Here is a 72,089-nt window from a genome sequence, read left to right on the forward strand (position 1 = left end):
TTCTTAAAAGTCTAGTGCATCTACAAATGTTTATAAGTCTTTACCCCTCGTTATTTGACAACTTGATATTTCAAGGCCTTATATGACTCCTACACAAGTTGCCCATAAAATCAAGCTAGCTATTAAAGGTAGGTAAAAACGGTTGAAAGAAAAACATTATATAATATTAAAGGAACACATAATTAATTTTGAAAACGCATGTTGACTGGGCATACCAAAGAGATATAAAGATTTATAATGGAGGGGACATTGTTTTTTCTTATCAATACATTATATTATTTTGAAATATGTTGTTAGTAAAGGAATAGTTAAGTTTTAGGCATTTTATATTTTTATGAAAAAAACAATAGAAAAATATTTATAAGTATTGGGAGACTTTAAGTTATTAATAAATTAGATAGACAAAAAATGTAAAATTGAGACTATAATATTAATTCCAATTAGAAATCAATTTATGAAGGTAAAAAACAATTTTGATAATTTATTTCATATATATATATATATATAATTCAACTCAAATGTTGATCATCTATCTAAAGAAGTTGTATTAATGTAGGAAGAGACTCAAATGCAACAAGAGTTTAGAGGAAAAACTTAGATTGCATTTTCAAAAATATCTTTATATTGATATAGGAAGTGATAAAAAATCACAAATGCGTTTGTTAGATTTTTTGTAGTTGTTGCAATAGTATTTGAGTCCTAGTAGTAAAACAAACTTAAAATAGATTTTGTTAAACAATTTTCATTATAATTTAGGAATATTTTATTTAAGTAGTGACATAATAATTTTAGATGTTTTTTCTTATATTAAATAGATTATATATAAAAGTGAATCTATATATAAAATAATTTCACATTTTATATATATATATATATATATATATAAGCACAAAAAAGAATATCATAAAATAAAATACAATTGTTAATTTTTTTCAAAAATATGAGCAAACTTTGTAAAATACTTTCAAAAGTTACACATTAATTAAAAATCAAACATGAGTTTGACACACTTAGAAATGAAATTTTCATAAATATTGAGATTTGATGTGTGTACTATTATAACACTTGGTGGAATCTATATATATATATATATAATGAATTTTTCATAAATATTGAAATTCGATGTGTGTATTATTTTTCATTAATATTGAGATTTGATGTGTGTACTATTATGACACTTTGGTGGTATATAGATTTTTTTTTCGAATTTTTATAATTTTTATTTTTGACAAATTCTATTTATAACCCCATAAATTTAGTCATTTCATCTATCTGAGCCAATAAGAAAATAGAAATTCAAATTTCAAAATTTATTTTTTATTATCAAAATATGCAGTGTAATAGTTATTTTTTTTCAAAACTTTAATAGACTTTATAAAATCTTTTTAAAATTTTCAGAACTAATTAAAAGTCAAAGTGTTTTGACTATAAGATGATTACAATATAACCTTCCTATGGGAGGTATAATAATAATAACATAAAAATAATAATTTCATCATTTTAAAATTGCAATTTTGACAAATATGTATTTTTTTTCGAGAATGTCTTTCGGATTAATCACATTATTGGTTGTTGGTTGACATTTCGAACCATCTAATGTGGTTCTTTAATGATAGATTGGTTTTTTCAACTTTGTTCTGAGGATGAACCACATTAGATGATTTGAAACGTTGACCAACAAACAATAATGTGATTAACCTGAAAGACATTCTCGAAATCAATATGGATCACAGAAGTTTGAAATTAAACAAAATATTGTCTTGCTAAATTTCAATGATGATCAACTAAACAATTTGGTTTTCTTCGAAATAGATAAAATCAAGATGTTGTAGCGATTACGTAAGAATGCATACACTCTATAAAAACTCGTAGGCTGGAGGATTACCTTATGAAAATTGATCTTATAAAAGCATATGATAGGATTGATTGGGATTTGTTGAAACTGGTCCTTCACAAAGTGGGATTCGCTCATAGCCATATTGAATGGATAATGGGTTGCATCACCTCGACCAATATGGCAGTCCTGATAAATGGAAAGTCGAATAAGTTCTTTAGGATCTCCAACGGTCTATGTCAAGGATGTGCCTTGTCATAATTATTGTTCATTTTGGTAATTGATGGACTCACTAGAGGGATTAAAGTTGCTTCAAAAGTTGGTTTGATTGTTGGATATAGGGTTACCAAGAATACAAGATCTACACATCTATTGTTTGTTAACTCTATTTTGGTAGAGTAGACATATCAGAATGGAGGGATTTTTATCAAATTTTGTCTAAACTTGGGAGAGCTTCAGGCCTTGTCATGAATAAGGAGAAATTGGAGTTGATCACAGATTGGGTGGGCGAGGATTCTTCTAAGGATATTTCCAACTTATTTGGTGTTAAAGTGTGCATGTTGGAGGGTGGATTCAGATATCTGGGCTTCAACCTGAAGTTAAACAATTACATCTCTCCAGACTAGGATTGACTAATCGACAAGTTTGAGAATAGGTTGGGCTTTTGGGAGCATAGATGGCTTACTATAGGCAGAAGACTAGTCATGGTTAAAGCGTTTCTTTAAGAAATTATTATTTATTGGATGCACCTATTTCATCTCCCCAAGGTTGCTATCAGGAAAACTGACTTAATCATCGTCAGGTTCTTATGGAGTGGCGTGGGTAAACAAAGGAAATTTCATTTGGCAAGATTAGACATAAAGGATGTTAAGTGGATATAAAACTTTGGGGAAGTTGCTAATTACCTCAACACCCACCCACCGTCCCCTCCATCCCCCTCTCCCTCTCAAATTTTACCTAATGTTCCAATGGCTAGGTTGCAAGCCTTGCTAACCATACATACAACAAAAGAGTTTAACCTCTTAAGGAGTGATAAAACTTCACAATTTTGAATCCTTCTATTAGTGTTTGCATGCGACAAAGCAACCTATTCATATGAGTTTCCATAGAAAGAGTTTTCTAGACCATGTTTCGAATGACAATCATTGAATCCCCAATGACTATTGCATTTTTTATGTTTTGACTCTTCATTATCCAAATTCCCTTTTAAAGAGTCGAGAAATCTACTTGGTTGTTTGTGGTTTCTCCAATTCCCCAAGCAAATAAAGTTTCATGTTTTCCTTCAAGGTTAAAGATACCCTCCATTCTTGCCACCCGTTATTATTTATTAAATATGATTAATGAATTTATCATTTTTATTAATAGTATTTAACAAAATACTCTATGTGGTGATACAACTTGAGTGGGCCTAATGGTTAAGAGTATGTGTTTCCTCTTAAGAGGTCACACGTTCAAAACCAGAGGGGGGTAGAGTATGCATGCATTCATAGACTTAGCAGTCAAATCGTTGCATGGAGGTGGGTCCCTTGTCCCACAAACAAGGGGGTCTCATACGCCAATTTGGTGTCTAGATTGGCTGTGACCATAAAAATGGAAAATAATAATAATAATTGATGAATTCTAAATTCCCCTACCAACTATAGGATTGTCATGTTTAGCCTCCCTTTAGCAATGTTACTTGGCTTAATCCTTGGACAAAAAATTAGCAAAACGTTAAGGACAATAATAAATGTGTAATGGACTAACTAGATTTAGAAACCAACATACTACAACTTATCACATTTTCGCCCTTAGAGTTATTATCGAGGATTATAGAGATGAAAGATAAGAACACATTTGTTTTTTTTGTTGATTTTATTAAAACATCTAGCAATGTGCCTAGAGCCAAGCTATGGAAAAATATGGTTATTTATTATTGTTATTTAACAAATGCTTTGTACGGTTATTGTTTATGAATTCTAAATGACTCAACCAACTAGTAGATATCACGATTAACCCCCTTTTAGCATAGTTGTTTGGCTTCATCCTTGAAAGAAAAATAGTAAAAAAATGAAGGAAACAATAAAAGTGATAATGTACAAGTTGGCTTTAGGAATGAACATGTTACAACTTATTGCATTGTCGCTATAGAGTTACTATTGAGGATTTTAGAGACAAAAGAGAATATTTCATCTATTGTTTTTGTTTATTTTATAAAAAAAAACTTTAAGAATTGTGCCTAGAGCTAACGTATTGAAAAGAATGGAATAAATAAATATCCATCTTGAGATTCATAGTGTTGTAATTGGGCTCTTTGAAAAGGTTATTACTAAGATTAAATGTAATAACAAATGGTCAATGGACATTAATTGTAATATTGTTGTCAAGCAAGGGTGTTTCCTTTCTCCCACCCTTTTTTTGTTTATATCAATAAAATTGAACATTGTTTAGAAGAGAAGGGATGCATTAGGATTAACAAGGTTGGAATCATTGTTGTCATTGTTTTTTTTTGTAAGCTTGGTGGTATCTTTCCATTAATTTTCTAACATAAAGCAAGTTACATCATATGTCTGAAAGTTAGTTGACCTCAACCTGCCCTGAGGGAAACCAGGTTTGTTGGCCACCTAACCACAAAATATGCCATCCATAAACAAAAAATAATAAGTCTAACCAACCATGCTATATATGTATGAGAGTATTTGTTCTTCCTACTTGCTAGATATCTATAAACATAACCAGTAATATGCCTAAAATTTTGAAACTACTTCACACAAAATTTTAACCAGAGATGCACTGCCACTACTCATCATCAGTTGAATCCATCGGAGCAGGGTCCTTCACAGTGGAACCTGGCAGCTCTGTGTGGGGAATACAAGGGATGTGCTGCTCTATGCGGCTGAGTCGACCATTCTACTACTGCAATTGAAACTGAATCTTTTGAAACTCTTTGGTATAATCCGAGTGTCCATGGGAGGCCATATGCATATCAGGTGGAAACTGCTCCAAGGCTTTAGCCAGAATGCTCTTCATCATCCAAAACAAGTGGATTGTTTGTTTATATTGAGAGGATCTGCCACGAGTGTGACTAGGGTCCGGGATCAAAGATTGCCAATCTTCTACATCAATTTCAAATCCCTCCTCAATATGTCGAATCTTTTCTTCCCAATCTGCAATAAACTACTTGACCGGATTTGAACTTATTGATCGATAAGCCTGAGCAGCTTCCTGAATAATATGAGAGGTTGATTTGCATCCACGCACAGTCCCCCCGAATGAACTGGGTTGACTAGTTTGAGAAGGGGAAGCTTTCCTCTATTTCCCACAGCCACGACCTCCACGACCATTCCTTCCTTTACCAGAGGCCTGGACCATATTTATGCTCCTACCAAGCAAATGTTATCTTGTGTCAAGATCTGGAGGTCGACCCAAACAAAGTTGAAGCATAGAAGCACGACGCTGCCAAGGGTCGCTTCACCTCTGCATCTGTCAAATAAATTACAAACGAAACCAACCAAGTAAGGAACCAAGTCTGAAGTGTGTTTTCAATCGGCATCTAGCACAATGTTATTGGCCCGCTTCCACCATTGTTCCACTAGTTCCCACTAACAGGCCTAAACTAACTGACAACACCATCCACAGGAAAGGTGAGTTCCATGTTTTGTTGATTCAACCAATAGAACAATGCACTGAAGAAAGAAAGAACCTTTGAGCCGAGAGTTACCCCTTACCTGCAACCCACATACAACCTTACGTCGAAACCAAATGAAATATCCCCGGGTTGCAAAGACCAAACCAAATTGCCCATAATCATACCTATATTGACATGATTTGAGCTAAGAGTCGCCCCTTGACCAAAACCCACCCACAACCAGACGACGGAACCAGATACAACATACCCTATCCACTAGGGTTGGACTGACACTAAGCATTTCCAACAAATCTCCCCAAACCACAACCCTATACCAACTAAGGTTGGGGCAATGATTACAGACAACCTTGGCTCGATTTCAAACCCATACAAATTCAAAATACCCAAGAAACAAACAGAATTTTCCATAAACCAAAACCCTTACAATTCCACAATTATCCAAGCAAGGAGTACCTTGACATACAAAGCAACCCATTGGCCAAACCCTGCGTGAGCCCATACGGGACAACCAAATCTCATAGACCATAAACATCGGGACATAAAAGACTAAAGACTCAACACATAACAAAAACCATACTATGCCATGCTCTAGGAACTTGCGATTCCAATCTCGCCAAACCACAGTACCATGCATCCTAGAGACCAGAGGGCAGATACACAGATCCATATATGCAGAGGGAGAAAAATTAAGAGTGGGGACATACCAGTGGCCGCGTCTTAGACCCGAAGGAGACAGAGACTGTGATTTCCCCAGATAAAACAATGCGGACCAGATCCACAGCAAATGGAGGATGCAGACCAACTTACCCAGCTCACCGGAGGGACAACCTACCTTAACGCATGTTGTAATGGCTTTGCCACCTTTAGGGTTGGCAATAAAACTTCGCATGCGCACCACCACCTCACCAAGAGTTGCATGCATGCGGAGGGTGGTCATAGATACCTTGAAGATATGCATTAAACTATGGGCCGAGGTGTGCCCATTGGGTCCAACTCACACCACGATCGGGGAATTGCTGACATTGTTAGATACATCAATGATATTATTTTTCTTGCAAAAATTTAGCAATCTTCATGAGAAACTAAAACGTCTTTAAAAAATTTGGGAAAAACAATCCTTAACTCTTATGAATTAGTCATTAATATTGATAAAATAAAAATTATGATAATTAAACATAAGAAAACAAATTATCCACAAATATTGTATGATGATAACATCCTTGAAGAGCTGCAATGATGCAAATGTGTAAGCATTGATTTCAATTACTATATAAAATGGAACCATAGGTGTCATGTTGCAAGAGCATTCCCACAAGTCAAGGCACTTCATGACCTCTTAGCATGCAACACCAGCCTTCTTCCTCAACAATGGCATGACCAACTTGCGCGTATAACACCTGGACTACACCTCTACAAGGTACTTATCAAATGTGTTTAGTTAAATCTTGTAGTAGAAGTACAAGTAACTAGATCACGAGTACCATCACCATCATCATATGCAATATCCATTAACATCCATTCAATAAAATTACACATGCAACATTCATAATCCAAGAGCTAGATAATCCAAGAGTAGTTGTAGAGGATGAATTTGTTTGTGGAAGACCGAGCTCTGTGTCCCATTCAAGCTCTTCTAGAAAAGGCTCACATTATTTCTCTATTACTCGTATCACGTTCTATGTGGTTTGCATATGCCTCTATCTCTGTGGATTGGACGATCTCTTGTGACATCTATTCTCTATGGAATTCAAACTTCTTGTCTCTATGGTTTAAGTGAACCCCTATAGCTTCTTGTCTCTGTGGTTTTGAACGAATTGGATGAAATTCCTATAGCTTCTTGAACGATTTCTTGTGGCATCTATAATCTATGTTCGTGCAAAGTATATAATGCAAACTATGTAATGAGAAGACTATAATCACTGCTGATGTGAGTGTCCTAATTTGCGTTGATGTGAAGTTTACATAATATTTGTGATGCATTTCTATTGATACAGTGACCTTGTTCGTTGTTGATAATGCGATGAAGACTTAATCTCTGTGATGACTACAAGCTCTTGTGATGCGAGTAGGTTAACCTGTGTGATATGTGAGTTGATATATTGCGAGAAGCCTTAATGTGAAGAAGAAAAGACGAATCTTTGTATAGATGCGAGAAGACTATTCTTTGTTGATACGAAGAAAACCAACATTTGTGATCCGAAAAGACTAACCTTTGTCAATGACCTTAATCTCCCTAACGAAAGAAATTTAGTTATGTGAAGAAGTCGAAGTCCCTAATATTTGTAATGCAAAGAAGATAACGATTTATGTGATGTTGAGGCTATGATCTTTGAGATGTGTGAAGACCTACAAACTTTGTGCTGCCATAAGTATATAATCTATCTTGATAAAAGGAAGCCGAAGATGAATATTTGTGATGTGAGTAGAGACTATGTAATGCAAAGCTTATTTCTATGAGGAGAAGACCACCCCTATAATGCAAAGCATATCTTTGTATTAATGCAAAGTTTAATCTATATGTGATGCAAATGGGCCAGTAACATTATACTATGTCAATGAAAAGGTACCCTTACTCTCTAAGATGCTAAGACATAATCTTTGTAAAGCAAAAAAAATACTAGTCTCTGTGATACGAGATCCTCTAGTGCAAAGTTAATCTCTCTACCATCTCTCTATTGATGCAAAGAAGCCTAAAACCTTAATCTTTGTTATGATGTGAAGAATCTAGTGAGGTTAATCTATGTTTCATGCGGAAATATCCAATTCTATGTATTGATGTGAGATCGAGGGAGTGGCCCTATTCTTATGGTAGTGATGAGAAATGATGACAGTGACATTGTCCTTATAGTGTTGACAATGATGGCATTGCATCAAGACACTAATATATGGAAGAGTAACCTTGATATGGCAGTATGACGATGTTGAGTGATTGTGCCTCTATGACAGTGGTGACAATACATGTGATATATAATGACACGTGACATGATGAATAGTAGTCAATTTGATATAGTTTTGTAACCCTATGTATGGTTGTGACCTTGATGGCAGTAAGAAATCTCTATCCATAACAAAAGAGATGATGTCTCTTTGTAAGTTTGCTCAAGAAGTTGTACCTCATATATATTAGTATTCAACGCTAAATAAGTTGACATTATGCTTATGGTTTAATCTATGCTCTTAATGTTGTAGCAAATATATGTAAGTAAAGGTAATATCTCCCACCATAAATAATTGAAGTATACAACTTTTACATCAAATGATTACTTGCCATGAAGTTTGCAAAAGGAGCCATGGAAAGGTGTGACTGAAAATAAAAGAAGTCACATGTAAATTAGAATATATATGCCCTAGTCTTGGATGGTCAAATGGATTGATCCCTGCTATTATTCAATGACAAGAAGGGTCTCTTGATTTTAAAAGGTTGTAAATCCTATCATAACAAAAAGGCTAAAGAAGGAAGCCTAGGAAAGATGTAGCCCTAGATAGAAATGATAACATGATGCGAGAAGGTGATTACATGCAAAAGTAATGTATACATATGCTGAGGATTTGTGATCCTTAGGAATATTTCATATCAAAGGTTTGTAAACCTGAAAAGTTGTTAAGGTTTGAAGTTATAAACCTAGTTGTTCAAATTGCAAACCCTAGTTGGCAGTTGTTAACCCTACCTCGATATAAAGGGTTGAGAAAATATTGGGCCTATGAATTGATTGCTAAAAGATCTAACATCTTGATGTTAAGGTTGATTTGCAAGTTGAAATCAAGAGGACTAAAGATCAAGAGGGAGTTATCTTGATCTAAAAGGGATAAGTATATTGTATTTCTTTGATTGTTTTAATGATATTGGATTGTTCATGAACCCTAGGTAGGGTTTGGAGAAGGAAATCAAAGGCTTATGGACCATTATGTCCAATTGATAGAAGAAACCCTAACACTTTAATGTTGATGTATAATTCTTGATGATATATTCCTTGTTGATAATAAAATGACTCCTTGTTGTTAATTTGGACTCCTTGATGTCATGGACTCCTCAATGATATAAATTTTTCTAATGATATTAATATTTGACTCTTTGTTGATGATGTGGACTCCTTAATGATTAATACTCCATGATGTTGATTATGTGTATTCCTTGATGATGATGAGTACTCCTTGTTGACAATGATGTATTGATGATGTGGATGATGTGATTGGACTCCTTGATGGTGATCTAGACTCCATTTTACATTGATTAATCACACACACCAACTACCTAATGGGCCTTATTCAAATAAAATGGTATCGTACATAATTAGTTTACTATGAAGTCACCCTAATTAGAGAGGGTAGGGTAGGACCCTAACATGCCCTCCCTTCAGAAGCAATATTGTCGTCAAGGGTAGAGGTGTGGAAACAATTGTAAATTTATCATTGTTGATTTCTAGGTGACATATTTTAGATGTATATCCTTCCAATGTAGCAAGACTTCCAAGATAATATGCTTTATTGCCTTTATTGCTTCCATTCATTCAACAAAACCATTTTCACTTATCAAAATTACCAAATCATAAAGCATCTAATCTAAGAAAGCAGAAAGAAATGAACATTGATTTCAATTCAATCCTAGTTAACAAAGAAGAGGCTCTAACTTAGAGTCATGTTTTGTCCTTCTTTATTGAAACTAATCATTCTAAAGAAATCTTTTTATTATCTATATGGCCATGGCAAGAAAGTTAATTGATACAAGAAATATTCACAATTGATTGAAACAAAAATGTAGTATTAACACAACAAATGAAGATGCTATCATACATTTATACACATAAATCAACAATAGTGTACTTAGCTTAGAATGGGAGCCCTCCACCTTTGCGTGGTATACCTTAAGACAATCAGATCCAACAAATATCCATTCACATCACACAAAAATGTATGCACAAGAAATAAGAAGACAAGTCTCAACTTGTATTCAAAAAATAAGTCATAATGTGCCTCATAGATGTTGGTAGCCTTGCTTAAATAGGATAAAAAGTATAACATAATTGCTATATTTGTTGTAACCACCTAAGAAGAGTCATATTACATATCTTGGGTTGAATTCATTTTTTCAGTTGCATAAAATATGGACAAATCCCAAAAAAAATCCTAAATCTGCCCCTAAATTAGGAGATTTCCTCGATGGTTGGTCAAGTTTGCCCAGTGTTGACCGGACTTGTTTTAACTGATTTGGAGTGAGCCAATAGGTATTCCATCATCCTTGGTTCCTGTAGTTTCCAAATGTATCTTTCATTTGCGCCTAGGTGTCTCGCAAACATGACTTTAAACAAGCCATTACAAGCTTTTTTGATTCTACCTAAAAATTTAATTTTAATGTCAAACTTTTGCCAAAATTCAAATCATGAAAAGTAATCGACAAATGTACCTAATATGATGAATTTGAAGCAAATATGGATGAAGTATAAGGAATATGAATGAAAAATAAAGGTTATATGATAGAAATAAGTATCAAAAGTGGTACCCAACACCCTCCTTTCATCAACACTACTCTAATACCTCTCCTCGAGGCATCACATTCCAAAATGTAAGTCTTAGTGAAGTATAACATCACTACCACTAGAATTGTACACATGGCATCCTTTAAGGCATGAAAGGTTTGCTTTGCCACACCATTCCATACAGACATTTGTTTTTCAGAAATATTGTTTATGGGCTACAAGTATATCAAAACTCTACATAAGGTTTTTTTTAAATGACAATACAATAAGTAAACCACATAAGCTTTTCAATGTCCATGGACATGGACAATTTGTCATAGCCTCAATTTCTCAAGATTAATTTGCACCCCTGTCATATCGACAATGTGACCCAAGCATTCCACTTCAAAAGCACCAAAAGTGCATTCAGAATGTTTGATGAAAAATTGGTTTTCCCAAAGCAACTCTAAGGCTTCCTCATCATGTGCCATATGTGCCTCCCAAGTCTTGTTGTAAATTGAAATATCATCAAAGAGCAGCATTAAGTTATGTAAAAGGCCCTGAAAAGGTTTGTTCACAAGGCTCTAAAACAGGGATGGGGCATTGCAAAAACTAAAAGGCATCACCAAAAACACACAATGTCCTTCATGTGTATAAATTGTAGTCTTAGGAAATGTTTACTTTATCTGCATTTGGTGATACCTAGAGTAGAGATCTAGTTTAGTAAAGAATTGTGCACCATGACACTCAACCAGGAGGTCATTAATGACTAGAATGGGAAATTTATCTTGGACCATCAACTTATTAAGAGCACAAAAATTCGAAACACATGTGCAAGTTGCCTTCTTTCTTTCATACCACGACAATTGGGGGAAGAGTAGAGGCTAGTACTAGGACATATCACTCATATCTTAAATAAATCTTCAATAATCTTTTCAATTTCATCTTTTGTGCGTGAAAGGATGTTGACAAGGATGCATATTTGATAGTTGGCTACCTAAAATTAGCAGTGTGCCATGATCATGCTCGCCATGCAAAGGAGGTAAGCCATGGAGTGTTGCAAATACCTAGTGATGTTTGTCCAAAACCAATCACTAATCAAGAAGAAATTCATGTAAGGAGCTATCCATAACTTGGATGGCATTGAAGTGGGAAATTACTTAAGTAGATCTTCCTTCAAGAGTTTTTCCATACATGAAGAATTGATACTTTTTATTGAATTTACAAGGAGACCTTGGGGTGTGTTTATGGCCTTCCTTATTCAAGATCATGTATAACTCCTTGATATCCATTGTAACGTGGCCTCATATTCATAATCATTTTATGCCTATAGTTACATCACAACCTCCCATTTCAATAGAAAACATGTTCGGTTCAAGGAAATAATCCCCCATTTGTAGTTTCACAGTCTCACACTTACCACCACATTTCATAATACCTCCATTGACTATCATGATTTCAAAAATGTGCATTGAACAAACATAACAATGTGTTTATTTTGATACACGAAGATGAATGTAATTATGGGCATTGTCGTTGTTGATTAAGACAATCACCTTCTAATGCTTGATATAGCTAACCAACTTCAAGGTTTACGGCACTATAATTCTTCACAAATCATGGAGAGAAATTTGAGGTTCCTTAGAGGCTCCTACATTGATGCTTCATTAAATTTAACTTTCATCTAGCTTGAGCTCGTTCATGTCATCCTTTGAAGTTTCCTTAACGTGCTCAATGATGTCATATATATGTGATGCAGGGTTACCCTTGCTTCCCCACAGTATGCATGTCAAACATGCATAAACTAATTTTCCCAGGAATTTGACCCACTAACGAGTCAAATCTTCAAATCAACAATGGGTTAGGGCCTCCCTTTCTTAATCTCTCTGCGGAATAATTTATAAACTAACATAGTGTACTTCTTCATTTGTCCATTCTATCAGGACTCATTCTCCTCATAAAACTTAGTTTATAACCTTAAGCCCGCATATATAACCAAAACCCCACTCTTTATTACTATAGTTATACCAGAGTTTAAACCACATCAATCCTTCATATCAGCGCTATTTCATTATAATCCATTTATAGTGGAAATACCCATAAAGCATGCATAATCATACATTTCCCGCTTTTAACACGTCTCTGCACAGTTATCGAGGCTCCCTTTATCACTAATCGCAATCGGGTCTCCATGGGTCTCATTAACATGCGTTCCTCCATCTCCTCCGATATGTCACTAAACTATCCTTCCGGACTTCAAATATAACAAACGCGCCCATATAACCCTATCAGGTCCGCTCTTATCGCATGTCGCATTTCTCCTCCGTCGATAAAGCTCTATTGAGTGTTTGCGATGCGATCACTTTGATGATTGCATCGACATCATCGCAATCGTATATCGCATTGGTTCACGACTGATGTTTACTCTTTGACTTATTCCGATGCAAATGAATCTCCATCATTGATCCTATTCCCGATCCAACAGCCGATGTCCTTTCCCACTCAATCAAACTTGCACTACACTTTGTGACCGTTGATCTGGATCCACTTGATTTGACGATCCAAAATGATTTCGGGTGAGACACAAGCACGGAGAATAACCGCCCGATAAAGCGGTTTTCTCTCTCCACTCTTGTGCTACGTGTCAACCAATGAGTGGAATCGGGTGACTACCCTCTAATACCACTTACCACTTTTTTTGTCCGCCCGATAACGCGCTTTTGTTTATAAATCCGCCTTCCTCTGTTAACTAACGCCTGAGCATGTTAGTGCCCAATGACCGTAGATCTATGAGATCCAACGGATCCTGTGCACTGACACCGCACTTCTTCGTTCGTCCCTTTTCTTGACTTCGCTATTTCTTCAATGTTTTCCTGTGGTTTTGGTTTTCTTCAATGGTTTCATTCTTCCGCTCTTCCGCTGCTCAACTCTCTCTGAGCTTAACTCCACATGCTCCTTTGATCACTGTCCTCTTGAACTTTACTTGATCCTTCAAATAGATTCAAAGATCCATTACGAACCTCTGTCTCGTTTTTTACCTCTGCGTATTCTATAGGACTTTGCCTGCACACATATATTGTACAAAACTCTGATTCACTCATAAAACATCATTAAATACTCGAGACACACACATTATACAGTTTTAGAATAAACCTTTATATTATATAAATATAAACAACGATCACAAAATGAGATTCTCTGTCTCTCTCTAGCCTGATTCTTCTGATTTGTGGCCTCATTTCACACTCTGCCCGTAGGCTTACAACCACACTTTAGCTATCTATCTAGCCTATCTAAAACATCTAACTTTCTAACCTCTGACTTTGCCTTTTAGGCTTACATTTATACAAAAGGATTCTAAAACCAATTCCTGGTTTAGATCCATAGATTCCTCAACAAAATCCTAAAATCTCTTCCTCATCCCTAAGGATCCTCTCTAATCCATAAAATCATGAACTAACTCCTAATCTGAGTTTTACAATTAATTCTCAAATCCTCTCCTCTCTTAATTATCCTAAATCCCTCATGTTCTCCTACATTCGAGAACATTTACAAATATGCCTCACTATATTCAACTAAATCATATTCTCATTAAAATCACTCAAAAGCCTAAATAATTACATTAATTCACACTTAGGAGACCAACTCCCTTGGAAACACAATACCCCTATGTCTACTAAAATACAATGATTTTCCTTGAGCTGAATGCTCCTGCATCAGACTCCCAAAGTAGAAAATTTTCATGATCTCCTAATCATGTGTGTTCATAAGTTGATAGAAAACCTCCAGGGTCCCAAACTTTAGTTTGTAGCTGCCCAAATGATTTGCTCCTTTGCTGTTGTTGTATGTCTGTTGTCTTCTGTTTCAGCTTCCTCTCCTTGTCAATCAGGTTCATACTCTGATTGATCATGCTTCCTACTGCTATCATTCTCCTCCATATGGACTGTTTCATCATCATCTGCCATAATTCTTCAATCTCTGTTTCCAGCACATCCTTGGACTGGTCCATACTCTGCCACTTAATTCTGCCTCTTTCTCTTTGTTTCAGGTTGTTGTTGTTGTCCACTAACTCTTCAAACTATTGTTCTTCTCCTTGAAGTTGTTGAATGCTATCACCTTCTCCTACTTGTTCTTCGCTTATTCTGATTACAATGGCCTCCCTTTCATCCTTACCCTCTTTCATGATTATCTCTATCTGCACTGAATCCTGACTTTCCAGCGTTCTCTCCAGCAATTGAACATCTCTGTTCCATGGATTAAATTCTTCCATAGAATCTTCTTCTTCCATTTTTATTTGGTTGCTCATCTGTGCCAAATTTCCTCCGGCATCTGCAACAAAACCTGCACTCATAAAACAATTATTAAAATAAAAAGCATAAGACTCCTGCGCATTTTCCTCCTTTGGAAACAATTCAGCTTGCTGCTCTGTTTTCTCCTCCTCTATCAGCACATCAGTGTGCTTATTTGAATTCTCAAAAGAATTCATGAGACTGTCAACTAGTCTCTCCTCCACACCATCTATTCTAATGATGTCTTTCTGTCCCTGTCCACTGTAGTGAACTTCTTCATTCTCGTTCAATTCTGATTTTACAACCTGAACACTTACTTTTTGGTCTTCTAACCTTTTCTCCAAAAGACTTAACTCCTGCCACAAATTTGCCATCTCACTTGGAATTTCTCCCAAAAGTTCTGTACAATCCTCATTATCTTCTTCTTTGTCACAAGCATAACTTATTGACACTATTTCTTCATTCTCAATTAAAATAAAATTCTAATCCTCCATCTATTTGATAGTTTCAGATGTTTGTCCGTCACTCTCCCCTTGATCATTTAAGAAAATCAATTCCTCGTTATTCTCCTCAATAGCAAATTTCTTATCATAGAACATAACTGTCTCATCCCCACTGAAGATATTTCCTCCATTAAGCATGGAATTTATGAACTCCTTTTGTTGTAATAACTCAACTTGATCTTCATTTGAAAGGCAATCATCATCATACTTTACCTGGCAATTTTCAACTTCATTCAAGACATTTCCATAAAATGGTTTATCTTCTGCAATACCTGCATTCATACACAACCTGTCAGTTGTAAAACCACGAGACCTCATCATCTCATTTGATGATTCAATCACCAATTCCTCCTGTTGTTCCAAGTCCTTTACATGACTTAGAAATATTTCGATGGTCTTCTCCTCAATCTCATCAAGTCCTTTACTTGATTGCTTGATGTCCTTCTCTACTTCCTCTTTTAAAACAAAATTTAGATTATCCCTGTCTTCTTCCCTCTTTATGACAATCTCAGCAAATTGTCCTTCTTTACATGTTTCACCTACAAACATACACAAATTATCAGATTTGAAATCATCAGAACTTTTGGTCTCACTTGAAGTTTCAGTCTTCTAGTCTTCATCTTCACCCAAAGCTTCACCTTGCTCTAGTTCACAAATGGACACTTCCATTTCAAGCTCAACATCTCTGAGTTTTTCCATCAGCCACCTTACTTGCCTCTGTTGTAGCCTTCTTTGCAACTTATGCCACTTCACTGACTTCTTCTTTAATACCCAACCTTGTCTTTGACTTTCCTCTAGCAGCATTATCAATACATCGAATTGTTCTTTCATCTTAGCAATCTCTTTGTCAATTTCCTCTTGACTCATCCTCTTGCCTTTTGCCTTGGCATTTTCTTTCTTCATCTTTCTTTTGTTGTGGTCTTCCTCAGAACCTCTTCTATGACTATCAATAGCCATCTTCTTCTCCATCTTCATGAGTTCCTCACTCATTCACTATGAGTTGCACTAAAGCCTCTACAACAGCGAGTCCTCCCTGCTACCACTTACCTCACCAAGCTTTCCTCTGTACTTGGTCTTTTGGCAAGCAACTGGTTCTCTATCTCTAGAACCTCCTTTGAGCACTCTTCTCTGGTCCTTCTAGGCTTCAACTCATTTGCACCTTCTCAAGAACACAATTGTCCTCTTGTATTTCAATCACCATGAAATACTTGGTTCTAACCACTTCTTCTTTCACTTAGAAAGTCTTATCAGCTTCCTTCATTACTTAGCAATTCTACCCACATCCTCTGTGGAATTGCCTTTGTGAGCTGCAACAATATCTCTATAGTAACAAGTCTCCTTCTTGCTACATATGTTTCACTAAGCTTCTCTCCTCTGAGCTCAGTCTCTTAGCATTTCTCTTTGGTCCTTTCCTTTGGAACCAATTCAGGCACTCCTTGCTCTAGATGTTGCAATCTTCTCACCTCCTTGTGTTGTCACCTGCATATCAATGTTACTCAAGCCAAAGATCATTCCCAAGCTTTCAAAAGCTTGCTTCTTAGTTTCCTTTTGAGAATACTCTTATCCTCTTTGTCCAACCTTCAATTGGATTCTTCAGGTTCACATCTGAGTGAATCCCCACTTTCCTAAAAGAACAACATCACGGTGTTTTCCTTATGTTTCTACCTGTGCATTAGTGTAAAAACATACATTCTCCAATCTTCAATCAAATTAAAACAGAACATATCACCTCACCTTCAAGATCTCTGCATGATCTTGTTCCACCATTCCACCTGTACTTTGAATGGATTGTCCTCTGTTTCTTGCATCTGCAAGTTCTGCTACACATCACCTCTGTGTGCCTACTTTCTGTCAGATTAGAATCTGATCCTTCCTTGCCTGCATAAACATCTTAAAACACAACTTTGTTCTCAATTCCTTCACATAGAATTTCTTTGTTCTATTTTAACACCAATTGTTTCAATTACAATTCTGCTCTGATACCAAATGATGCAGGGTTACCCCTGCTTCCCCACAGTATGCATGTTAAACATGCATAAACTAATTTGCCCAGGAATTTGACCCACTAACGAGTCAAATCTTCAAATCAACAATTAGGGCCCCCCTTTCTTAATCTCTCTACAGAATAATTTATAGACTAACATAGTCTACCTCTTCATTTGTCCATTCTATCGGGACTCATTCTCCTCATAAAACTTAGTTTATAGCCTTAAGCCCGCATATATAACCAAAACCCCACTCTTTATAACTATAGTTATACCAGACTTTAAACCACATCAATCCTTCATATCGGCGCTATTTCATTATAATCTATTTATAATGGAAATACCCATAAAGCATGCATAGTCATACATTTCCCGCTTTTAACACGTCTCTGCACAGTTATCGAGGCTCCCTTTATCACTAATTGCAATTGAGTCTCTGCGAGTCTCATTAACATGCGTTCCTCCATCTCCTACGATATGCGATTAAACTATCCTTCCGGACTTCAAATATAACAAACACTCCCATATAACCCTATTGGGTGCGCTCTCATTCCCTGTCGCATTTCTCCTCCACCGATAAAGCTCTATTGAGTGTTTGTGATGCGATCACTTCGCTGATCGCATTGACATCATCGCAATCGCACATCGCATTGGTTCACGGCTGATGTTTACTCTTTGACTTATTCCGATGCAAATTAATCTCCACCGTTGATCCTATTCCCAATCCAGTGGCCGATGTCCTTTCCCGCTCAATCAAACTTGCACGACACTTTCTGACCATTGATCTTGATCCACTTGATCTGACAATCCAAAATGATTTCGGGTGAGACACAAGCATGGAGAATAATCGCTCGATAAAGCGGTTTTCTCTCTCCACTCGTGTTACGTGTCAACCAATGAGTGGAATCGGGTGACTACCCTCTAATACCACTTACCACTTTTTTCCGCCCGATAACCCGCTTTTGTTTATAAATCTGCCTTCCTCTGTTAACTAATGCCTGAGCATGTTAGCACCCGATGACCGTAGATCTATGAGATCCAACGGACCCTGTGCACTGACACCGTACTTCTTCGTTCGTCCCTTTTCTTGACATCGCTATTTCTTCAATGTTTTCCTGTGGTTTTGGTTTTCTTCAATGGTTTCATTCTTCCGCTCTTCCGCTGCTTAACTCTTTCTAAGTTTAACTCCGCATGCTCCTTTGATCACTGTCCTCTTGGACTTTGCTTGATCCTTCGAATGGATTCAAAGATCCATTACGAACCTCTGTCTCGTTCTTTACCTCTGCATATTCTACAGAACTTTGTCTGCACACATATATTATACAGAATTCTGATTCACTCATAAAACATCATTCAATACTTGAAACACACATTATACAGTTTCAGAATAAACCTCTATATTATATAAATATAAACAACGATCACAGAATGAGATTCTCTGTCTCTCTCTGGCCTGATTCTTCTGATTTGTGGCCTCTTTTTACACTCTGCCCGTAGGCTTACAACCACACTTTATCTATCTATCTAGCCTATCTAAAACATCTAACTTTCTAACCTCTGACTTTACCTTTTAGGCTTACATTTATACAAAGGGATTCTAAAACCAATTCCTAGTTTAGATCCATCGATTCCTCAACAAAATCCTAAAATCTCTTCCTCATCCCTAAGGATCCTCTCTAACCCATAAAATCATGAACTAACTCCTAATCTGAGTTTTACAGTTAATTCTCAAATCCTCTCCTCTCTTAATTATCCCTAATCCCTCATGTTCTCCTACATTCGAGAACATTTACAAATACGCCTCACTATATTCAACGAAATCCTATTCTCATTAAAATCACTCAAAACCCTAAATAATTACATTAATTCACACTTAGGAGACCAGCTCCCTTGGAAACACAATACCCCTATGTCTATTAAAATATAATGATTTTTCTTGAGCAGAATGCTCCTGCATCAATATGACAAACAAATTTTACCCCTTAGATCATACCCCTCGAAAAAAATTAACACAATGACAATAGAGGCTAAGACTGACGTTTTGTTGCCCCTATTGGGGTCAACTTATGGAACCAAAAGAGTCGAGAAGATGGAGTAGTCACAATACAGAAGCATTAATATGGAAGAAAATTAGGTTGTTTGTTCTAAATTGTGACCCCACCTATGCCTTTTGTCTTAACGAAGAGGCCTCATACCAAGTAGTGTGGTGGAAAATCAAGACTTGTGTTTTGATCTCCTCCTCGAGACCACCGATGAAAAACTCTTTGAAGAACTCTTCAATGATACCTTCTCTTAAAATTGCCAATTTTTTCGAAGGAAATAATAGTCTTCCAATATGTTGGTTTGGCACAACTTGGTCCATGTCCCTTAAAAATGGGTATCACTTTCAAATCTAGCATAGATGGCCTTCACAAACTAGTCCTAACTAATTCACCCCACACATGCCTTTAGATACCATCGTCAACACTAATAATGTTCCTTGTCCATATCTAGCATCCCCACTCAGAGTTTCAACTATTCATATCAATATCGTAGAGAGAAATATTGTTTCATCTAGGATACCCACCCTACTAGATCTAAACAATCAAACGTATTCAAATCAATCTTAGGGAATTTATGCATTACATGGGTTCAATTCTCATGACAATATGGCTTGTTTCGATGACAAATGCTTGCTAAAGATTCCCAATGGCCCATCCATCTAATCAACTCATTCTAAATGTTTAATTGAGCATTGATGGAGCTTTGAAGGAGGACATTGGTTTTAAGGTCAAAGTGGATGTTTTGAATGAGAGTTTATCGAGTTTGTCTTCCAAGTTGTTGAGTATGTTCTCTATTCTAAACACAACAATGGAATCATTTGGGTCCACTGGGAGGCTTACCAAAGAGCTACACCAATGGAATAAGCTCTATGTAAAGATTGTTTTGAGATAGGTACCCCAAAATGTTTGAGCAAGGCTCTAAACTCCTTTGTGTTTTATTGTTGAGGAATTGGTGAAGATTATTATATAGATGAAATTGTCAAATTCTATAATGTAATACAAAGGTGAGCATTTGATAAGATCATATGAAAAAAGAAGTGTCAAAGACCATAGATCTTTAATATACATTAGGGTCTCCAACAATAATACTCAATCAATCTTTAATAGCTCTAAGAAGGATCCACCATATTGTTAGCTACACTACCCAGTTCCTTGGTACATGAGAGTGATTTCCCTAATGTTGTGCTTGAAATACTATAGCAACAAATGATTGAAATGCTTTTGTAGGGGTGGTTTTAGGTATGCCTAGGTAGTTTTCAATGTACTTGAGGGTATGTGCAAAGACCAATATTGCTTACTAGGTTAAACATAGAGGTGTACAAGGGAACAACTAGATGACTGCTCTCAATACATGATAGATTCAACGTTAAGATGGATCTATGTTGATATTCTATTTAAAGCAACGTAATTTAAAGCGCTTACCTAAGTTGAAGCAATACTTTTGACTCTTTCACTTGATAAAAACCATTCCAAAAGAAATGATTCTAAATGTTACTTCAGTTAGAAGCTTATTTATCATTTACAAAGTAAAGAATGATGATTTTAATATTTGATTTGTATAACCATAATAACTACCTAGTAGAAAGATGTTTCATACATTAATTAACTAAATCCTAAGAAATTCTTCATAGAAGTAGTTAGGATAAGACCCTAACAACTTCAATCTTACCAACATATGAAGTGATCCACATATCGAGACTTGCATAGATTAGCAACATCATAATAAATAAAGAATAAATTGGGTCATGTTTTATTAACGAAGCTTTATTTTCTTCTTTTCCATATACGTTATAAAACTATTGAACTCTAACAATTCATGCAAGCCTAAATCTTATTAATACCACATTCCCACAAATCACGAGGGGATCCAGCAAAAAAGTTTGAATTACATAATTCAAAGCAAACCTAAAATGGACATATATGCCAAATCACTCCCAATCCTTCAACCTATTTTAGAGTACTTAGCATTTATTTTGAGTTCAAACCATGGCCTGCATATTGCATTGGTGAGTTAAAATTGCTGACAACCAATTTTAGAAGCAACATTGCCTTGATTTAAAGCTAGTCATGGAACATCACATAGGGCATTTAAGAATTTGACAACTACAAAAATGTCTACAAAGAGGATACATTTACATATGCACATTGGAACTTTCATATGCCCCGCTCCGAATAAAATTATGCAACGTACATATACAAATTGAGTACCAAAATTAATCAACAATTTGCTTTCACATTATCATGATGAACATGTTGCTATCAATCATCAACTTCACCTTTTATACAAGTTTCACAAATTTCCATAGAATGCAAAGGACATTTAAAATTTCATTGGGAAACAAGTGTCAAGCACCTTAATTCCAGTGCATATTTCCACTTGGACCCCTCATTGAAGGGTCCATAATCAATAATACCCCTATATTTTCCACAACCTCCAACGTTTTTTTTTGTTTCCAAGAATATGACCACCTTTGCGATAGCAATTCAGTGCTAAAATAGTTTTATGTTTTAAGCTTTTCTCCTACTATTTTCTCAATGTATCTTATAGCTATAAAGAAGATCTCTACTACAACCTTGTATATTTATTTTTAAAATCCTTGTACTTTCTTGGTAAATTTAAATTCACCTAAAAACCATTCATAAAAATTTTAATAAATTCAACACTAATAATGCGTTGCCAAACATGACAATAAAGAGGACTGAAATGAGGGCTTCTACCCCATGATAAAGGTTGGCAAAACTATCGTAATTTAAAATTTGAATCTCTTTTCTTGAAAAGTAATTTAACAAATAAATGTGGATTGTCGACTCCTGTTTTTTAGAACCATACAAAGGATGTTAGCTTTTACGAATGCTATGCAGCCAATCATACTTCACACCTCACAATAGTGTACATGCTTATCGTCTTCCGTATAGAGAATAGGATTCCTCGGTGTGATAACAACGTATAATCCTTTTCCAGTGGCACTTTTTGGTGTAAAAAACAATAGCATATTATAACAATAAAGAGCCTAAGCATAAAACTGAAATGGTAGCAAACTTGGAAAGCCACTATCACCTTGGGCATGAGATCCAAATGAATGATGACTCAAAGATCAACTATCACAAGAGTAGAGTTCACAAAGATGAACAGCTTGACGACTAGAAGAATATAACCGATAAAGATGAACCTCGGAATGTACAACTCACTGGACAACTTTATAAATATGCCACATGATCATTCTAGCATATCTTTATTGTCTAATTGAAATAGAAATCATACCTTGTGGAAAATGATTTAAAACAAAAATCAAAACTGTCATAAAGTAAGAAAATGAACTTAAATCATGCATTTAGCAATTATAATTGTCTAGCGTATTTGAAGAATTTGGGCTTGATTCATTCTTCTCCTTGTATGTTACTCCTGTAAAAATAGTCTCCTTGTTTCTAGTTTGCGTCTCTTACTACAAGAAATTATAATATAATTCTAAAGCAGTTTGGCCATCCAATGAATGATGAATAATTTCCTAATTTTGTAGACATTATAAGAGGAAGTAGGTAGTTAATTCTGAATATTTGAAGAGTCTTTCGAATAAAATGTTTTATTGCAATCTACCTAACTACCTATAGGCCTACGCATGATTTACTTTTCTATGTTTTCAATAGAAAAACAATGCCACGAGATATTAAGTCAAAACTCACTGGAATAACAAAAACTAATATATTGACATGTCTGAGAAAGAAAAACTATGACATACGCACCGATGATGAATTTAACTCTTCCGATTACTATTGCATTGTCATATTTCCTGGTGTATGATAAAATTTTCAGAATTATGGCTTTACTAGGAAATTTTCAAAATATATCTAATCAACAATAAGGACTTTTACTTCATCAAAATCAGTGGCATGCAAAATCAAATCACGTCGAGGACTACCATCTTTCCATGTTTTGTAAATCTGTAAACAAAATTTTCAAGAGAAAGGCATAATGTAAATGCTACGTCTTTGGTTGGTCCTTGTTGCCTTCAGAGATGTCACAATCGATTCCCATGACAGTATTCAGGTTATTATAAACCTGACTCATACTTGGGATCAGCTATCACATAGTGGTAAGCAACCACTAAAACAAAGATGAAAATACCCAAAAAATTTGCAAAAAATCCAAGGTCCTGATCATCAATCATCTGTGATAACAAACAAAAAATTAGCAGAGTTTCTTAAAGACATCTAATAATAAAAATAGAATGTTAGGAAATCCCATGGTCATAATGATTTATTCATCGAACATCACAAGAGCAACATAACATGGACATTATATGTACGAGTTACATAGTATCATTTCTTTAAAAAAAACATCAAATTTATAAATCTCTTATTGATGGACAACTAAAAGGAAAAGGAAAGTACTTTACTCCTTATAAACAGTTGAATGCAACGAAAATCATAACTTGGATATCCATACTGTGATTAAAAATAATAAGGCAAAGTTGGTAACATGCTACATTCAGGACCATGACTTTGTGCCACATTTGAAGTCAAATTCCACTCTTAACATTTTATTATGATTGCATCATCCTCTGATTAAAGAAGAAACTGAACTTATCTGAACTAAGGATAAAAAGAAAACACTGATGAAAGAAAAGGAAATAGGAATAGCTTAGCTTTTAGAAGTTTAGAACCACAAGCAATAAAAACAAATTAAATTGCATTTGGATGCTAAAGGATTTGAAAAAAGGGGAAAAAAATAGATGCGAGGTGTAATGCTGACAGAACTAAATTGAAAAACTATAAAACCTTATTTAGATCATAATATCGAATACAGGATCAAGCTAGTCGTACTAATTCAAACCTGAAGGAGACTAGGGTTCAAAACCCACAGAGACAGCCATATTAGTGTGGCCGTGTTGCTATGTTAATGTAGTCAACTATTAATGAAGCCATTTGGCCATAGTTGAGCACCCACTCTGGATTAAAAAGGGGTTGTACCATTAAAAAAAATAGAAACGAGAACCTTAGGCTTTCATTCTGACAATGGTCTGGAACAAATCTCATCACCAGCAAAAGACAATTATCAAGCTACAATTTGCCATGCATGCATGAACATGTTTCACTACAACACTTGATACAAAGAAAGCACCCCCATAATGCAAGATCCAACCAAATAGGATAATATAAAATAAAAACATTTTAAATTTTCATTGCAACGAAAGGACTCCAGTATACTAAATTACAGAAACAAAAACCAGATGATAAGATATGCTTAAACTGGGCAATGGAAAACAAAGAGCCTGTTCCCCAACTAATAAATTAAGGAACGGAAGAAAATCATAGACAGGCACTAAGTAAGCCATAACATCGCCAATGGAAAAAAGTCAAGATTAGACAAAAAGCTACCCAAATCCCAACATATCCCAACCTATGACGCCTCTTCACCTATAGAGAAGGCTGTAGAAATATTCCATACTTGAAATGCATAAATAGTTGCAAAGAACAGTTATAAATGAAAGCACAACAAGAAAGATGAGCATTGGAAGTCCTTGTTGAAAATTGTAGCCATGGCCGGCATTTCCATCAATAAAAAAATTTAAAGGAAGAAAAAAAATTAAATTTGTAAATTTGATTTTATTATTTTCCCTCCAAATTTTCAAGTCGGCCTCAAATTGTCTTAGGTTGGCTGGGCCTTAAGAGGCACCCATTTGACCCCCACAAAGGTCTATATAAAGAGATGCTTCCTCCATCATTTGGACACATCGATCTATCTTCTCATGAGCCCTGTTCCAGCGTAGTAGAGGAGGAAAAAGACTTGGCTTGGCATATCTCTTATTCTTGGGTATTTGTTGGGTTATTATCTTGATGATGGTGTTTCTGATGTACTGATGTATATTGAGTTCTCTCTCTCTCGCGTAAGGAAAAATTTCTGGGTTTTCCCCTTGTGGGTTTTGCCCTGGCCTCGGGCCTAATTTCTGTGTCTCTTGTCTCATGGTTTCTTGGTGTTTCTGCTGTGATTTTCTTCTGCTCTATCATGCTTATGAATGGATTTTCTTATTACTGCTTCATGATGAAAAATGCTACATGAAACCTAATGTGAATGATGATTATTTGAAGCTGTTAAATTGTGCAAGAAAATTGTTCTAGCTGTGCCCTAGTAAAAATGAATAGTCTTGAAACAGGACCAACATTTACAATTGGTTCTATAGGTTCAACTGGCAATTATGCACTTCAATAAATAGATTACAAATAAGTTGTGCCTGTTTGACAGATGTTCATACATATAAAAAGCAATGGGCATATAATATGTATTTAATGAATACACCTTGTTTTGTCAAATGGAGGTCAAGAAAAATGCCTCATTAGACATACATAGGCTACACCCGAGCATGCTCAGTAAACAAAAGGACTATGGAGGCTAATACATGGATATGTTCATCTAATAATAGCGTTCATCATGCAATAGGTGGCCTTCAAGCATTTATGAGTTCAACCCATGACCTCGTGTGAGAAACCCATTCACCTTGCAGATGAGAATCAATTCCCTTTTCAATGCAATTTTGCACTCTTTAAATAATTGCAAGCATGGTCAAAAGGTAGGCTCATTCCCATCCTTAACTCCTTCAGAGGCCATGCACATTTTAAAATTTTTGCATTGGAAATGGTAGAATGAACTAACACTGAACAGCAACTTGTAACTTTCCCATATAGACACTAAAAGATGTTTTTGAAAAAGGCATCTTCTGAGTCGTCTCTGCATTGTCATTACACTCATTTTCATTTGAATTTAGCTCCCTTGTTCCATTACCCTACTGAAAGCAACCCAATGAACCTGGGGGCATGGAAAATCAGATTTGAGTCGAGTGGATGCTTGTTCTTAGCCTTATAGAAATGGATTGCGACTGGACTTTGTAAGTTTGTAGATTGCTTAGGTAGTTACCTGCTGTAGAATGTTCCCAAATGGAATGGTAATAATTGCCATTAAACATAAGGTTTACAAAAGACAAATGTATGATTTTATGTATGCATAAGATTGCCACATGTGAAGAGGATCATTCTTGATACAGGGTTCCCATTTATTAAGGAGAATAATCTCCCAATGAAATGTCCCTACTCAAACTAAAGAAAGAATACATTGACTTGTCTCACTTTGGTAATTAGAAAGAGAATAAACAGAAAAAATAACTCTTAGAAACAAACCCCAGGGAAGTCTTTACAAAGCCCCTTACTGGACAAAGTGCTGCTTTAATGTATTGGCTTGTATCATTTTGGTGACAGGATAAGATAAGATTATTTTATTAATGCCCGACAAATTACCACAAAAGTAGGTCAACGGGAATGTTGAGTTCAATAGTGTTGAAACAATGTACGAGCACAAGAATGACTCCTATATAAAGGAAGATAATGTAAAGCATTGATCTATACTAAGACTAAATTAAAACCCTGAAGCCCGAACCATAAGAATGGATAAAAGTAAAATGTACAAGGAGTAAATCCAAAATCCTTATCCGGTAAATCACAAAGTTGTGTGGGTCACTATAAAGTTTCGAATACCCCTGTCACGTAACACTTACCTTGGCTAAATAGGTTGTTCTACTTTTTCCTCGAAACATTCGGCTACAACTCCCTATCGCCCTTATGCCCTTGATGCTCTTCTTACGCCCTTACACTCTAGTGATAAAAGTGAGAGGCTGGTGATCGAAATGAGGTGAATAGTTTTTCATAAAAGATGGACAGGCTATCCAAAGTGCGTTACTTTCCTTCCTTGCCGATATCAATTCTTTTTCATCATCCTTCCTTGCAAAGCACGACCCTGGTCCCTTGTCCATCTTTGTACTATTCTAAAGGGAAATCAAGAGTGGAATCAGATCGTGAACTCAGAGTGATCGAAGTCAAAATCTGATGGAAGTACCACACAAATGAAAGTACCACCCACCCGAAGAAAACTATTTAGCAAATCAACCTTGTCTCGTACTAAAAAAAGCAATCAGCTTTTTTTATTAATGATGCCTCCTCCTCAATTAAATTATGTTTCTATATAGCAAAATAAAATACTCTCAATGATTCTATTCCCTAATCTAAATTCATTTTAATTCTAGATCTATCAAGTGTCAAGAGAGATCAAATCTCTTAATGTGTAAACCTTTCCTCAATTTTTGTCAATCGAGGGATTTCATCCCTCTCTATGATTGAAAAATCTAGTGTTGAGAAGGATACATGATACATCTATCTAGGATGTAGAAAGTACCTCTTAATGAAATTAACTTATAGAAGTTTATTTGCATGACTAAGGTTTCTATAATCTTTTAAATTGTAATATTCCTAATTGGAATTTAACAGCTAATACCAAGCAATGGACTAGGAACAGTAAATAAACTGGAACTCATACACAATAATTAAAACACCAAAATGTCCAACAACACAATCTGAGCCATTTTATTACTTTTATGATTAAAGAGTACATAAAATGAGCTGAAATTTTGGAACCTGGGCTTGCTATGCAAACCCCATGTAGTACAGCTCTGATCTGGAGGAAATACTGGCCCAAACTGGTACTGCGCACTGTTGGAAAATGTAACTATGTTCGGTCTTCAATAATGTACTTGAGTCAAAATGTAATATATTTGTCAAAAGGAATTTTATTGTTATTATTATTGAAATTGACTTATTAAAGCATGGGTTTCATGCTTGGGTCATTTGTATTAGCTCAAGCCTCCATTGTAGGCTTTAGGTTATTTGTCAAAGTCATTTATTGTTTGACTCCTCCATCAAGTCATCCCCTTCAGCAAAGTATTCTTCTCGACCTCTTCAACGTCCTCAAGAAAGTCTTCATCAAAGTCTTCAAGTCAGCCTCGAGAATTATAATCAAAAGAACTCATGTCAGCTCAATTAAAGGACACATCTCTTCATATTACATGTCAGCTCATTTTAGGACGGACAAAACACTATATATACCTGTGTAGGATCTTCGCATTTCACCAATTTCAGAGCTTGCAATCACAGAAATTTCAGTGATCACAGAGAGGGTTTTTTCGGTATATCTCAGTTGGAGTTTCGGTGAAATCTCATAGGGAGTTTCAGTGCTGATTACAGTGAGGAGTTCGGGTCTCAGTGAGACATTTCCTCGTTGCTGTCACAGTTAAGGGATGCAGATTGTTGGAGTTTCAGTAATATCTCAGAGGAAGTTTCAGTGTTGATTACAGTGAGGAGTTCGGGTCTCAGTGAGACATATCCTCGTTGTTGTCACAGTTAAGGGATGCGGATTGTTCAGTCTACCACAGTTCGGTGCCTTGGTGTAACTACAGCATGGTGGGCTCGGTGCCACCACAGAATTAAAGCCTATCACCTCAGAGATATTGCAGTGATGATGTATTTGATGGTAACACAATGAAAGGAAGAAGGGTGACTTGATGGAGGTAGTCTCGAATGTAAGGGTCTTGGTCGTCTTAACTTTGAATCTACTGAAGAAAGAACTTATGACTGGGTTTCCCCTTGAGGGGGGTTTTGCCCTGGCAGACTGCCTATATCTCGTGTTCTCTTCTTTTGTTGTTTGGCATTAATCTTGATGATAAGAAAGGATAATTAAAAATCTGACACTAATAATGAAAACATCACAAGTTAATGTCATAATGGAAAATCGTTATAATTGCCACCTCTATTGATTTTTCCAACATGGTATCAGAGCTATGGTCATGGTCAAAGCAGTTTAAACTTTGAAGAAGGGTACTTCTGGGCTAATAAAATTACAGTGAGCATATTAAATAATGAAGGAGAAAGAAGTTGGATCATTTCTGAGAATACTCAGTACATCAAAGGAGTGACTTCACTATAAATTGTATATAACTTTATAAGTAACAGTGAAAAACAACAAAGACAATTTCAGTGGTCTCTGTGGAACATTTCAGTGACCTCAGAACAGTTGGATAAAGTTTTCAGAGACACTTATTTTCGGTATCTTTACAGTGACAAAATATACGGGCTATTGTCTTCGATGCCATCACAGTCTCACTGCAATCTTATTTCAGTGCTGAAGGATCACCACAGTGCCACAGTCTCAGTTATCTTTCAGTCAGATTTTCGATACCGTTATTATCACAAGTCTCAGCATAACCTCAGTGATCTCAGTATCTTTTCAGTGATAAAATCATGAGAAGATCTCAGTGATACACCTCAACAAGGAAGTTTGGTGCTTGTGCAAAGTACTCAGTGACAAAACATCTTCAGAGATAGAGTAAAGTCGCAATCATGAAGAAGAATTCAGGCTCATTATGATTGAAACACGATAATATAGAAGCAGTGATATATACAGTGAAGTAGTTCATCCGGTCTACAACTCGTTGAAGGAAAGATGTCTCAGATTAGCTGCCTATGATCTGAGGTGCCTACAAGAAGTATTCAGTTTGAAGAACACAAGGTACCAGCTTAAGAAAAATGAGAACTCCATACTCTACAAGATACACTTGCGGCAAGGTTTGTCAAGAAACAGAGGTATGTTTTAAATACAGTGATTCATCTCTTGATAAATCTACCCACCCCTCTCATATTCTTGAATGACTATGTAGAACCCTAGACAGATTCTGGACAAACCCTAACCGAAGGGTATGCTAATGTGAATATCTGAAAACCCTAAAGTGCTTAGGGTGATTGTGAAATGCTATTTGAAGTTCTTATTGATTGTCATGTTTGGGATTCTGGTATGAACAGAAAAACCTAACTTGGTAGGGTTGACTGATGAGGTCTAAAATCCTGAACCTTTGCAGTCTTGGTGATTGTTGGCTTTGATATGTTTCTACATTGAAACCCTAGCCCATTAGGGTTTGGTGGAATGTGTAAGCAATAACCTTATATTGTCTTAGAAATGTTTTCCTTGGTATGTTTGTGTTTGTCTGATCAAGCCCTAGTGCTATCAAGATTGTTGTGTGTCTAACTCTTATTTGATATTATTGTGAAGATGGTTTTGACCAACACATGATATGAAATGCATTTGCATGATGATGAAATCTAGGCATATATAGATATGTCCTTTTGATTGAAACTCTAGCTTGGTCTAGGTCAAATTGAAGTAATGTGGTTGGACATATGATATGCTTATGTTTGATTATGAATTCCTAGATATGTGTGTTGACCTAGTCATTGATGGTCATAAGTTTTAGGATTTAATGGAAGTCCCTGTTTGAGATTCTAGGATGATGATATTTGGAAATCTAGGGTTTTGTAGCTAAACCCTAGTGAAGTTTAAGTTTTCTAGTGCGTGTAACATAAAAATTTAAGATCTATGTATTTATTGATTGTTGAGTCTGTGAATATGGAACTCTGGAATTGAACCTTAGTCAAAGTAAAATCTCTGAAATATGATAATTTGAGATTTGTGTAAGTTTGTTGAAAAGTAAAATCTTTGAAATATGATAATTTGAGATTTGTGCAATTTTGTTGAAATTTTGAAAATGGAATTCTAGGGTTTTGGAGTTGAACCTTAGTTGAAGTAGAAATCTCTGATGTATGATGACTATATGATAATTTGAGATTGTTGAAATTTGAGTTTTGGATGGATTGATGATTGATCGGAAATCTAGGGTTTGCAACTAACCCTAGTGGTAGCTAGTCATGTTAGTGATTGATTGATGGTTGATTGAAAATCTAGGGGATGGAACTAACCCTAGTAGAAGTTGGTCAAGTTAATGACTAAGTTGTGATTGACCTTGATTGATTATGTTGTTTGAAATCTAGGATTTGCATTAATCCCTAGTGACAAATCTAACATATGAATTTTGAAAGGTTGTTAAGATGCCTTGTAGATCTATATTTGTGTGAGTTGTTTCTAGGGTTTGTTATATGAAAGGTATGTCATACCCATGGATGAAACATCGACACCCTAGATGGAATGAAAAGTGTTATGAAGTAGTCTAGGGTTTATGATAAAGTCCCTAGCTAGATGATGAAGAGTATATGTCTCTTGTTTGTAATTAAGTTTGGGTATCTGATCTGTATAAAGTTGAAATGCTTCCATGATTCTAATATGGCTAAATTCATGCTTCTATAGATTTGGTTGTACTTGCTATTTAAGTTGTGTAGGTACACAATCTTCAATATGGTGAAGATGCTCATTGATGTGACAAGCATGATGGGAACAATGATAACTCTGATGATTCTCCGATGACGAAAAGAAGAAGTTGATATCCTTGAATTAAGAAGAAGCCTGAATAGAAGAGATCTCCCTAAGATTAAGAGGGAGTCAGGATGAAGAGAAGCTTTCTGGTTGAGAGGGAGGGCATAGCTTGATGTTAATTGAAAAATGAATTTCGGAGGATATGTTGATACATGGGAAGTAGGATGAGTGTATAATTGAGGAATCTTGTTAAATTTTGGTATGTTCTATGCTAGAGCAATTTATTTAAATTTTCACAGTTAGCAATCACATCAGCATTACGATAAACTGCAGATAGAACATAAATATAATATGCAGAAGACAAGCCAAGACAAGAGGACACAAGATATGGCGCGAGCCAGGGACAAACCCCACAATGTGTGGGGAAACCCTTTGATCAAATCTTCTTTTATCTTCAAAGTTCAGCAGAGAAAGAGAGAGAGAGAGAGAGAGTACAATTACAACAGAAGTCAACACTTTGACTTGTCTAGATCTACGCATAGATCATCTCCTATAACGACGAGATCAGTTGAAGACATTCTGCTTCAACTGATACCTATCATCATGATGCATCTCGTCCTCTAGTTGCACTACTGCATATTGCACCATGCTGCACTAATCATGATAATCATCATGCTGCCCATGTCCATGATCTTATCATGCTGCCCTTCATGTTCATGATCTTATCATGCTGCCCATACTAATGTGCATCATCATCATGCTGCTGTCCTTACAGATGTGTATTATCATTATGCTGCTGTCCATCATGTCCATGTTCTCATTCAACTTCATGCTGCCCATGTCCATGATCTTATCATGCTGCCCTTCATGTTCATGATCTTATCATGCTGCCCATACTAATATGCATCATCATCATCATGATGCTGTCCATGCTCCATGTCATCATCCATCATTATACATCATACAGGTCATTCATACATCATGCTGCCAACAGACCTAATTTGTCATGCTGTTACCTACAGCAATCTTTCCTCTGCCTGCGTATAAGGTGTTACTATTTACAGCGGAATATGTGACTATATATATCAGCGTATATGTCTCCATTTACAGCTACATATATCTGCGTGTCTGTCTCTATTTATATTGGAATATCCTTATGATGAACAGCATATATGTGTCTTCAAGAACAGCGTGTAAGATAGCTTCATGACTGCGTATGGACCCTTTATTAACTGCGTGTTATGACTTTATGACTGTGGCTGTTCCAGGCATCATGTTGACTGTCCATGAACTGCGTGTAATGATTCCATATGACAATGGATCCAAATTAGGGCATTACGTTGAATGATCTGCGTATTATGACTTTATGACTGCGGTTGTTCCAGGGATCACATTGACTGCATTTTACTTCTGGACAGCGTAGTGTATAAGGCTTCTTGACAGCGTGTTAGGGCCTGTTCTTCTCAGCAATAATTCTTTTCTTAGCTGCGTTATAGAGGCTTCCTAGACAGCGTAGATTAGGCCTCACTTTAACCACATAGGAGCTCCCTTGACTGCGGCTAGGGCATGACTAGGAGTCTCTGTTTGCTGCAAAGATCAACCTGCAGCTAGGGCATCACCATAAGGCCAGCGTATTCTTTTGGTTCTCTCCTTCTCCAAAAACCCAGACGTGGAGAGGAGATCACCTCAAGAATACGTGTGTGCAAATGATATCAAATCCTCATCTATTTATACCAAAATGAGGATGATGAATAGACACGTCGGTTGGGCTTCTAGAGCCTACATAAGAGCTGGTCGGCTTGACTATAATTACATAAACAAAATAAATTCATATCTCCATAAATACTTATCGGAATCGGATGATCTTTGGATCAATCCTACACCTCTCGACGAGAGGGATCCAATAAAAATATCAGCTGCCAGAAATAAGATAACCCACATGGAGTTTGGCCCTAGTTGCCAATTTAACACTCCCTCTCAACTAGGGAGAACTCCATCCGCTGATCCATATGTACGACTGTACTATCTCTGCCATCAGTGCCCTGCACTGCTCTGCCCATCTTTGCTCAGCTCTGCTGGCTCTGCTCTATTCTACCCAGCTCTGCTGGCTCTCCTAGCTCTGCTTTGCTCAGCGCTGCTGGCTCTGCTAGCTCTGCTCTGCTCAGCGCTGCTGGCTCTGCTAGTTGTGCTCTGCTCAGCTCTACTCATCATTGCTGGCTCTGCTAGCTCTGCTCTGCTCAATTCTGCTGAACTATGAAGAAGAAGAATTGATCGAGAATGAGTCATATCATTCTCCACTAACTCGAAGTTAGTCTCAGAGTGCGTACCACTGGTCCCAGACCAGTCTCAACTGACCCGAAGTCAGTGTCATAGTATCCAGACCAGTATCGCAGTCTCAGAGAGTGTATCACTGGTCCCAGACCAGTCTCAACCGACCCGAAGTCAGTGTCATAGTATGTACGACTCTCACTGGTCCCAGACCAGTATCGCAGTCTCAGAGAGTGTACCACTGGTCCCAGACCGGTCTCAACCGACCCGAAGTCAGTGTCATAGTATGTACCACTCTCACTGGTCCTAGACCAGTACTGCACTGACACGAAGTCAGTCTCGGAGTATGTACCACTGGTCCCAGACCAGTCTCAGCCGACCCGAAGTCAGCGTCATAGCATGTACAACTCCTACCACTGGTCCCAGACCAGTATCATTGATCCCAGATCAATGGAGGACATCCTAGCATAGGGAGTACGGTAGATACAACGATGCGTCCATCGGTATTACTATGGTCCCTAACTTCATTTCCCTGCTCATTGATCAGATGAGAGGTACTTCCCATGAGTCCCAGACTGCATGGGTAGGAAGCCTCGACAGGAGAACTTAATCAATCCTGTCCTCACAGGAGAACACATCAATCCTGCTACAATCGCCATGGAGAACACATCAATCCAGGCTGCCATGGAGAACACATCAATCCAGGCCTCACAGGAGAACACATCAATCCTGCTACAATCGCCATGGAGAACAAATCAATCCAGGCCTCACAGGAGAACACATCAATCCTGCTACAATCGCCATGGAGAACACATCAATCCAGGCCTCACAGGAGAACACATCAATCCTGCTACAATCGCCATGGAGAACACATCAATCCAGGCCTCACAGGAGAACACATCAATCCTGCTACACAAGAGAGCGAATCATCTTGTCCCACAAGAGAGCGAATCATCTTGTCCCACAAGAGAGCAAATCATCTTGTTTCAGTGCGCACCACCAAGGGAGGGTGAGTCACCCTGTGGTCGTATGTTGCTCCAATAGAACTGCAAGCCCCCAAAGCTCCTAGAGCTCAATGTATGCAGCATGCAGGACCCTTTTACAAAGGTCTCTCGACGACTCCAAGTCGTTCGGGAAAATCACAAATTTGATCTTTCCTCAGGGCTCTGTCCTGTACATCATCTCAGTGTGATGGAGCCTCCTTGATCATCAACTTACCATATCCCAGATAAGGCAGTAATTGATGTCTATCTGTTGGAGCAATTGTCAAATACGGGATTCCTCAATAATCGAATCCCATCTCTGGTTGTCACAGAGATTCACAGTGGTATTCATCATGTGTACAAACAGCTCACTGAAGAGCTTCAGCAACCAGACTGCCTCACAGAAGGCCATACTATCAGCAATGTATTCTGCCTTGGTGGTGCTCAGAGTCACCGACTTCTGCTTCCTGCTCATCCAGGATATCAAGGTAGATTCCAAACAGCACTGAGAAGTGCTCTAGTGATCCTCCATACTTCCTGCCCACTCATCATTCGAATAATCATGTGGTTTCATATTTTCGGCAGTGTATCTCAATTCATGACAGATTGTGCCCTGAAGATATCTTAGAAGATTCTTGGCACCAATCAAGTGAGGCTCAACCAAATATGAGCTCACCATGCTAACTGCAACACAGATGTCCGGACGGAGATTCTCCAAGAACATCAATGCGAATGAGTTTATGAAGCTCAAAGGCATTTCCCAAATCTGGTCCGACATCATTACCATATAACTTCTGGAAGTTAAGATCCTCGAGGCAGTCACAAGCTAGCAGCTTATCTTCTCACATTCAGAATCCAACTCCCTCTGTCTCCTATAAATGAGAGGGTCTGCACCTGTCAAACATAGGTGCCGGTACGAGAGGTTCATCATCCACAACCTTCGAGTAATGGTTTGGATCGATTTCACTCCTAGTGAATCTCAGCTGCATTGGACAGCTATCAATCCTCTCATACTATGCCCGAGGTGTTTTTCTTCAAGCCATAGAGGGCTTTCTTCCATCAAACTCCTCGGGTTGTTCCAAACCTGTGAACCTGCTGCATGAGGGGAATGGTACCCTTATAATATTTTTCTTTTGGTACATTTCAGACACGTACCTTCATGCTTCCTTTTGAATTCAGGCATCCTAGTCACCATTTGACTCACAGACCTCTAGAGCTGAGTCAATGGACATGGTCCCCAGTGGACTTCCTGCAACTTGATACAACCCTGAACTCAAAAACATCTTTAAAAAATCTATTTTCAAACACGTACCTTTCCATCGATAAGTGCCACCCTGCAACCTTTGACTTCCATTTCCGAGATGGACATCAGGTTCGATCAGGTACATAAAAGAGATTCAGGGGTTCCTTGCTTTTGAGGAAGAGTCGACCATTTCCTTGATGACCTGCATTCCCAGTCATTCTTTTGATCATAGAAGATGTCCCAGGGATGATAGTTATCTTCATCAAGAGATGTGTCTCTGCCACTCGAACTTGTTTCAACAAGGCATCTGCCTTTCCTTCCACCCTTAGATCCGAACTTCCCAATGAAGTGATCTTAAGATGGACCATCAGAATCTTCCACTGCGCCATTCTGATAACATTATCTGCTTTGACTTCACCCTAGGTGAATTATGAGGAACCCATTGTTCCTTCTATCTTGTCCCAACTGTCTTCGGTGATTGCTCTTTCACTCTTGCTTGGGCATTGTCTTCACCTCAGCTCTGATACCATGTTAAATTTTGGTATGTTCTATGCTAGAGCAATTTATTTAAATTTTCACAGTTAGCAATCACATCAGCATTACGATAAACTGCAGATAGAACATAAATATAATATGCAGAAGACAAGCCAAGACAAGAGGACACAAGATATGGCGCGAGCCAGGGACAAACCCCACAATGTGTGGGGAAACCCTTTGATCAAATCTTCTTTTATCTTCAAAGTTCAGCAGAGAAAGAGAGAGAGAGAGAGAGAGAGAGTACAATTACAACAGAAGTCAACACTTTGACTTGTCTAGATCTACGCATAGATCATCTCCTATAACGACGAGATCAGTTGAAGACATTCTGCTTCAACTGATACCTATCATCATGCTGCATCTCGTCCTCTAGTTGCACTACTGCATATTGCACCATGCTGCACTAATCATGATAATCATCATGCTGCCCATGTCCATGATCTTATCATGCTGCCCTTCATGTTCATGATCTTATCATGCTGCCCATACTAATGTGCATCATCATCATGCTGCTGTCCTTACAGATGTGTATTATCATTATGCTGCTGTCCATCATGTCCATGTTCTCATTCAACTTCATGCTGCCCATGTCCATGATCTTATCATGCTGCCCTTCATGTTCATGATCTTATCATGCTGCCCGTACTAATATGCATCATCATCATCATGATGCTGTCCATGCTCCATGTCATCATCCATCATTATACATCATACAGGTCATTCATACATCATGCTGCCAACAGACCTAATTTGTCATGCTGTTACCTACAGCAATCCTTCCTCTGCCTGCGTATAAGGTGTTACTATTTACAGCGGAATAGGTGACTATATATATCAGCGTATATGTCTCCATTTACAGCTACATATATCTGCGTGTCTGTCTCTATTTATATTGGAATATCCTTATGATGAACAGCATATATGTGTCTTCAAGAACAGCGTGTAAGATAGCTTCATGACTGCGTATGGACCCTTTATTAACTGCGTGTTATGACTTTATGACTGTGGCTGTTCCAGGCATCATGTTGACTGTCCATGAACTGCGTGTAATGATTCCATATGACAATGGATCCAAATTAGGGCATTACGTTGAATGATCTGCGTGTTATGACTTTATGACTGCGGCTGTTCCAGGGATCACATTGACTGCATTTTACTTCTGGACAGCGTAGTGTATAAGGCTTCTTGACAGCGTGTTAGGGCCTGTTCTTCTCAGCAATAATTCTTTTCTTAGCTGCGTTATAGAGGCTTCCTAGACAGCGTAGATTAGGCCTCACTTTAACCACATAGGAGCTCCCTTGACTGCGGCTAGGGCATGACTAGGAGTCTCTGTTTGCTGCAAAGATCAACCTGCGGCTAGGGCATCACCATAAGGCCAGCGTATTCTTTTGGTTCTCTCCTTCTCCAAAAACCCAGACGTGGAGAGGAGATCACCTCAAGAATACGTGTGTGCAAATGATATCAAATCCTCATCTATTTATACCAAAATGAGGATGATGAATAGACACGTCGGTTGGGCTTCTAGAGCCTACATAAGAGCTGGTCGGCTTGACTATAATTACATAAACAAAATAAATTCATATCTCCATAAATACTTATCGGAATCGGATGATCTTTGGATCAATCCTACACCTCTCGACGAGAGGGATCCAATAAAAATATCAGCTGCCAGAAATAAGATAACCCACATGGAGTTTGGCCCTAGTTGCCAATTTAACAAATCTTCTGTTAAAGATTTGGTTGATAGTCCTACTATGAAAAGATGAGAAGTAGATCCAATTGTATGAAAGACAGCTAGAGGTTGGTATTTGATTATGTACATATGAATGTATATTATTGATTGGGGTTGTGTTTGTACAGGGAAATCTCTTGAAGGTTTTGATGGCATGTTGGTCACCAATCAGTTTGATTGGGAGAGATCGAGCACTCTTGATCTACTAGTTCAAGGGGTGTTGAGGCTTTGCGAGTGAAGCATTACCTGGGAAGACATCTAGCTAACACTTTGTGTTGATGTCTAAGTCCTGAAGTTAGAAAGATGTTGTTGGTTATTGAGCTCTATTTTGGATACACACCTGGATTTTTGGGTTGATTGTTAGCAAGTAAGCCTGAGGATACCTAAAGGGGCTAAAAGCTTGAGTCCATCTTAGTCCCATCTGGATAGATTGCCTTGGTTAGGAATCTAGTCCATGGCATTGCAGTGCCTAAACTGTTGAGTGACTGATTGGATAGATTGCCCTGGTCAAGAATCTAGTCCATGGCATTGTGGTGCCTAAAGTTCTTCATGTTTCATATAGTTTGGGATCTTCCATTGTATTTGTACATTATGAATACCTCCCTAGTTAAGAGGGAGCGTTGGAAAATGTAACTATGTTCGGTTTTTGATAATGTACTTGAGTCAAAATATAATATATTTGTCAAAAGGAATTTTATTTTTATTATTGAAATTGACTTATTAAAGCATGGGTTTTATGCTTGGATCATTTGTATTAGCTCAAGCCTCCATTGTAGGCTTTAGGTTATTTGTCAAAATCATTTATTGTTTGACTCCTCCATTAAGTCATCCCCTTCAGCAAAGTATTCTTCTCGAACTCTTCAACGTCCTCAAGAAAGTCTTCAAGTCGACCTAAAGAGAATTATAATCAAAAGAAATCATGTCGGCTCAATTAAAGGACGCATCTCTTCATATTACATGTCAGCTCATTTTAGGACGAATAAACCACTATATATACCCGTGTAGGATCTTCACATTTCACCAATTATAGAGCTCGCAATCACAGAGAAATTCCGGTGATCACAGAGAGGGTTTTTTCGGTATATCTCAATTGGAGTTTCGGTGATATCTCAGAGGGAGTTTCAGTGTTGATTACAGTGAGGAGTTCGGGTCTCAGTGAGACATATCCTCGTTGCTGTCACAATTAAGGGATGCAGATTGCTGGAGTTTTGATGATATATTAGAGGGAGTTTTGATGTTGATTACAATGAGGAGTTCGGGTTTTAGCGAGACATATCCTCGTTGTTGTCATAGTTAAGGGATGAGGATTGTTCAATCTACCACAGTTCAGTGCCTTGGTGTAACTATAGCCTGGTGGGCTTGGTGCCACCACAAAATTAAAGCCTATCATTGCAGTGATGATGTATTTGATGGTAACACAGTGAAAGGAAGAAGGGTGACTTGATGGAGGTAGTCTCGAATGTAAGGATCTTAGTCGTCTCATCTTTGGATACACTGAAGGAAGAACTTATGACTGGGTTTTCCCCTCGTGGGGGGTTTTGCCCTGGCAACATGCTTATATCTCGTGTTCTCTTCTTTTGTTGTTTGGCATTAATCTTGATGATAAGAAAGGATAATTAAGAAATCTAATATTAATAATGAAAATATCACAAGTTAATGTCATGATAAGGGAAAATCGTTTTAACTGCCACCTCTATTGATTTTCCAACACGCACTACCCAGAAAATCACTGTTACTACGACTGGAATGGGATTGAAGATTCTGCCTTGAAGATGCTCGAATCACCCTGAAATTGCAGCCACGGACTCCCCTCCAAAACCCTAGAAATACCTAGAAAGGATTTGGCTCAACTCCAAGCCAAAACTGAACCCACCAAGTGATGCAAATTCCACAGCTAACTAGCAATTCACCCTACTATAAGAATTAGGATTTCAGGCCCAAATATCGCCTGAAAAATTCTATAAAATTAGCCGGAGACTTCTCTCAATAAACCCACAAAAACCCAGAAAGGGTTTGGGTTGAATCCAACACATGCATCCTATAATGAATCCAACAGATGCATCCTATAACGAATCAAACCTAGTATGTGTGGAATAGATTTCTGCCTAACAATTACTGCACTAACAAAATTATCAAATTTTCAATACTACAATTTATGTAGGAATTTTGTGGAATTCTTAATGAGCATGATCATTCTATTCCAATCATAGCAAGTAGCCTCCCTCCAAATGTACACCTTATCACCATCCATTTGCCCAAAAAATGAAATCGAGAAGATAGTTTAGGAGTTACTACTAGCCACTAGTGTCATCTACCCTAGTACCAACCATTATTTATAACTAGTTGTCATGGTCCTCAATAAAGAAGACACTTGGTGCATATTGTTGAAAATAATACTGAGATGGGGGGTGAATCAGTATTATTAAGTCAAACAATTTATACCAAGATTTGTATACGCTACTTCAGTTAATTAAAACAACGTGTATACGCAACTCTGACTTATGAAACTCGCGTATAACTTCCAGACTTATAATTTAATTTATTCTTCAAATTAATCTTTGTGTCTGAACCATATAACAGTAAGCAGGAACAGAAAAGTAGAGCAGACAGTCACACACAAGAACACAAGATATAAGGTGGAAACCCAATGTGTATGAAAACCACCTGCTGCAATATGTCTCTATCTTCTTTCAATTAGAACCTTCTTTTTACAATGATTCTGTACTGATGCAGTCTTATACCAGCATGCAGGCTTCAACCTGCAGAAGGCTACAACCTTCTCTCGTTTTCCAGCTTCTCCTAGAAGGGAGCTACAACCCCCTTAGCTCTTGTACTAGCTGAGGTACTAGTACGTAGGTGCTGACCTACAGAAGGCTTCAACCTTCTCTTTTCTTCCAGGGACCACGTTTCATAAATTTTCAGACTGGATCCATGAATATCAATCAAACATCAAGTAGATCTGCAACAACCAATCTCCTTTGTACAAATACTGAATCAACCAATAACTTCTCAAAATGTTGTAACCAGAAAACAGTACTAGTAACCAGACACCAATTCTGAACCCAAAACACTGCAGCAATAAACAGAAGCAGCTAAAACATATTTCAAGAGACGTACGCTACTTCACCAATAGAAACCTGCGTACATACGCAGCTATGCCAAAGCCAACTAGCGTATACGCAGTCTTCACTTGCTTAACTTGCGTGTATACGCGCCTCCGCTATGTCGAACCTGCGTATAGATCTATAAAAGATAATTTATCCTTTTCCTTAATCAGACATCAGTTATACCCAGATTATCAGATTTATAGATCTAATCATGCGCCAAATATAATAGATCAAAATCACACAATGATACTACTATTCAAGCCTTGACATTTTGACCCATCAATAGAACTTAACCATCTTGCAATGCTCAGGTTCCTCCTTGATTCAGATCCAGCGATATCTCACCAACCAATCACCAGTATTCCAGATCTTGCTCCTCTCAAGATATTCAACACATAAGTCCATACCCTTGCCAAATGATCTCCTTCCCTTTTTACAATCTTAGGCCTTACTCAAACCATGGTCCAAAACCATTGAGAACTAATACTAGGGACCCAATACTTGGGTTCAATACTTTAAATGCAATACCAAGAACCAAAACCATAGGTTCAATATGTCGGGCTAAATACCATGGACCAACCATAAGTTTTCCCACATGTACGCGCTTTTCTTTGCAAGAAAGTGCGTGCATACGTATACGCGCCTTCTGATCGGTACACCTGTGTGTATACGCGACTTTGTTACAAGAAACCTGCGTATACCTCATTTTCTTTCATTCTGAGAGCCTGAACTGTGATCTGCCATTTGAGTGAGTTGCCATCAAGGACAACACTTATGTCAGAGAGCCAAACATGTTCCAAACCTGTGTCAACACATATATCTTGACTTTCAATCTCTCAACAAATTAACAATCAAAGAAAAGTTTGTCATTCTTCATCAACAACCTTTTTGATGAGCTCAAAAGCACTCAATTCTTCACTAAACTTGATCTCCACTTAGGTTATCACCGAATTTTCATAACGGAGGCAAACATTCCCAAAACTATGTTTCACACTCATGAAGGGCATTACAAATTCTAGTGATGCCCTTTGGCCTTTGCAATGCACCTTCCACCTTCTAGAGTCTCATGAGCAACATCTTTCAACCCTTTCTCTATCATTTTATCCTTGTCTTTTTCAATGACATCTTGATCTACAATAAAACTTGGCACACCCATGTTACCCATGTGGCTTAGGGCACAACTGCTTGTTAATCATCAACTCTTTCTCAAGAGGTCCAAAAGTACCTTTGGTGAATTTAAAGTGGAATATTTGATCGTCACGATAGTGTCTAGGTGGATCCGAAGAAAATTGAAGCAATGAAAGATTAGCCCTGTCCCAAAACTCTTAAAAGTTTAGGAGATTTTCTTGGTCTCACTAGTTACTAAAGAAAAATGTTGCAAACATCATGTCTATAAATATATTAACAAGGGTCCACAAAACAACTTATTGGCAACATCGGGGAAAATATTGGCATACAAAAAAAATACAAAATATTTTATTTTTAACCTTTTTAAACATCTAAAGAAGCCCCCTCCCTATAGCCCTATTATTGGCAAATGTAATAGTAAGCAATGTTTTAAAACTAGGCCAGTCTGACTCGAACTCGGCCTGGTTGACCAGGCCACACCCCTACTCGAACCAAGTAGGTCAATTATCCGGTTCAGTGGCCGATTTGTTACCGATCCAACTGAGTTAGTCACTGACTCTGCTGATTTGGTAATGGACCGACCGAGCCCAACGTAAACCGATCAGCCTCGGCGGTGGGCAAAAATGGCAAGTTGGGGGGACTTATAATCATTTCTTTTGTTTAAACTATTTCCTTGTCCCTCTCCCACGCCTATAAAGGTGACCCAACCACCTTATATTTCCTCACTGCTATCTCATTGCATTTGTGTGAGCATTTGTGAGAAGTTTGTGAGCAATTGGAGTTGGTTTTTGGAGTAGCATTGAGGAGGTTCGAATTCAATTCAGAGTCTAAGCCAGGTGATGTTGCCTTGTCTAACAATAGTGACTAGTGATCACTAGATAGTATTTTGTATTAGTGACTTGTAGTCTTGCAGTTGTATTGTTTTGTTGTAGAGGCCATTTAGAGCCTCCTTGGTTATGTGTTTTTGTTTTGATCTCTATAAATTACATGTATTGGACAGTGCATTGGGTGCCAATTTGATATAATAGATATATTCATGAGCATATTTTGATCATATGTTGTCCTCTCTCTATTATTCTAATGCTTTGAGTTTGGAAACATGAATGAACATCTTTAAAAATATGTTTTTTCATAACAAAAATAAATCTTTAATGTAATTTTTACAAAGACCAAATCATTGGAATCAACTAGTCTGAGTCTGAGTCCGAGTCAGAGTTGACCCTCGGTCAGTTCCAAGTCCGAGTCCAAGTTTTAAAACTATGATAGTAAGTAACCCATTTGTTCTCAATCCCTTGTTTTTCCTCTTCAAATTGAGCCAAATTTTCAAAAAAAAAAACCAAAATTCTCTTGACTCAACCAATATTTTCCATTTTTAGACAATATATTACAGATATATCACAATATTTTCAAAGTTGGAAAAAATCACAATCTTTTATAGCAATATTATCACTAAGCTAAGAGAATCTTGATCTTGGTAATACATCGTCAATATTTGCAACACTACTACAAGTTGTTCATCAAGAACTATAGTAAGATTGCAACTCCCTTCTATTCCTTCAACAAAAACATTCCTTCAGTTGAAATGAAGTTATAGAATAGAGCTTTTAGGATGTTAAGAATGTTATGTGTACAGCCCCAATACTCGCTTTGCTAGACTTCACTAAGACTATTGTCCTGGAACATGACACCTCCAGTAAAGGTATTAGAGCAATACTCATGCAAGCGGGATGACCATTGCACTTAACAACAAACAATTCGATGCAAGGCACTTGGAAAAATCAATTTCCCAAAAAGAATGATGGCTCTATTGCATGACATGGATATCTAGCATCCAAATGCGCTCAGGCAACGATTTTAGATTAAAACAAATTATTGTAACCTAAAATACTTCCTAGAGCAAAGGACTTCATCCCCCAAGCAATAAAAATGGGTCACTAAAATGCTGGTATATGGCTATGAGATAATTTATAAGAAGAACAACGAGAATGTGGTAGCATATGCTCTCTTTGGAAAGTATGAAGAAGGGTCCCTCTTTTCACTCTCCTTCATAGTAACAGATTGGTTGAATGACATCGACAACGAATGGGTAATAGATCCCAAGATCACTCACTTGATAAAACAACTTCAAATTGAACCCCATGCATATCACAACTACACGAGGCAGAAGAAAGAGCTTTGCTATAAAAGGCATATATATTTAAACAAGCAACCTGCCTTTAAATCAAAATTATTATCTAAACCCTATGCCTCTCCGACAACATGTCATTCCAACTTTCATAGAACATATGAAAGGATCAAACCTTCATTTTTTTGGGGAGGCATGAAGAAGGACATCCAAGTGCTATGTTGTGGCAAAATGTGACCTTTGCTAACAACAAAAGGGAGAAACAGTTAAACCTCCAAATGAATTACGAAATATACCCCTTCTACCAACTATATGGACTGGCATTTCTATAGACTTCAATGTGGGGTTACCCAAATTTGGCAATAAATTAATCATCCTAGTTATGGTTGATCACTTTTCCAAATATGCTCTTTTTTGTGCTCTACAACACCCCTTTAAAGCCTCCACAATCGCTCGAGTCTTCATTAATAATATCTTTAAACTCCATGGCATGTCCCAATCTATTGTGATGGATCATGGCCTCACTTTCACTAGTAGTTTCCAGCAATAGTAGCTTAGCACCAAGGCACCCAATCGAATCTTAGCACCACCTATCATCCCCAAACTTATGATCAAATTGAAGTTATCAACAAGATCTTGGATGCATATTTGAGGTGCTTTAATTCAAAACGACAAACTCAAAGGGTTCAATGGTTATCTCTAGCAAAATGTTGGTAAGATAGAACTTATCATGGTGCCACTCAAATGACTTCTTTTGATGTTGTATATGGCCAGAAGCCCCCATTAGTACATCCTACTTAATCAAAGTCTCTAAGGTGCATGAGGTCGACAAGACCCTCAAAACTCCAACTTACATTCTCTACACCCTTAAGGATAACTTAGTATTGACTTAAAATAAGATGAACTAGCAAGTTATTTTGCATTATTATGAATGTCATTCTGAAGAAGAGGATCAAATGTTCCTTCCATCTACAGCGTTATAAGCAAACCTCCCTCAAAGCCAATCACCACCAAAAGCTTGATCCCAAGTTTAATGGCCCCTATCAAGTCCTCAAACATTTTGGACCAGTAGCCTGCTCCCAAGTTTTATGTCCCATATCAAGTCCTCAAACATTTTGGACCAGTGGCTTACAAATTGAAACTTTTGAGCAACTCTAAAATTCATTAAATCTTTCATGTATTCGGATTGAAGAAAGTGGTCAAATCTAATTATTGTATAGCTAATGTTCTAGAACTAGATGAAGAAGGTCCCATATAACTGTGGCTCGAGGCCAAATGGGAGCATCATCTTTGCCAGCACACTATCCAAGAGGTCCAAAGACAATGGAAGGATACATTGTCTAAGGATGCAACATGAGAACCAGCAAAGATCCCTCAAAATTTCCCTCATCTCCAATCTTGAGGACAATGTTACTTTTTTTACGGGGAGTGCATGTTAGGGTCCTACCCTAACCCCATACGTAGATAGATAACTTGCAATGTATAGAGGCCAAGGCCTATGTAGTAGTGTGAAAGCAATAGTTGTAAGAAGGTTTTACTAGAAAGTTCCTTCTCTACAATGTTCCTATGAGGTAGATAGAACTACATAAAGAAGTAGAAGCAATGTAATGAGATGTCTTGTGAAGTATATTGCAATAGGAGCTTTCCTCATAGGAGGTTGCCCCCTTAAAGAGGGAAGTAAACATTTCCCTCATCAATGAAAGCACAAAATTTTGTAATATTCGAATTCTTTTAATGGCTATAATAGTTGTAACAAGCCATTTTACAATAAACTTAGGTAAATTCTATTATTTTTACCATACATCTTCCAATTTACTATAAAGAACACCACAAGAAGACATTATAAAAGCAATAGGCAATAAAAGAACTAGCAATAGGCTCAGGTTAAGATACCATGTCAGGCCAGGTTGCAAGTGGTGAAGTGAAAGTCATCCCTCATTGATGTTGTTGTTAATATTCTTATCACCATAATAGACATCACAAGTTTGATTGATGGCACGAGGGCAAAAGAGAAAGCAATAATCCTTAATGCTCAACAGCAAAGGTCAAGAAAAAGCATAGTTATACAACATTGTACAATGAAATCCAAAGCCCGTGAGGCAAAGCCTATCTAAATAAAAGACCGTAAGGTCTGTGAGTGAAGGCGTTCGATGAGAATTACAAGTCTTGAGTATACTTGTTGGGTATTTTTGTAGGATATATGATAAAGCAAGGATACTAGCGATTAAGAAGCGTCCACAGCAGGACTCGAATTTGACAAAGAGTATCCAACACAAGAGGAGAGGGTCGTTTTTGCCTAAGAGAATACAACCCCAGATGAGAGGGTTGTTTCCTCCAAACAGAATGCATCCTAGGAGGAAAGGGCCATTTCTATCTGATAGGTAGAGTTGAAGATGGGAATGGTTGCAAACCTGAGAGATGGCAGGATTAAGCACATGACAGAGATGCAGAGGGGTTACTAAGCAGGGCAAAAGTGCCTAAATTTGGCTCTGATACCATATCAGGCCAAATGAGGTAACTCCCAAAACTTGAATATTTTCCATTAATCAAGCACACGTATATATACAATGATGTTGTGACCTTTGGTTTCAACTTCCAAGGTCTGATGTCTCTTCCTATTCTAACATTTTGTATTTTCATATTTACATATTTACAAAAATAATCATAATTCAACAAATCCCTAAGGATTAGGTGTCTAATACTACGAAATGTTATACCTCCTAGGAATGTTCTAAAGAAGGAACTTTCTAGTGGGTGGAACCTTCTAGTAAGCCTTCTTACAATTACTGCATTCACACTAGGCATGCGCCTTATTTACTATCAATACATAGCAACCTATCTATCTACTTAAGGCTATAAATATATGAAAGCAATATTTGACACTCTATGGTCTCTATATTAGCAAATGGGTTGCAACTTTCTAGACAACCCTTCAAATCTTTGATTCCCTTCCCTCCACACCACCCCCCCCCCAATGGTTCACTCCTATATGAACCAATCAAAGTAAAGGAGGAGAACACAAATGCAGCAAAGCCAAGTCTCAAATGGTGACATGGAAATGGGCCCAACCAGACAAATTGATCATTGCTTACTCAAGGATAAGGATTTTGATTAGACTTGTGGCCAAGGGGTTGAAACCTAAAGCATCTGGGAATCAAAATTGCTTGGACAAGCTGGAATGGAGTGTTGAATGGACAATATCCATGGTTTAGAAACCTAAACATTATAAACCACCAAAAGTGGTCAGCCAACAAACCTATAATGGCCCTCAAATAGCTTTAGTTCAAAGCTCTCCACTTATGCTCCAATCAATGCTCTCTCCCATTTGGCATTCTTTTTAAGGGAGGTGAGTCATCTATCGAAAGGTACATTAACCATTTTTGTAATCATGTGCTTCCATTTAATGTTTTGGAGCATACTAATATGGATCATAGGTCAAGCAAGAAGATTGACCACTCTTGATTGTACGCTTGTTCCTAGGCTACACCTAAGAGGTTATCCTTTGCCCCTAGTCTAGTGTGACCTACCCTAAGGTCCTTCCTTCGAGAGGGGTACTAATAGGAGGCATTGATTGAAGTAGTGTGCTCAAGATAATCCATAAGTGCTGCTTTCCAAATTTCCCTAATTATCCACATCCATTCTTTGGATTGATTGTCATTTGTCATTTGTCAGGGCCCGAAAATTTACCCAAAGAGGTTGATACAACTGAAAGAATGATAAAATCATATGAAGCCACAGCTAAAGAAAAGAAAAATGCAAAAGATGGCTAGGACATAGTAAGCACATAGGAAAAAGCATAGCATGAGCTCCATCCCCCTCATTAGCCATCACCCAAATCCCCCTCGTCAACCATCACCCAGTTGCTCAACATTTCAACCTACATCTAAAAGAGATTCTTAATTGAAATTCTTAATTGTCCTAACCCTGACGAGTGAGAAACCACTACATCTTTAAGGGTGTTAAATTTTCATGAAACTCTGCAACTACTTAGATGAATAACTGAAAATTGAAAACTAGTTTACTTTCAACAAGATACAGTGTTTCTTAACAATTAACAAGCAGCAGAATAAAAACACCAGAGATATAAAAACACATCACACAAATTGACACACTTGTTTTCTCAGAAAACCCAACAAGGAAAACTTGCTTCCTTGATGTGGAATTTTATTGATTGTTCTTGAGCAATTGGATCTATTGCAAAGCAATTTGTCTCTCTAAGAAAGCGTTATGCTTCTTCTCACAAATCTCAGTTGATACAATTGATCTCGGGTTGCCTTGATCACTGCTTGATCTCGACACTCTAGCACGCAATTGTTCCTATGTTGCCTCTTTGAATTGCTCTGCAAAACCCAATCTTCCTCTCCTGATATTTGTGCACTAGAGGCTCCTTAATCCTTACGCACAATCAATCTCCTAAATTTTATCGCACTTGTGATCTCCTATTTCTTAGGACACAAGTTCTACGATCTCCACAATCAAAGGCTCTCTCACAAACTTATGAGTTGTCATGTCTCACAAACCTTGTGCACAAAACTTATGATTTCCTGTGCCTTCGTCCTCCTCTTTATAGACACAATTCAAGCATGCAAGGAGACCCGATTCAAATTTAGAACTTAAGTTTTGATTGACGAGTTAAGTGAGAGTGGCACTCTGTCTCTCTCCAATGAACACTGGAGTTCTTAAGTCATCCTTCCTTCATTCAATAAAGACTGAAGACTAACTCGCTCTAACTGAACTTGTAACTGCCACCTCATTCTGTAGTCAAACTGATGAAGACTCCACTTAACTGAAGCTCCAACTCTACACATGCTAACTTGATGATTATTCTCGTAAACTGTAAATAACTCATCCTAATTGAAGCCTACTCATGAGCTTGCACTCATACTGATAGGACACTTCAAGGTCTTCACTGGCTAAGGCACAAGCTAGAAGACCTTGCTTGCTACATTTTCAACACTCCCTCTTAGCGAGGAAGGCACTTTTGGAAGAACCTCGTCCACCTAGATCGGTCTTCAAGACCACCATGTTATCCGTTGCTACAGCTGCTCCCTCTGAACTAGAAGACTTCCCTGCTTCTTGCTACGGAATCTTATCTGAAGACCTGTTTCTTCCAACCATGCTCCTATGATTTGAGTCTATCACCTCAGTCATAAGTGCCATGTACCTCGTGTATCTTTGTGGCTTCTTACTTTGGCTAAATGTGGTATTGGGAGGTCCAACTCTCTCCTAATCATCCTTAAACAATTTGTCTACTCACCTGGCTCGAACTCTCCCTATACTGGGAGTCTCTGATTGAGTGGCTTCCTCCACTTACCTTAGTCTCTTCTCCTCATCATCCTACTGGTCGGCTTACTTGCCAACTAGTTGAGACTCAAACTGTCATACTAGTTGAGGCTCCTTCTTGGGAGCTCTATCTTGTTCTCGCTCCAAGGACTCCCTCAGAGCCCTACTCTCCTCAACCCTCATGTCTCTAGTCTGCACACTTCCTACCATACTACCCAAGGCTGTGCCTGTCTCAACCTGTAGCAGGTACAACTTCTTCTTTCTTACACCTATCTACTTCTTACATCCAGAAGCTAAGTGCTTGAGGTAACCCTTACCTCTACTATAGATGACATCATGACCCTTATCCTCAAGGGTAGCTACCGAAACAAGATTCTGCTTCAATTCTGGAACATAAAGGACATCTCTAAGATGGAAAGAGCTACCTAACTCCTCAAAATTGACAATACTAACTCCCTTAGTTGAGTACTTGCCATCATCTCCTAGCTCAATTTGAAATTGTGTGTCCTTCTCCTTGAGGTGGCTGAAATGCACCTTGTTCCTGGTTATGTGTAAGGATGCTCATGAATCAATATACCATACACTATTGTCTGCTCAGCTTGCCATGCAAGCTATCAATGAGAAATCTTTCTCGAACTAAGCAGAAAATGCATCTACCTCAACTGATGCAGCTGCATGATCCTTATTGGACTCCTTCCGATTAGGACACTTAGTGGCATAGTGTCCGAACTCCTGGCAATGGAAGCACTTGATCTTGCTCAGATCCTTCTTCTTCTTCTTGCCCTTCTGACTAGACTCGGCCTCTCCTTGGCCCCTCTTTCCCTTGGCTTTGTTACCTCTACCTGCCAGGGCAAAGTTCTCTTCGTCCTCTTCCAAAGTTGATCTCCCAGCTCTCATCCCTCTTCGGATCTCTTGTTGAACGCAATCACTCTAGAGTCTTTCCTAATTGGGAATATTCTCTCTGCCACTTACTACGTCTTGGAAATTCTCCCAAGACTTATGAAGTCCTCGGAGCACAAGACTTACAACGTCATTTTCTGCTACAGTCACGCTCACACCACCTACCTCATCCCGAACTTGAGTGAACTTAAAAGATATGTGATGATGGGCTCTCCTTTACTCATTTGGATGCTCCTTACTTTCTCCTTGAAAGCAAGCTTTCCAACATCACTGGAACCCTGATACAGATCTAAGATGGCTTTAAAAATCTCATATGTTGTCTTCTTCTCATGGGAATGAGGGATAATATGATCTATAATCCCCTCAAGAATTATCCTCCTTGCCTTCGTGTCATTCTTGTTATGTTGGATCAACTATTGGGCATCTTGAGGTGGAGCTATTGCCTGCTTCACATACTCGAGCACTCCATTATCTTCCAACACTACTGAGATCTGCTCCTTCCATGAGCAGAAGTTCGAGGCTCCCTCTAAGTTGTGATATGACCTTAGCCCTTGGAACACCATAATGTTATCCAAAGAATTGCTCTTCAAACTCTAATGCAAGGCTTTTTCTTGAACTATGTTGTTCGCTAATTGGTCAATCTGGTGTTGGTCTTTATGATCTTTGCTCTGATACCATGTTAAATTTCCATGAACTCTACAACTACTTCGATGAATAACTGAAAATTGAAAACTAGTTTACTTTCACCAAGATAAAGAGTTTCTTAACAATTCATCAGTAGCGGAATAAAATCACCAGAGATATAGAAACACATCACACAAATTGACACACTTGTTTTCTCAATAAACCCAACAGGGAAATCTTGCTTCCTTGATGTGGAATTTTATTGATTGTTATTGAGCAATGAGATCTATTACAAAGAAATTTCAGCTTGCCTTGATCACGACTTGATCTCGGCCCTCTAGCATGCAATTGTTCTTATGTTGCCTCCTTGACTTGCTTTGCAAAACCTGCTCTTCTTCTCCTAATCTTTGCACAGTAGATGCTCCTTAATCCTCGCGCACAATCAATCTCCTAAATTCTAGCGCACTTGTGATCTCCTATTTCTTAGGACACAAGTTCTGCACTCTCCACAATCAAAGCCTCTCTCACAAACTCACGAGTTGTCTTGCCTCACAAACGTTGAGCAAAAAACTTATGATTTCTTGTGCCTTTGTCCTCCTCTTTATAGACCCAATTCGAGCATGCAAGGAGACCCAGTTCAAATTTAGAACTTGAGTTCTGATTGACGAGTTAACTGAGAGTGACACTCTTTCTCTCTCCAATCAACACTAGAGTTCTTAACTCATCCTTCCTTTAATCAAGACTAAAGACTAACTCGCTCCAACTGAACTTGTAACTGCCAACTTGTTTTGTAGTCAAACTGATGAAGACTCCACTTAATTGAAGCTCCAACGCTACGCATGCTAACTTTATGATTATTCCAATAAAATAGAAATAACTCATCCTAACTGAAGTCTAACTCATGAGCTTGCACTCATATTGATAGAAGGACACTTTGAGGTCTTCATTGGTTATGGCACAAGCCAAAATACCTTACTCGCTACATTTTCAACAAAGGGGAACTAGAAAACCACAAAGCAAGCTTAGCATCCTAAGCTATGCAAGAAATAAAGATATAAACATCAAAGTAAAAGGCACACCGAAGGGGTGGAAAGAGTAGGCCAAGGAAAGGGGTAACTCATGCCTCCGCAATTGCTCTCTGCTCAAAGGTCTTGGGCCCCTCTAGCTGGTACCATGGATATGACCATCTTCCTTGAAGTCTTTCCCACTCCATTAACATCATTATCACATGCACATATGGATTGATGGGTCTAACTGTGAAATGCCCTTCCACTTGGGGGTTGGAAGCACCTAATAGGGCTAGAGACATATATTCCCTAACACAAGTATAGTAGCTTGCTTACAAATCCTAAGCTAGAAAGACATTGGAAGGCAAGCTTTGTGTGAACTAATTTTGTGCCCCTAACATTGAATATAGTTCAAATGAAACTTTAATGGTATTTATCCCCAATGATGATGATCTAACTTGATCTTGATGGTATCTTTCAGTTGGTTCATTACTCATGCAATAAAGATCATTTGAAGGAAGACTTGACACTTATTTAGCACCATTCAAAGGACGTTTTGCCCATTCTTGAGAGCAAACATGACCTTGTAGCCCCAACATTGCCCTCATGAGATAGACATTGGGTTGTGAGGAGCCTCCACATGGTTGTACCCCTCTTGCTACACCCCCATATACTAAGTGGCATGATGTGCCTAAATGGACCTAGGGCACTCCCAAGCTAGCCTCAACCCTATTTGATGTACATTGCCTTGTTCCAGCACCCAAATGAGGATGGTGCTCATTGAGATGACTTGGGAGCCTAGCACATTATGCTTAGATGCCAATGCTTGCCTCAGATCATGGCATATCGTCGTCACATCCCCTAAAAGGGTGATGTGAGCCTTCTTGGAGATGATGTCATGATGGAGGAGTTATTTGGAGATGCACTTTGATTATTTCCTTGGACTAAGTAGCACTCATGGACCACTTTATCACTTGCTTAATGGAGACTGTCCATTTTGGGAGGATGACATCATGATTGACAGCATTTATTCCCACATGTGTGGGAGATTTTGATGTATTCAATATGTTTTAAAGTTATCTTAAGGTCGACTTGGGACCCTTAGGAATAGTTGAATGCTCAAGCAAACTTTGAGGGCTTTTACTCATAAAATTATGAAAAGTGATTTGGTTGCCCTCATATAAATAGAGGGAAGTCACTTTCATTTGTATCATCACACTTCTCTCTCTTAAGAAGTACACACTAGCTCTCTCGTCTTTTTCTCTTGGTCGCTATGGATGAATGATGGAGTGAATTGTCTTGGGAGAGATAATTTTGCATGAGGAGACTATATTAGATTAATGAAATCATTCTTGATTGAATGGTGTGAGTTTATTGTCATTTTTCTTCAATTTTGCATGCAATTTTTTGTAGGGTTTCTATTGTGCCATATTACAAAATTCATAGTCTTTCATGAAATCTTGTTTTAATATGTTATCCAAAATATGTCTTTCAAGAATCCATCAAAGGAATTTAGTATATGCATCCTTTGATCTTAAATCCCCGTTAAAGAAGACGCTAGGGTTTCTAAGCGAGGATTTTTAGTCCCCCACGCTCTTCACACAAGCATTATCTGCATATTTTCAAACCAAAGTATTGTTGTAATATGCATTTTCAGCCACAAAACTTCATTGTTTACCTAACCCTTGCTTGCCCCTTTGATAGCCTTTGCTCCTTTGTTGATCTTATCATTGATAGGCTATTTCTCAAGCTGTTATATGCCATTATATGCCCTAAATTTGCATGTCACAAAAGCCCTAACTTTCTTCCAAATCATAAAAGTCTTAGGAAAGTGTACTTGAACTTTTACAACTCTTATCTTAGCCTTTTCAAGGTTTGGCCAATACCTTTTTCTTTAATGATTAAACCTTATATCACCCTTGAGTCATCCCTAGTTGAATATCTTGTTGGATTTCTTTAGGGAAGCCTCCCTTGTGGGGATAACATCCACCACTAAATAGCTGAAGGGAGGTGATTGAGTTGATAGTGGTGGCTATTCTCTTATTGCCATAAGACCTAGGTTTCCTAGTGAGGCTTTGCACTAGGCCTGCTAGATTTTGCAGTAACAGTCACCATTGAATGGAGCATTGTATGTTGGCTACCTTACTTATCCCTATTGTCCCTATGTGTTTTTCCGTCATCAACATTCCTCCAACAAATCAAAATTGTGCATCTTGGGTCAATCAGATGATTTTATTGCACTGTTACATTTAAGATATGACTTATTTTTATTTGAACATAATTTCATGAAATTTATACTTCTATATAATTCTAAGTTGGCACCAAAACTACAGCATATTGCAATTATTATCATAATTATGTCTGTGTTATTGAATTTTTTACTAGGTAAATGAAAATGTGCTTTCAATTATTATTGTTGTCATTATACCTTTATTATTATCAGTCTAGAACGATGTGCCAGAGAAAGTCAAGAAAGAATTTTAATCCTAGTTTCGGGGTAATTGAGCTTGGCAACAAGATACAGAATTGTCAGAGACTCAGAAAGGCCCTTAAAGAAAACAACTGTATGCCTTATAATCCTGCCCAATTTAGCTTGATCTTGTTAGGATTTAGCTTCATATTAGCCTTATCTGAAAGTACAAAGACTTTCACAGAGTCGAATGAGACATTTAGATGCAAGCCAAAAGACAAGGAAGATATTTGACTCTTGGAAATCAAGAGGGGACAATACTATAAGCCTATTGGATGGTTAGAGTGATCAAGCGAAGAAGCATAGAAAATCCTCATTGAACATAACATTCAGAAAGGTGATCAAACTGCGAAGCTGGGATAAAGGATTCTAAGTAGACTCTAATACTCACCCAACTTAATAACAGCAGGGGCTTTCATCTTCAAGAACATTTAAAAGGGGAAGAATGCATGCAAAGACACCTGACCTGGATATCAAATGTGAAGCAAGAAGAGCTTTTTCATGCCTAACTATTTCTGATGGTTGCCCCTCTCGAAAGAAAGAGGATTGAAACATATTCCGTGTTTTAACAGTCAGAAATCCATGAGAAGAATAGATATCATTTCGGTTCTCGGTAATAAGGTCCACAATAGATGCAATCATGGCATGAACTGCAAGCATGTTATCATCTGAAAAATGGTCATTGCTAATAAGAGTGTCTGGGGAAAGGGTACAGACCCCTCCAAGCCGCAAAGAGAACATGGGTGCCTAGTAAGTGTGGAGTTGCATTTGAGCCCTGGGTGCCTAGTAAGTGTGGAGATGCATTTGAGCCCTAATCTTCACCGACTAAAAATCAAAGTTTGTAGCCACACCCCCTAAGAACTAGAAGAGCGATTGGGATTTGAATATATCAAATTTTCAACAAGCCTCAAAAAAATGTTCATTTCTTATGCCTGCATGCGTGGCTGTTATGGAACGGCTGTAACCTATGGTAGGGTGCTGCTTGAAGAGTTTACTTCTTATAAAATATCAACAATATCAAGTGTCATGGAAGTTTTAAGAACATTGTAGGCTACTTCTGTAGAGCCTGAGAGGTTGTTTTCTAAAGTTTAACCATATATCAGCACCTGCTCACCAAATCTATAATGTGCAAACAGACATTTTCTGTCCATGTGGACTTACAGAAACTATGGGTCAAACCTCAAGAGAATTGGGCCTATAGTATTCCCTTCCTTTTGCAGATTACAGATCTATTTGGCCTTTTACTTTTCCCGGCCTATATTTCATTATGCAAACCAATTGTACAGCATGTGAACTTTTCCTTTGATTTCGAAATTGAAACTGAGGAATATAAATTTTCATTCAGCGAAACTTCCTTGTAGTGTCTAATCAAGGATAGTCCACTATTCTCCCTAACTCTGAATTACAGATTCAAAAGCAGCCAGCAAATCTAGTCAAAGCTCAAATCATCCAATGTGATTGGTAATCCTTGATGACCAGTATCTATTTTGCCAAAATCCACCCAGGATTCAGCACTGAAAATGCTTCGACTTAAACCAGTATACCACAATCCCCTTGACCGGCGAGTGCCGTATACTTCATTTGACAGTCTAGGCTTCATATTTCAAACAATAGTTGTTCACTGCCCAGATTTCCATTTTAATGCATAGCTCCTCATTACTAATACAATCATGCTTTAAAAAAGAACAAAAACTGAAAAAACAAAAATCAAATAGTGAGCATGTTAAGCTGATGTTGAAGCAAACGTAAAAACAATGTATTATAGTCACGACAAAACGACCGTCCATAGCCAAGCATGTCCTCGATTACTGCAATTAGAAAATGTGCAAAACCTAATTCTGATTCGATTCGAAGTTTTAAGAATCAAATGAAATGAGGCACGGAAAGCGCAAGTAAGCATACCTTATGTGTGCAGAGTAGCTCCTCCGATGGAAATTTCGAGGCAAAGAGATGTTAAAATTCACCAAGAACTCGCAGGCTTCAGATGTATCCGGCCTGAAATGGCTGGAGGTACAAGGATATATACTCGAGATGTAGATCTTGTGATTTGGTTTATTGGAGTTGAGGGGAGACTCGGGAGTCTTTGGTCCTTCCTTTCTAGGGTTTTAGGAACCTGTGATTCGGGCCCATAATAATGTTTGTGGTTGACCACCTTATTAAATATGACCCTGTTAACGGAGGACGGGAACTTTAATGTCCAAATATTTACTCTCATCAACATATTCGCGTAGGTTGATCATGTTCTTGTGATTTGTATTTTCAAATAATGAATAAATTTAATGTGCATGGACTTTTATAACTCTAACAAAAATCTCACTCAAAATTATTATCTTTGAGTAAATATGGTTAAAACTAAAATAATTAGACTTTATCTATATTTAAAGTGGAGTGGGTTTAATGAATTTGGTGAATATCTATATAGTAGATGACATTTATCTTTTTTTATATATGTTATATGATTTTTATTATCAAATTCTAAAGAATTTTATATTTTATATATATATATATATATATATATATAGATATATTGATATTAGTTAATTTAATTTGTTATGTCTTTTTGGATCAAGGTGTTTATTCTAACTTCACCACTTGCCGAAGGACATAATGATGATGCCCTTCATCTAGTGTCCATTACCTCTACAATGTCTTGTCATGCTAATATGGGCCTTTATCACCTACCTCTTACAGAGTCTTCGCACACACGACTTTAATGCGCATCTCGCTCCCCCCAGGCTTATTAACCCACTGCACCATGGCCTCGCTTTGGTATTTTTCGATGGCCACCCCGCTCACAGTTTGGCCTCTCTCGACTACTTGCTTTGTTCCTACCACCACTGTAACCATTGTGCCTTTCGCTCACCCCTCTAACTCCAATTGCTTCAACATGAGTTGAAGAAGAGGTAGGGATCGTCATGCTAGGCAGCAGACGCAAAGGATGCTTGCCCACCTCTCTCATCGCAAACGAAGACTGGAGTATGTATGACCATACCATTCCAACTCACATTCATCGTCAAGTTCTTGAATTAGAAGTTGAAGAAGTTAGCAAGGGTCGCAACACTCTCTAGGCACTTCGCAACATTCTTGCACGTTGCCTTCCTGCCCAGGAATGGGAGAAATTAAGGGCCACCTGCTGGATAGCCAAGCTTTCTGCCCTCAATATCCATGCCACCGCCTCCTTGCAATGTCTCTCTCGTGACCTTGAAATTGAATTCCCTCTCGACCTCCCCTCCTCCTATTCTCCTGGACCCTCAACCTCTGTCTTTGTGCCCATCAGTTTCACCTCTCCTCCAACGTTTCTTGCATTTGGTGGTTTCCCCTCCCCAACTCGCAGGAATCAAGTTGCAGAAGTGATCCAAGTGGATATTGGTGCCACATGCCTATTCCATCTAGACTCCCCAGTCAGTTTCATATGTTTCCTTGTTCATTTCAACATTTACTATTTTTAGTAGTTTTTCGAGTCCTGAACTTCCGGAGCAGTCTTGACCCCCTAAACGGCGTTTTTTTAGGGTCCGTGACAGGTCCTTTCCTACGCGGATAAGCCCATAACCATAGGCAAGGGCCTACGACAAAACTTGTAGTACTCGGTGAGACCTTTTCCAACAAGGTATCGTATGCGGCCAACAGATATTATATGACCAAGTTATGACCCCAGGAAGTTAGCTACCCAACTAACCACAACGAGGCCCACAAACTCTTGGTGTTACATCTCCTGGGGTTAGGGTTTTGGTTGTTTAGGGTTTTCTCATGTTTTACAATAATAAATATGCCCTTGAGCCTCATTGTAACACAGTCCAGAGGCATGTAGTTGCCACATCTCTTCTCAAAGGTAAGTTACCATCGCCCGAGCTATCTTATTTCCATTATGTTTGTAAGCATAGTTCAGTATTTCTCTATTAATGAAATGAAGTGTTTTTCTGTTGCATCTATGTGTTTATGATTATATCTATAAGTTTTTGTGTTCTTGTTTAAGTTCGGATCAGTGGTATCAGAGCGTTTGCTCTTTCTTTGTTTTTCTTTGCATGTTCCCAACGAGGTCAGGGTATAAGGAGTTAGGCCTTGATTTGGTTTAACCATTGTAAGATCAGCCTCGCAAAACCCGACGACCTCCCATGGTGGAAGAAAAGAAAGATGAGGGGGCAGGAGATCCTTTCAAAATGTTGCTCGAGGAAGCCCCCAAGCGACACAGGGACAAGATGGATAACTTTTCCTAGATCCGTCGATGGCTACCCACAGGCAATGCATCTTCGTCCAACAGCCACTCTAGAGGTGCCACTCCTTTTAAGGTACAATTTAACTTCGATATTCCCGTATTCAAAGGCCTGATAGATGCAGACGTCATAGATAAATGGTTAAATCTATTGGAAGGGTATTTTTCAGTTCATGACTTTTACAATCGGGAAAAGATTACTTTCGCACTTCTCAAATCCGCCCCACACGTCAAGGACTGGTGGGAAACCTATTGTGAACAAAAGGACGAGAGTGAACCCTCGTTGTTTTCAACCACACCCACTTGGAATTCTTTCCGAGATGCCATTAAGGAACAATATTACCCTATCAGGAGCTATGAAGACAAATACATAAAGTGGACCACGCTATGGCAGGGAAGGGACCAAGATGTGCAGAGTTCACAAATACTTTCCATACCCTTCGCACAAAGTTGGGTATCAAGGATACTAAGGCATTTGGTGCTCAAGTATTGTGGTTGTCTACACAAGTACATCCAAGATGAGATGGATTTCTTGGACATTTCCTCGCTCGACACGGCGTATCAGTACGCTGTCAAGATTGAGCAGAAGTTTAAATAGAAGAAGCGAGACTTTGGATCTACAAATCCAAAGCAAGGAAAAGGCACCCCCAAGAACAAAGGACCAAGCCAAGGCGGGGCTACCCAGGACAGCCCGCCGAAGCCGCAAGCAAAGAACAACACCACAAAGACGAAGAAGGACACGAGAAAATGGTGTGAGTTCCATAAGAGCTCCACTCACAATACAAGTGAGTGTCGGGCCAAGCAGTCACTAGTGGCCGAGCTAAAGGCTTCCAAATCAAACGCAGGTTCCGACTCTGAATCAGAACCTGATAAGGGAACTGAAAAAGCGAAGCAAATCATTGATGCGGAGCCCAATGCCATCATGGCCACCACCAAGATCCAGAAGATTAAGCCTGACGATCCAGAGGAGAGGGAACGCCTCTTCCACTCACAGATGTGGGTGAAGGGTTCTCCGATGCAATTCATTGTCAACAGCGGGAGCCAAAAGAACCTCATTTTAGCAGAGGTCGTGAAGCGGCTGGGCCTAAAGACTACAACACATCCACAACCATACACTATCGAGTGGCTTCACCTAGGATGAGATCTTCACATCGGCCAGCAGTGTCGCCTTCCCTACAGCGTCAAGCCCTTCACGGATGAGGTACTGTGTGACGTTGCTCCTCTTGAAGTTTGTCATGTATTGTTAGGACAACCATACTTGTGGAAGCGACATGTTGTATATGAGTCTAGACCTCGCTCTGTGATTATTACATTGGAGAATAAGTTGTACATTATACCAGAGGTATCCCCACCTATCGTCGTCTCTTTGATCACTGCAAAGCAATGCAGTAAGATCATTTCACATACCAGGAAATTTGTTTTCCTTATGATTCGCCCCCAGGACAAGAAGAAGGTTGTGGCCACAACTTCTAGGCAGGGCTCCTCTGCACAGCAACAACAGATGGACAAGGTCGTGGAGGAGTACAGGGATATTTTCGCCTCACCCACGGGGGTACCTCTACACTGTCACGTCAAGCACTCCATCAATCTAACCCCAAGCGCGTCACTTCCCAATGGACTGATCTATCGACGCTTTGTTCTAGAGAACGATGAGATCAAGAGATAGATTCATGAACTATTGCAGAAAGGGCACATTAGGCCAAGCTCATCACCTTGTGGGAAATCGATTGTATTGGTACAAAAGAAGGATGGGACCTGGAGGCTCTGTATTGATTATAGGGATCTGAACAAGATCACTGTCTAGAATAGGCACCCAATCCCACGGATTGATGACTTTCTAGACCAACTCAAAGGGGCCAAATATTTAAGCCAGGTTGACTTCAAGTCAGGTTATCACAAGGTACCTATCGAACCCTCCGATGTGTGGAAGACTGCCTTCAAATCTAAGGAGGGCCTTTTCGAATGGTTGGTTATTCCGTTCAGATTGATGAACGCCCCTACAACCTTCATGAGACCGATGGACGGCATCTTGCGACCCTTCATCAATGCATTCGTTGTGGTGTATTTATATGACATCTTGCTCTTCAGCCAGAGTTGGGAAGAGCACCTCCACCATGTTCGACAGGTCCTTCAAACCCTATGACAACACAAGTTGTGTGCTAACTTGGAGAAATGCACCTTTGGCCTGACCCAGGTTCAATATTTGGGATACATCATTGCTGAGTAGGGTGTACATGTCGACCCATCTAAGATACAATTCTTTCAGGATTGGCCAGACCCAACCACTCTAACAAAGTTCCGTAGCTTGTTGGATCTTGCCAATTTTTATAGTAGGTTCATGTTGGAGTTCTCTCACATCACTTGGCCTTTGAGTCAAGTCACCAAGGGCGGAGCGAAAGCAAAGTTTTTTTGGTCGGAAACCCAACAAAAAGAGTTCTTCGAGTTGAAGAATCGCCTTTTTTTTGCACCAATGCTCACATTACTAGACCTGCAACAACCATTTGAGATTGAGAGAGATGCCTTTGACTATGCTATTGGTGCGGTTCTTACTTAGCATGGGCATCCAGTGGCTTACCACATCGAGACACTTTCAGATACAATCCGAAAGTACCCCACTTATGACAAAGAAATGTATTCCATTGTGCAGGCTTGTCGTCAATGGAAGCATTACATTCTGGGGAAGGAAATAGTTATCCACATAAACCACTGACCTCTACAGTTCATACAGACACAAGGGAAGTTGCAGAACGATCACCATTAGAAATGGTCAACCTATCTGCAACAGTTCCATTTGAACATTAAGTATAAGAAGGGCAGCACCAATAACGTCGTTGATTGCCTCAGTCGACTACCGGTCATGGCGTTGATCACTGTGCTCGACTCTTGTGGGCACGAGACATCAAGGTGGCCGCATCTTTACAAGAGTGATCTAGAATTTGGCAGCATATATCAGGCACACCTGGAAGGGAAGAAAGTTCCAAAATTTCACCTTCAGGATGCACTGTTATGCCACCTAGGACACATCTGTGTTTCTTCAATTGAGCGTGCCAAGATGATTTGGGACGCGCACTACAGTCGGGTCATTGGATATTTCGGAGTAGAGAAAATAGTGGTAGTATTGCAAAAGTATTTTTATTGGCCGAAACTTCATCAAGATGTTGGGAAGTACATTAGATCCTGTACCGCCTGTGCCGTTACCAAACCAATAATAAAGAAGCAAGGCCTGTATACTCCTCTACCTACTCCTAGCCGACCTTGGGAATCTGTCTCCATGGATTACATGTTGGGCCTTCCTTCTACTAAGCACGAAAACGATTATGTTTTCGTGGTCGTCGACAGATTCTCTAAGATGACCATTATGGTGGCCTGCAAGAAGAGTATCACAACAGAGGCCACTGCTAAGCTCTTCTTTAAGCGAGTGTGGGTACACTTTGGGATCCCATAGTCCATTGTCTCAGATCGGGACAACAGATTCCTGAGTGCATTTTGGTCAAGTCTTTGGTCGATGCTAGATACAAAACTTATTAAGTCCACGACTTTCCATCCCCAAACTGATGGCCAAACAGAGGTTGTCAATAGGATGATTGTACATATTCTATGCATTTACAACTTGAAGCATACACGCACGTGGGATGAAAGTCTCTCCTATGTCCAACACAACTACAACAGAGCTCTCCACATCTCAACATGCCACACCCCCTTTCAGGTATGGCTGGGATTTCAGCCATTATACCCCATTGATGTGGCAATACCATTTATAGCCACTCAGGTAGATTCGGTTCAAGTTCAGTCCGAAGCCGAAAGGGCTAATAGCTTCATTGAGCGCATAAAACACATCTGCCAATAGGTCCATGATATATTGGACAGAGCCATTGCTAAGTACAAGAAGCTCCATGATCAGCATCGAGTGTTGCACAAGTTCTTAGTGGGCGACAAAGTTTGGCTACATTTGCAGAAGGAGGGCCTTGTTGGACCCCGCCACAAGCTTCGCCCGCTCCGATATGGGTCGTACACCATCACCAAGGTCATCAGTGATAATGCCTTCGAGCTCAGCATCCCACCGTTCCTTGGTTTTCACCCAGTGTGCAATGTAGATCACCTTCAACCATACTTTCCACCATTGTTGGACACAAATGACATTGCAGAACAACTCACACTAACAGAGCTCAACCCGGACTACATGGAACAAGCCACAACTGATCAGATCATGGACACACGAATCAAGAACACTCGCCAACAGAGGATACGGTTATATCAAGTTGTCAAAGCAGGCCAACTCCTTCACTAGGGCAAGTGGTTCACTAGGGACCAGGTTCAACAGAAATTTCCTCACCTCATGGAGGCTTTGCACACAATGGGGACCATTGTTTCCTAAGGGGGGAGGAATGATCCAGGTTGATATTGGTGGCCACCAGCCTATTCCACCTAGACCCCCCAATCAGTTTCATATGCTTCCTTGTTTATTTCAACATTTACTATTTTTAGCAGTTTTTCGGGTCTTGAACTTCAGGAGCAGTTTTGACCCCTTAAACAACGTTTTTTTGCAGTCTGCGAGAGGCCCTTATTTGTGGGTAGGGGCCTAGAGAAAAACTTGTAGTACTCGGCGAGACCTTTTCAACAAGGTATCGTACGCGTTGTAATGACCCACCTATAGATATAAATAAAATACAAGTATTAGCATACATACGAGACCTCCATATGATAGCTACGTATACATGGACTCGTATGTAACGCACTATATATATATGATAAACCCTCAAACGAACAGAAAATGTTAGTTTTAATGTTAAGTTTTAATTTGTAAATTAAAATTTATGAAATTAATAAAATTAATTAATTAAAATATATTAATGATTATTGTCAGTATATAAGTCTTTACATTACAAAATTGAATTTGTTTTCTTTAATATTTTAAATTTTTACAACTATAATATCCATGTTCTGCCCCAGTTGGTTTCCTAGCTATTCTATAATCATCTTATCCTTCCTAATCTCTTCCGCTTCCATCCTATCCATCCTCTACTAGAGTATGCCATGGCATCAGCTATACTGACTAACCATTCATAGGCTTTTAAGGGTATCAACGTCGATTATATCAACCTGATTGCCCAGTAAGCATCTGGCAGTCATCATCACATGTCTAGGGGAGCGTGATTCGCACAGTCCTCCCATGACTCCAAGTTTCGGAGGATAAACGGTGGGTAATACCTCCACCCCTCCTAGTGGGACCAGGGTTAACACCCTATCATGGAATCTCTTTGAGCCTTAATTGCTCTAAAGTTTTTGTCATCACGTGGTTATCTTGGTAACGATGTTATCTGAATTCCTGCGGATGAAGAGGCTTCACCATTGCTCCAGCTCTCGCTCCTGTTACCAAAAGACCATAACTTCCCAGCCAAACTGAGTACAACCTAGGTACTCAGTCCAGAATGCTTCTCAATTGCTGAAATCTGTTCCCTCATGCCCAAAAACTTCAGAACAAACAAGGCTTAGTCCTTATTGTCAATAACTTCATGTTACACGCGCCAAACAGAGATAATATAACCAAGTTATGACCCCGGGAAGTTGGTTACCCAACTAACCCCTACAGAGCCCACAAACTCTTGGTGTTAAATCTCCTGGGGTTCGGGTTTTGGTTGTTTAGGGTTTTCTCATGTTTTCCAATAATAAATAGGCCCTTAAGCCTCATTGTAACATAGTTTAGATGCATGTAGCCACCACATCTCTTCTCAGAGATAAGCTACCATCGCCCGAGCTATATTATTTCCATTCTGTTTGTAAGCATAGTTTAGTATTTTTCTATTAATGAAATGAAGTGTTTTTTTGTTGCATCTATGTGTTTATGGTTATATTTATAAGTTTTTGCGCTCCTGTTTAAGTTCGGATCAAGAAGCACCTCCAGAGGACGAAGAACACTCAATCGAGGACTCCAACACTTTCTCCTCCTCATCTCAGCCTGCACAGGTACTACATCATCGAGGAGATGCCTGCAGAAGTGGACATGGCCGACCCTCTCAACAATGGTCACATGTAGCAGCTACAAGTCAATTTGCCTCCTAGTTATCGTGGAACTAGTTAAGCTCTTCTAGGTTTTCTCCAACAATATTTGTTTTGATGCCTTGTTCTCTTTTCAATGTTTATTTATCGGTGGCTTGGTTCCACCACAAAACACTGGTACTGAATTTTGTAATGTTAGGCTTGAACATTGTTTTGTTGATGCACTACATAAGTTTTGAAATTCAAACCTTAGAAAAGTTCTTTGGTTTCCCCTTATTCCAAGGGCAGAGAACTCGATGGGTGATGGGTGAAAACCCCCCAAGATTTTCTATATGTACTTTATGTATATTTCCATGTTAATATAATGTGAACCTTTGCCAAAAAAAAAACAAAAATTGTTATGTCACTATGATGTAGTGACACATAACATCAATGTTATGTAATTAGTTTCGGTCGTACATGAAATTTTTCATATATATATATTTTTTTGTTTCCAATGTTAAACCTTAGATTTTTTGTTTCGAGAAGGATGGCATCTTAGCGTCATCGAGGTAGGGCTCTAGACCCCAAGGCGTAAGGTCATCCTAATAAATGTTTTGAAACTTGAGCATGAAGGATTGGTGAAGCTCAAAGCATGATGTGGCGTACAGGAAATAGGTGACTTGGTAGTCCCATTCATCATCCCTTGTGATGAGTGAACCCTTGTGGAAGAAATCCTTCTTTCCATACTTGCTGCTGTCGCAGAACTTGGAGTGGGGATTGTTGTTGAAGGTGATGCATGAGGTCTCCATAGAGGAGAATGGATTTCTCATATCTTTGTTCAGTGGCTCAAGCAACCCTTCCTTTGGCTACCTTGAATGAATCTCCATTTCACATTCTCGTTCTTACTCTTTTCCATTCCCAACAATTTCTTTTGAAGAAGGGTGACAAGCAGGGGTACATAGCATGTGAAGCCCGACCTAGCCATGCCCCAAGTTGTTGAGAAGTTGATGGACAAGTGTGCATTGTTCAAGACTTTCGAGGATGACCGACTCGACCAAGTTTTGGCCAACGAGGACAGAAAAAATATAGTCTAGATTGTGAGTGTGTTGTTGCTGCAACTAAAGTATGGGGAATTTGATGATGATGTTCGACCCAGGAAACAAGGTTTAATTTTTCCCCTTGGCTTCTGGAAGAACTATCTGGGGAAAAAAATTCAATTTGTAATAGAGCTTGGGTTCCTGCTAGGGGGGAACATGAAGAGGGGATGGGTAAAGAGCTACATGGGTTCTCAAATAAAACACCCTGCTGCTATGCCTTGTGGAGAATCGTAAGTTATTTAAGCCCCCTCTCTCTTCAGTATTAATTGTTTTTTGTTAAGTTTTGACAATTATAATTTTAGCTTTCCTATGCTTTCTTTCTTTTTAAGCGTCCTTTGTCCTTGAGCCCTTCCTCTCTATAGCACCTCTTTTTCCTAGATTTAAAACAAAGAAAGGAAAAATCGTTTTAATGGGGTATTTAGTCAAAGGTGTTGGGTTTTCAAGATCTCATTTATGTGGTTGAGTAGATTAGCTATTCATTATTTTGACAGGGACCTACATTTTTTACCTAGTTTCATTGCCTTTCAAGATTGATACAACTAGTAGTTTCGTTTCCTTTCAAGATTGATACAACTAGCAGAGGAGTTGGGTTGAATATCGTTATGGAGCCAAAGGTTTAAGGTACCTTATAACAACTTTTGAATATCTCTCTATTTCTTCTTCTTCATGGAGTTATCTCTCGATTAATTTTGTTTAATGTTTGTTTGATTTGCTTAAGAGCAAAGCAGAGAGGATCATTATCATAGAGAGCAAGAAGAATAGAGCAGAGATGATCATTCATGAATTCTGTGTCATTCAATCTTTAAAGAGAACTAGCCAAACATAATCTCCATGTCTCTTTTGGATCAAGTGACCAAGTGAGAGAGATGTGGTTTTTATTTTGATTTGAAGTCTTTAATCTCTAATTTATGTGGTGTGGCTTTAGTCTTATTAATTCATTAATTATTTCTATATTTTCTCAATTAATGTTGCTTTCTTTTTTCCTTGCATCCTGCTGAGATAAAGAGTGCAAAGGGCTGAGTGAAAGGTGGAATGGATACTGCTATGGAGCCAAAGGCTTAAGGTACCTTACAACTTCTTAATACTTCCCTATTTGTACTTCTTCGTATAGTTATCTCCGGATTAATGGTGTTTCATTTGCTTAAGAGATTTACAATCTCCAGAAAAAGCTAAACTATCTTATATTTTCACATTTCTAGATTAATGATATTCAATTTAGTGTTGGGGGTTTTCGCATTGCATTATATTAGATATCATTTTTTAGGATTCAACTGCGTTAAGTAAGTCATTCATGTATGGCCATTTCCATGAGAGGTAGTCGTAATTGACTAATTTCTCATGATTTTTGAATAGTCAGCTTAGCAATCATTACATCGGGTGATGCTCACACGGGTGAAGAAGTGGGATTGGAACTAGTGAAATAAATCACATAGTATCAATCATCATTTCTGGGGATTGCACTTGGTAACTAGGACTTCCCGGGAGGTCACCCATCCCAGATAACCTCTGGCTCAAGCACGCTTAACTGTGGATTTTTCCCCACAATCAAGCCCACTTAGCTTGCTACCCCATTTGCAAAACCTTAGAAAGTAGTGTGCCTCGTGAACCATTCAAGTAAAGTTCTCTTCACTCTTTTGAATTAAGTATTGGGGGTTTTCGCATTGCATTATATTAGATATCATTTTTTGGGATTCAACTGCGTTAAGTAAGTCATTCATGCATGACCATTTCCATGGGAGGTAGTTGTAACTAACTAATTTCTCATGATTTTTGAATAGTCCACTTAGCACTCATTGCATCGGGTGATGCTCACAGGGGTAAAGAAGTGGGATTGAAACTAGTGAAATAAATCGACATAGTGTCAATCATCACTTCTAGGGTAGCAAGCTAAGTGGGCTTGATTGTGGGGAAAACTCCACAGTTAAGCGCGCTTGAGCCATAGGCGATCTGGGATGGATGACCTCCCGGGAAGTCTTGGTTACCAAGTGCAAGCCCCGGAAGTGATGGTTGATGCTACGTGATTTATTTCACTAGTTTCAATCCCAATTCTTCACCCATGTGAGCATCACCCAATGCAATGAGTACTAAGTGGACTATTCAAAAATCATGAGAAATTAGTCAGTTACGACTACCTCTCATGGAAATGGTCATACATGAATGACTTACTTAATGCAATTGAATCCTAATAAATGATATCTAATATAATGCAATGCGAAAACCCCCAATACTTAATTCAAAAGAGTGAAGGGAACTCTACTTGAATGGTTCATGAGGCACAATACTTGCTAAGGTTTTGCAAATGGGGTAGCAAGCTAAATGGGCTTCACTGTGGGGAAAGCTCCATAGTTAAGCGCGCTTGAGCCAGAGGTGATTTGGGATGGGTGACCTCCCGGGAAGTCTTGGTTATCGGGTGCAAGCCCCGGAAGTGATGATTGACGCTATGTGATTTATTTCACTAGTTTCAATCCCACTTCTTCAGCCCTGTGAGCATATCCCGATGTAATGAGTGCTAAGTGGACTATTCAAAAATCATTGAGAAATTAGTTAGTTACGACTACCTCTCATGGAAATGGTCATACATGAAAGACTTAATTAACGCAGTTGAATCCCAAAAAATGATGTCTAATATAATGCAATGCAAAAACCCCCAATACTTAATTCAAACCGATGCAATGAGTGCTAAGTGGACTATTCAAAAATAGTGAGAAATTAGTCAGTTACGACTACCTCTCATGGAAATGGTCATGCATGAAAGACTTACTTAACGCAGTTGAATCCCAAAAAATGATATCTAATATAATGTAATGCGAAAACCCCAAATACTTAATTCAAAGAGTGAAGGGAACTCTACTTGAATGGTTCATGAGGCACAATACTTGCTAAGGTTTTGCAAATGGGGTAGCAAGCGAAGTGGGCTTGATTGTGGGGAAAACTCCACAGTTAAGTGCGCTTGAGCCAGAGGCGATCTTGGATGGGTGACCTCCCGGGAAGTCCTAGTTACCGGGTGCAAGCCACGGAAGTGATGATTGACGCTATGTGATTTATTTCACTAGTTTCAATCCTACTTCTTCACCCCTATGAGCATCACCCAATGTAATGAGTGCTAAGTGGACTATTCAAAAATCATGAGAAATTAGTCAGTTACGACTACCTCTCATGGAAATGGTCATACATGAATGACTTACTTAACGCAGCTGAATCCCAAAAAATGATATCTAATATAATGCAATGCAAAACCCCTAATACTTAATTCAAAAGAGTGAAGGGAACTCTACTTGAATGGTTCATGAGGCACAATACTTGCTAAGGTTTTGCAAATGGGGTAGCAAGCTAAGTGGGCTTGATTGTGGGGAAAACTCCACAGTTAAGCGCACTTGAGCCAGAGGCAATCTGGGATGGGTGACCTCCCGGGAAGTCCTGGTTACTGGGTGCAAGCCCCGAAAGTGATGATTGATGCTATGTGATTTATTTCACTAGTTTCAATCCCACTTCTTCACCCCTGTGAGCATCACCCGATGCAATGAGTGCTAAATGGACTATTCAAAAATCATGAGAAATTAGTCAGTTACGACTACCTCTCATGGAAATGGTCATACATGAATGACTTACTTAACGCAGTTGAATCCCAAAAAATGATATCTAATATAATGCACTGCGAAAACCCCCAATACTTAATTCAAAAGAGTGAAGGGAACTCTACTTGAATGGTTCATGAGGCACAATACTTGCTAAGGTTTTGCAAATGGGGTAGCAAGCTAAGTGGGCTTGATTGTGGGGAAAACTCCACAATTAAGCGTGCTTGAGCCAGAGGCGATTTGGGATGGGTGACCTCTTGGGAAGTCCTAGTTTACCGGGTGCAAGCCCCGTAAGTGATGATTGACGCTATGTGATTTATTTCACTAGTTTCAATCCCACTTTTTCTAAGTGGACTATTCAAAAATCATGAGAAATTAGTCAGTTATGACTACCTCTCATGGAAATGGTCATACATGAATGACTTACTTAACGCAGTTGAATCCCAAAAAATATTCAATTTGTTTAAAAGATCTTAGAAATTTAGATGAGAAGCAAAAGTTATTCTAAATTTTTACCTAAGTGAATAACTAGTTATGACAATTTGCTTCACTGTATTTAAAAAATTGAACAAAAATTTATACAAAAGCTTTCTAATTTTTTAACTAAATAGATTAAAAAATAACCATGAAGATTAAGTCTAACTATGAAAATTAAGTTTACAAATAATGGATTAAAAAAAAAAATTAAAAATCTTACTTTTTTTTCCACGGAAAAAGCATAATTTTATTACTATAGAAAAATCAAATTACATGTTGTAAATTGCAGATAGCCAAGCATCACCCAGCCAAAGGCCGGTGGTAAGCAGAATCATTCAATAAAGGGAAACTAATATACAATGGGCAAAAAACTAAGTTTTCCTCCCTGTTTTCTTCTCAAACTTCTGCCAGCCTCCTTGCTGCTGAGTGGTGACAAGAGCGAGCTGGGGCTCATCAGGTCGAAGAATATCTTTATCTGAATTTGAAATGTCTGATGAGTGTGTTTTCTTGTACCCGCTTGGTTCCATTGATTCTGATATTTTCTCCCCCTGAGGATCTGATACCTAGCTGTCCTGAGTTCCCCTGGGAGCTTGAGTTAAGCCCACTTGTTTTTCTGGTGCTTGCACTACCTGGTTGTTCCCAAGAGGTGGGATTTCCCCCACAACTTCGTCTTCCTCCATTTCCTATTGGGAAGAAAAGCAATTCCATGTGGACTCCTTCTTAGCTTCTTTTTCCTCCATATCGTGTGGGGAAGGATGAAAATTCCACCCTTTTTGCAACTTCCCATTTTTCTTCCTTCTGTTGTTGTCTTTTTTGGCTTCCGGGCATAGATTTTGAAGGTGCCCTATTTGTCTGCAAATTCTACATCTGAAGGTTGTGTTTTCATAGTCCAGTGTCCGAGTCCAATTCATTTGTTTATGGATTAGATGAATGCGATCTGACAAGCGTTTGCTAAGATCCACGTCCACACAAATCCTAGCATGTGTATAGATCCATTCCTCCAATCTTTGGGTATCCATTTTTAGGTAATTCTCAATACTGTTCCGGATGCCTGAAAGAATTTTCTCATCCCAAAAATGAAGAGGGAGGTTGTGCAGGCGAATCCACACCGACATTCTTGAGATGACCATGGTGTTTGCATCGAAAGCTGGGAACCAAGGAGTAATAAAGAGACCTGTCGTTCCCTAGAACCATGGCCCCTCCTGCAGTATACAGTCTCTGGAAGCAGGAGAAGGGAATTTAACTATGAAAAAACCTTTAGAACATAGATGTATTTCATAGTCAAGGGACCAGTTGGTCAAAATCCAATGAAATAGATCCTCAGGTTTTGGCCAAAAACAATTAAATCGACAAATTACAGCTTGTGATTTGAAGGAGGCACATTGCATATCTGCTTCTGTGTCCTCTATGGTAAGCTCTGGGATTGAGTTCATAAGCTCCACTATATACGGATTGGAGGCAAAACTATCCTGTTGTTTTTTTGTTTCCGTTGTTGTTCTTTTCCCTTGAAGAATGTTCTTGAACGAGAGGACTC

The 72,089-nt window shown here is 38.4% G+C and overlaps 1 protein-coding gene across 1 annotated transcript; it reads right to left on the bottom strand.

The window, feature by feature from the left end:
• Positions 1 to 23,481: 23,481 nt before the first annotated feature.
• On the bottom strand, positions 23,482 to 23,900 carry LOC149219311 (dolichyl-diphosphooligosaccharide--protein glycosyltransferase subunit 4C). The gene has a single exon (XM_089382567.1). The coding sequence runs from the start codon at positions 23,898 to 23,900 to the stop codon at positions 23,784 to 23,786; it is 117 nt and encodes a 38-aa protein (XP_089238693.1). The 3' UTR covers positions 23,482 to 23,783.
• Positions 23,901 to 72,089: the final 48,189 nt, after the last annotated feature.

Source organism: Pinus tabuliformis, chromosome Q (assembly GCF_031772625.1).
Source record: "Pinus tabuliformis cultivar Carrire ecotype Pingquan chromosome Q, CPIR1, whole genome shotgun sequence".
Taxonomy (NCBI): Eukaryota; Viridiplantae; Streptophyta; class Pinopsida; order Pinales; family Pinaceae; genus Pinus; species Pinus tabuliformis.

Coding starts and splice junctions, on each gene's coding strand:
- LOC149219311 (XM_089382567.1), bottom strand. CDS start 23,900: ATGATTGATGATCAGGACCTTGGATTTTTTGCAAATTTTTTGGGTATT.